Here is a 72,089-nt window from a genome sequence, read left to right as displayed (position 1 = left end):
TCCTCTTGCTAGACTGACTCCTTTATCATTATGTAATGACCTTCTTTGTATTTTATTACAGTCTGTTTTTAAGGTATATTTTTTCTACAAGCTTTCTTGCATGAAATATCTTTTTCCACTTTCATTTTCAGTTTGTGTGTGTCCTTAGATCTAAAGTAAGTCTCTTGTATGCAACATAGACATGAGTCTTGATTTTTATCCATTCAGCCACTCTTTTCTTTTTTTTTTTTAAGATTTTATTTATTTATTTGACAGAGAAAGACACAGCGAAAGAGGGAACACAAGCAGGGGGAGTAGGAGAGGGAGAAGCAGGCTTCCCACAGAGCAGGGAGCCAGATGCAGGGCTCGATCCCAGGACCCTGGGATCATGACCTGAGCCAAAGGCAGATGCTAAATGACTGAGCCACCTAGGCGCCCCTGTCTTTTGATTGACGAATTTGGCCCATTTACATTTAAAGTATAATTATTGATAGGTATGTACTTACTGTCATTTTGTTCATTCTGGCTGTTTTTGTAGCTCCTCTATCTTTTGATTGACAAATTTGGCCCATTTACATTTAAAGTATAATTATTGATAGGTATGTACTTATTGTCGTTTTGTTCATTCTGGCTGTTTTTGTAGCTCCTCTCTGTTCATTTCTTCTTCTCTTGCTCTCTTCTCTTGTGGTTTGATTCTTTTCTTTAGTGTTATGTTTAGATTCCTTTCTCTTTATCTTCTGTGTATCTACTGTAGGTTTTTGCTTTATGGTTACCATGAAGTTCATAAATAACAGCGTATACATATGACACTCTAAGTTGATAGTATCTTAAATTTTAATGCATTCTGAAAACTCTACACTTTTACTGCCCCAACCCACGTTTTGTATTTTTATGTCATATTTTACATTTTGTGTGTGTGTGTGTGTCCCTTAACTAATAATTGCTGTTTAGTTAATTTTACTACTTTTGACTTTTAACCTTCATACTAGATTTATAAGGAGTTAATCCAATAGCTTTACGATATATTCTCCTTTACCCATGGGGTTTTTACTTTCATGTATTTTCCTGTTAGTGCCTTTTCAGCTTAAAGAAATCCCTTTAAGGTGCCCGAATGGCTCAGTCAGTTAAGCAGCTGACTCTTGATTTTGGTTCAGGTCATGATCTCAGGGTCCTAGGAATCAAGCCCTGTGTTGGGCTCCATGCTCATCAGAGAGTCTGCTTGAGGATTCTCTCTCTCCCTCTTCTTCTGACCCGCCTTCCACTTGTGTGTGCTCTCTCTCTTTCTCGTTTCTCTCTCTCTAAAATAAATAAATAAATCTCTTAAAAAAGAAAGAAGTCCCTTTAACATTTCTTGTAGGGCCAGTTTAGTGGTGATGAACTCCTTTAGCTTTTGCTTGTCTGGAAAATTCTATCTCTCCTTCAATTCTGGATGATAATATTGCTAGATAGAGTATTTTTGCTTGGAAGTAATCTCCTTTCAGCACTTTTAGTATATATCATGCCACTCTCTTCTGGCCTGCAAAGCTTCTGCTAAAAAATCAGCTGATAGTCTTTTAGGGTTCCCTTGTATGTAGCAAGTTGTTTTTTTCTTGCTACTTTTTAAAAAAATGTTATTTATTTATTTGTCAGAGAGAGAGCACAAGCAGGGGGGAGTGGCAGGCAGAGGAAGAAGCAGGCTCCCCACTGAGCAAGGAGCCCAACGTGGGTCTCAATCCCAGAACCCTGGGATCACAACCTGAGCTGAAGGCAGATGCTTAACCAACTGAGCCACCCAGGTGTCCCTTCCCTTGCTGTGTTATGATTCTTTTTCTCTCTTTAACTTTTGACATTTTAATTATAATGTGCCTCTGTGTGTATCTCTTTGGGTTCATCTTATTTGGAACTGTCTTTGCTTCCCAGACCTGGATGTCTGTTTCCTTCCCTAGGTTAGGAAAAATTTCAGCCATTATTTCTTCTGATAAGTTTTCTGTTCCTTCCGCTCTTCTCCTTCTGGGACCCCTATAATGCAAACCTTATTCTGCTTGATGTTGCCTTATAGGTCCCTTAAGCTATCCTCACACTTTTATTCTTTTTTTGTGCTGTTCTCTTCGGGTGAGTATGGCTACCTTGTCTTCCAGGTCGCCGATTTGTTCTTCTGCTTCATCTGTTGTTGAACCTCTTTAGTGTATTTTTCAGTTCAGTTATTGTATTCTTCAGCTCTGTGACTACTTTCTTATATTTTCTGTTTCTTTGTGAAGTTCTCACTGTGTTCATCCTTTCTTCTCCTGAGTTCAGTGAATATATTTATGACCATTACTTTGGACTCTTTATCAGGTAAATTACTTATTTTTATTTCATTAGGGTATTCTTCTGAGGTTTTGTCTTGTTCTTTCATTTGGAACATATTTCTCTGTTTTCTAATCTTGCTTGACTCTCTGTGTTTCTTTCTGTGGATTAGGTAAAATGGCTATTTCTCCCAGTCTTGGAAAAGTGACCCTGTATATGAGATGAAACTTATCATTCAACCTTGCCCTAGCTCTTGGCTGTCTCTTGAACCTTTGTGATTGTCACAGTAGCCTGATTTACTCTTGATAGGTCCCAGTTGTTGAGGCTGTACGAAGACCTGTCAGTGTTTCCAAAAAAAGTGATCTCAGTCAGAACCTAGTTTCAGTCTGATTGAAAGCCATATCCTCAGGCAGCAAATTTTAAAGTATGCAAATAAACACAGACCTGTGGGACCGTAATAATAAACCCTGCTGATCTCCAGATCAGGAGATCTGGAGGCTCCCCTGGACAACAGTTGCAAAAATCAGCTTCAAACTAGTATATAAGTTCCTTCTGTGGGGGGGGGGGGGGGCGGTGCACAGAGAGCTGTGGTGAGACTAAGGGAGGGCTCAAGATGGTGTTTTCCTGCCTATGTTCCCTGAGAGTGCCTCTGTAGCCTCCAATGTGGGGCAGACTTGAAGGTTGTCCCTCTGAATGAAAGTCCAGGACAAGTAGATGGGCCTTTTTATTGGGCACACTGAGAGTACATCTCATCTGCCATCTGTGCAGTGCCCTGGGTGTTACTGCCTGTCTAGAACCATCTTTCTAATTGTTCTAGTCTTGTGGGACCCAGAAACAAGAGTTCCTCAGGCCACCAGGGCCAGGCAATCAAGGGGCATTCCCTATTTGGACTACACTCACACACTGGCTTTGAGAAGGCTGCATGAGAGTGCTGAGAGCCAGGCATGTCCACAGCTTTAAGGAGATGTGGGAGCACTGGGCGTGGAGTTTGTCCCATGGCTTTAGTGAGGCCGTGTCCACACATGTCTGCCTGTGCTGGCAAGGTAGAGGGAGAGTGCAAAAATGGCACCAACCAGTGCCTCCATCCCCAAAGAATGTCCCCACTCATCCCTGGCCCTCTGGCAGACCCTTTAAGGTTAGCAAATGAATGTCCTTCACATGTGATCCAGTTACCTCTCAAAATGCTATCTTTGTGCTAGTTCCTGGGATGAGTGAGTCTGCATGTGAGCCCCTCATAAGGAATATCTCAAATCTGCCCACACTCCCAGTTTCTCCAGTTGTAAGCCCCTTGATATCCAAAGTCAGATATTTTAGGGGTCTCATCTCTGGTGCAGATCCCAAGGGTTGGGGTGCTTGATATGGGGCATGAACCTCTCACTCTTCAGGAAGAGGCTCCAGACCTGTGAGATCCCTCCCTATTGTGGGTTGTTGCACAGGGGTGTGGTTTTTGGTGAGATTGTGTTTCTGCCTCTCCTACCTGTCTCAGTGTGGCCCTTTTATCCCTCGCTGTGGAGAGAGCTGTTCAGCTAGGTTTCCATTCTCTTTGAGTGGGAATTAGCCCATATGTAGCTGTAGATTTGCTGTCTGTGGAAAGAGGCGAGTTCAGAGTCTTCCTTGGCTGCCATCTTCAGGCTCCAGGTTTTCTCTCAAGGGACTGAAAGCATGGCCCTTTACTTGAAATTCATTGGAATTCAGTGAATACTTGGAATTCACTACTTGTTACCAGTTAACTCATTGGATGGTACAAATTCATTCATTGTAAGCAGTTCTCGCTCATGTGCATAGAAAATTCTGTTTTAACATATATTACATTTGGTTGAGGTTTTCTCCTTCCTTATGTAACTTTCCATTATGGTAGAGAACTGTTTTAAAGTTATTTAAGTTTTATTGATGTTGTTCAGTTCTTTGAAGCTTTATGAGAAAAACCGTATGAATATACACATGTTCATACAGACATACCTTCTTATTGCCTATAGTGCTAAAAACAAAATTCAACTGAGTAAGTTTGATGATCTAGCTGGCTTTATTCAATGCTTCATGAATCCCATTTAGCAAATAGAAAGGACCTCCAAGGAACTCTACAAAATGGAACGCTTTTATAGGCAGAAGAGGGAAAAGAGTGGATTGTTTTAGGCACACTTTCCTTTAGGAGACAAAAGGGATCCACCAGGTGGATTACCTCACTAGTGCTGATCAGGACATTCCAAACTGACTGATTAAGATTACATCCTTGGGGGGTGACACCTGGGTAGCTCAGTCAGTTAAGTGTCTGACTCTTAATTTCAGCTCAGGTCACGATCTCAGGGTTGTGGGATTGAGCCCCACGTTGGGCTCTGCACTCAGCGAGGAGTTTGCTTGAGATTCTCTCTCCCCCTCTCCCTCTGCCCCTCCTTCCACTTGAGCACTTTTGCTCTCTCTAAAATAAACAAAAAATCTAAAAAAAAAAAAAAAAAGATTACATCCTGGGAGGGGCTGAAGCTGCACTTATGTAAGGTACTAACTCTTTTTGGCTTGCTGATGTGGGCTTTAGCACAAGTGGTTCCATTTTGGAATCCTAATGTTTCTTTTTTAACATACCCAAAGTTATTGAGTCCAAGTAGTGTTTGTGATGATAGATGCTTTTCAGAGAGCCTATTACCAGTCTGTAGGATCTGGAGAAGAAACAGAACTGATGCCATCTTCTCTCCCAGAGTCAAGAACTTTGACACCCCAGGCCCTTGGGTGTGTTAGATTGCCCTGGAGCAGTTGCAAAGTTAATCCAGGTAATTCCAGTAATTAATTCTATCACATGGAAATAGAGGGATTCTGTGCACCATCATCTTGATTTTATGTTGGAAAGCCAGCGGTTTTTATTCTATATCCAGATCATTCCATCAAGAAATGGTTATTATGTATGATTATTAGCCTACTTAAAGTAGAAAAGACTTCTATATATAATAGCAAAGAAAAAAACATAAAGGGAAGACTGATAGATTTTGCTACAAAGAAGAAAACATATTTACAAGTTAAAAAAAACCATAAATAAAACTAAAAGGCAAATAAAAATAATGGAAGGTATTTACAAACTATATGACAAAGGATTAGAGCTAATGTTTTTAATATGTGGAGAGTTCTTTCCAATCTCTATAAATAAAATTAGGTTTATGTTTTTTCCTTTTTGGGGATAATCTAGAGGCATTCAAATAGTCCAGTATTTGACATACCCTGTAGGCTACCTTACAATACAGTATCCAACAAAACTAGGCTGCCCTGAGCCCCTTGCATAGAATTGTTCACCTTTATAATAAGAAGAGTGGGACAGTACAAAATTCACCTGTGGCATGAGCCCAGGTCAACTTCAAGGGGTTTGTGCCATGAGATCCAAAGTTCTTATGAGATTGTGTAAAACCAAAAAACATGTCATCCAAGCCCATGGTGCTTCCATGGTTGCAAAATGTGTCCATGACAAGATTAAGAGTGCTTTTCTTACTGAGGACCAGAAAATCATTATGAAAGTGTTGAAGGCACAAGTGCAGAATCAGAAAGTTAGATGTAAAAATGACCTTTTCTATATATATTTTTTAAAAGATTTTATTTATTTGACAGAGAGAGAGAGAGAGAGAGAGAGAATGAGAATAAGCAGGGGGAGCAGCAGAGGGAGAGGGAGAAGCAGGCTCTCTGCTGAGTAGGACCCTGAGATCATGACCTGAGCCAAAGGCAAATGCTTACTTAACCAACTGAGCCACCCCCAAATGGACCTTTTCTAAATAATAAAAAAAATCAAAAGACTCCTACAAAAATTAAGTTTCTTCCTTTACTACATCAGGGAAAATGGATAGGCATATTTTCAACAAGTTTGGTGTGATTTGGGGTGATTTGACTTAAAATATAGCTCATGTATCATGCAAGGAATCCATTTGGGGAAAAAACCAAGGGAGTTGGGCAGTTCTACTTTAGAGCACTTGAACTGGAGGTTCAAAGCAAGGCCTTGGCAGTGCCTATTGGGTCAGACGTACTAGTGAAAGTATTAATGATATAAATACTAGCTAAAACATCGAGCGTCATGAGATCTAAATGAGATAACCCACATAAAGTGCTGAACTCAATGCCTGGCACATTCACTCATTTAGTTGTTTACTCCAGAAATTTTTATTGAGTGTCTACTGTGTACCAGGCACTCTGTTAGGTGCTAGGGATACAGCAATAAACAAAACAGCAGTCTTTACCCTCTTGGGGCATGTATTTGACTGACACGTAGTGAAAAATCATACAACATAGCTAGCATTATAATATAATGCAAGACATGCAAAATTTAAAAACGAAGCTTTTTTCACCAGGTAGATAGACAAAGGTTCTTTGATAAAGGTAAAACTGGAGGTATGGCCCAAGGGTGTGGGAAAATAGGCCCTTTAATCTCTTTCTGGGGGCTCTCAGGAGAGTAGCGGACAGTATGTATCAAAAGCCTTTATTCCCTCAATTCCACTTCTCTTGATTTATTATCCTAAGGAAATATTTATGGATTATCCAATAATTTCTACATGAGGGAAGTTAAGAGGTTCAGAGCCTGAGCGGTAGCTTTACAGGCTGCCATCTGCTAGCTGGTGACCCTCAGGTTAATTAGTGACTATCCATAACTATGTCATCTTGGGCAAGTTTTTTATAGCCTCCATGCAGCATGTTCCTCATCTGTAAAATGGTGCTAATAATAAGATTTACCACACAGGGCATTGTGGGGAGTAAATGAGAAAATGCACACGAAGCACTTAGCATAGTGCCTGATACCTGGTAAGCCTTCAATATACTTAAGCAAAAGAGAGAGAGAGAGAGAGAGAGAGAGAGAGAGAGAGAGAAGTCTATGTTCAGTGCAGCATTATTTACAATGGTAAAAGGTAAAATAGAAACTACCTAAGTGAGGGACACCTGGGTGGCTCAGTCGGTTAAGTGTCTCCCTTTGGCTCAGGTCATGATCCTGGGGTCCTGGGATCGAGCCCCGCGTCGGGCTCCCTGCTCAGTGGGGAGCCTGCTTCTCCCTCTGCCTCTGTCCCTCCTCCAGCTTGTGCTCTCTCTCTCTCTGACAAATAAGTGAATAAAATCGTAAAAAAAAATTACCTAAGTGATTAAAATATAAACAGAGAAGAAATACTATACCAACATTGAAAACCAAAATTGAGAAGGAGACAAATCGTAAAAGATTCGTAATCATAGGAAACAAACTGAGGGTTGCTGGATAGAAGGGGGGTGGAGGGAATCGGGTAACTGGGTGACGGACATGAGGAGGGTATGTGTTTTAATGAGCACTGGGTCTTATATAAGATGGATGAATCACAGACCTGTAACCCTGAAACAAAGAATATATTATATGTTAATTAATTGAATTTAAATTTTAAAAATGGCAGATTAAAAAAAAGAAAATCAAAATTGAAAAGCAGATGAATAGTTTAATGACACTGGAAAATGATCACAATATGTTGGGAGAGAAAAAGTTAGTTATAAATAGTACATTCAATAATAATTTCAATTTTAGAAAAGAGGTAGAAAAACAATACTATGTATTTTCCACAATAAGCATGCATTATTTTATAATTTAAACAAGCCCTACATATTTATAGCCAACATATATAGGATTTTGGATGCCCAGCATCATCCCACTTCCTTATAATATCCCAGTTTTCTTACAGGAAACAATCTTTGTCCCTCAGTGAGGAATCCTGACAGGAGGGCAAGTTTTAACTCGCCCATCTCACACCCACCTCTCACTTACGGAAGCCAGGAGGACTTTGACCCAGGAGGCAGCGCCACAAGAATGGGAGATCTTTGGGAGGATACTCTCATTGTGGTGGTAGCACTGTGAGTGTGGAAGTGGGTGGGCTGGGACTTCTTTAAGACTTCTTTAACCCCTGCCCTTTCCCGAGCCTGGAACTCCTCCTCCTCGTGTGCTCATTAGTCTTTCAATAAATCCTTTTTTGCTTACATTAGCCAGAATATGTGTCTGTTGCTTGCAACCAAGAACTCTTACTAATAAGTTGTTTTTAATAACTGGAAAACGAATAAAGCAAGCTACACTTAAACACAACAGCAGCTACAGGGCTATTCTTTGCAAGAATAGTCTAAACACAGGTGAGTTTGATAGGGTTAGGAGGAAATGCTAAATGACCTGGCTCTGGTCACAGGATGCCAAATATCTGGTTGGAAACTGGAGAAACTAATTTAAAAATTTAGATGTTCCCAAATATCCAATTATTTGACATCATGTGACAGCTGATGATTATTATTCACTGATCTTTGTGATTTGGATTGACTTAAAATTTAGAACACTATGAATGAATGAAATGTTAAACTTCACTGAACGAAGACCTTAAGCATGATGATAATTAACCACATAGACTAATGGGAATGAAAGCCACCCTATATGTTGATTGCATTATGAAACCATAGGCCTTTAGCTAATACACTTTTAAAACCTGACCCCAGGAGAATGCTATGAATTACAGCTTTGTTTTTATACCTTAACAATAGCAAACATCTCCATATGTTCATCTACATTTAATTTTGGTAGCATGACACCATCTATTTTCAAAAGTTTTCCTTATGTCATCTGCTATTAAAATGATTACTGCCCTTGACACAAGTAAGTTTGCTAGGTATTAGTCACACATGCTCAGCCTCATCTTTACATTTCAGGAGTGTCGGCTTCTAAAATCCTTTGACTTGCCTCAATTATTTAGTCAGTTTCTCTATCTCTCATGGAGAAAATACCCTCCAACTGTGAGTCCGACCCAAGATTTGGACAACTTCTAACACCGGAGAACACAGCACATTTAACAGAGACAATTATCTAGCTTTCTGGGAACAATTACTCTAAATACAATTTTAACTCAGTATGCAGTTTTTCATAATTTGCAATCAGTGTTGTTAAAGGCAGTAGGAAAATTACATGTTACACAGTTTTACTTGAAATCAATACTTCTCACATTTTAATGTGCATATGAATTATTATTATTATTAAGATTTATTTATTTATTTAGAGAGAGAATGCATGTGTGTGCAAGTAGGGGAGGGGCAGAGGAAGAGACTCCTCAAGCAAACTTCATGCTCAGTGCAGAGCCTGATGGAGGGCTCGATCTCATGAAATCACGACCTGGGCTGAGACCAAGAGTCGGAGGCTTAGCTGACTGAACCACCCAGGCGCCTCAATATGCATTTGAATTATTGAGGGGTGTTGTTAAAATATTCAGTGGGTGTTCTGGTTATCTGTTGCACAGCAGATCATCCCAAACTTAGTGGCTTAAAACAGCCATTAAATGATTACTCATTCATTTTGCTTACAAACCTGCAATTTGGGCAGGGCCTGATAGGAATAGCTTGTCCCCATACATGCTTAGATGGGAAAGTTGGATTCTGAGGGTAACTTAACAGCTGGGGGTTGAAATCATCTGAAGGTTTACTCACAGTCTGGTGGTTGATGCTGGCTGTTAACCAAGATCCTAGATGGGGCTTTTGACCAGAAAGCTCATATGTATCCCTTCCAAGTGAATGCTTGGCTTCCTTACAGCATGGTGGCTGGGTTTCACCAAGTGTCCCAACAAAGCAAGGAGAAAGTGCATGGCTATCACTTTACTCAGCCATCAAAAAGAATGAAATCTTGCCATTTGCAACGACATGGATGGAGCTCTAATGTATTATGCTAAGCGAAATAAGTCAGTCAGAAAAGACAAATACCATATGATTTTACTCATATGTGGAATTTAAGAAACAAAACAGATGAAAATAGGGGAAGGGAAAAAAAGGAGGGACGCAAACCATAAGAGACTCTTAATGATAGAGAACAAACAGGGTTGAAGGAGGAAGGTGGGTGGGTGATGGGCTAGATGGGTGATGGGTGTTAAGGAGGGCACTTGTGATGAGCACTGAGTGTTATATGTAAGTGATGAATCACTAAATTCTACTCCTGAAGCCAATATTACACTATATGTTAACTAACTAGAATTTAAATAAAAACTTTGAAAACAAAGCTAGTTCGTTTTAAATTAATTTATATTTATGACATCAATTTTTTAAATCCTGGGAAAATAATTTAATGTAGTCTCAAGGTCATATAGAACCATGAACCACCCCCATGAAGTGATAAGATAACCTTATGGGATGCCTCTCTTACAGAATCACTGAGGTCCATTCATTGAACTAGGGATTATTGAGTACCTTCAATGAGCTAGACACTGTTCCATGTGCAAGGGATACAAGATGAACAGTGTTCCTGCTCCTATGAAGCTTACTTTGGGAGGGGAGGGTTGGGAGGAACAAACTATAAACAAGTAAATAAATAAGTCATCACTTCTCAAAGTGTGGTGCATGGACTTCTGAGAATCGCCAAGACCCTTTCAGGTGTCTGCAAGATCAATATTACACATGGGTGAAATATCCACCCGAAGTACAAGTGAAAAATGGATTTTAATATAATGGAGGACAAAGAGTTCATTGATATGGTTTCTGATTCCACAATGTAGTTAACCTTTCAGAAACTAATACTTGTCAAGTTTTGGTGTAGTATCAAAGAAGAACATCCAGTTATCTGAAAATGCTATGTCTACTTTTCCAGCTATACTCTGTATAAAGCCAGATTATCTTCCTAAATTTAAACCAAAACAACATACTGCAATAAATTGAATGCAGAAGCAGTTAGGAGAATTGAACTTTCTGTTAAACCAGGTTTTAAAAAGACCTGCAAATGTGTAAAGCAATACCACTCTTCTTGCTTAATTTTTTTGTCCAGAAAATATATTTGTTTTTATATAAAATATGCTATTTGTGTTTGCATATGAGTTTTTATTGATGTCTAAAATCAATTGACAAATACTTTAAAGTTTTCTCATTTTTAATTTCGAATATGCTAAATATGGTTAGATGTAAACCACGTCAAGAAAAGCTTTTAGAAATACTCAGTAGGAGCAAACATTTCCCAAGGGGTATTAACCTTCACACTTCCAAGTTGCCTCACCTGTCATCTTGTGTGGCCATTTAGGATGTCAGAACCCATACTCTGTCATGTGGTCTCTTCTGAGTCCAGAAATAGCAGGAGCAGGTGGAAACTCTGGGCATGTGGTTTCCCCGCTTATGTTGTGGCAGCAAGAGGTAGAGCCATGCATTGAGGTGGAACAAGATGAGGGTCTGACAGGTGGCTGGTGCCAAGGGAGCTGGGAAGGCATATATCCTTGTGTCTGATACAAGTGTTTCTTGGTCACCTTTTCATGGCAGTGCCTATAGGCCCACTCATTCTTCAAAACAGACATATGGCTTTATATTGTAAGGATGAATGATTATTTTTTTAACCCAGTTCCCATTGTTTCCAACTTTTGCTTTACAAAGGATGCTGAAATGACCAGCCGATAAAATAAACGTTGAAAAAATGAACAAGATAATTGCAGTAGTGATCAGTGCTTTGTAGACCATCACCAGAATATAAGCCTCATAGGAGTATGGATTTTTTTAAAAGATTTTATTTATTTGAGAGAGAGAGAGGGAGGGAGAGTGTGAGTGGGGGTGGGGGAGGAGCAGAGGGGAAGGGAGAGGGAGTGGGAGAGAGAATCTCAAGCAGACTCTGAGCTGACTGCGAGCCTGACACAGGGCTCGATCCCACGACCCTGAGATCCTGACCTGAGCTGAAATCAAGAGTTGGACACTTAACTGACTGAGCCACCCCAAGTGCTCCAGGAGTAAGGATTTTAATGTGTTTTGTTCACCACTATATCCCCAGCAGTTAGAATAGGGCCTGTTATAAAGCAGATACTCAAGAAGGATTTGCAAAAAGTCTGGAGCAAGATATGATAGTGGTTGGGAGCAGCACTCAGGAACACCTGCATTTAAGCTGGGAGCTGAGTGAGGGGAGAGCCAGCCTTGGGAAGGGGAAGGGTTTTCAGGGGTCTTCAGGCAGAGGCAAGAGGCTTGCAAAGGCTGAGACCTCTTGGCATGTTTGAAAAACAAAAAGGTTCATGTGCTGGAGGGTGGTGAGCGAGGGGAGAGTGTCGGACATGAGGTTGGAGAAGACGGTGGGGCCAGATCAACAGGGCCTGGTCAGCCCTCATAATAAAGAGTTTTAAGTTTACAAGGCAGCTGAAAAACACTAGTTTTACCAGGAAAATGACATGATCTGATTTACGTTTTTAAAAGCTTACTCTGGAAAAAAAAAAAAAAAAGCTTACTCTGACCACCTCATACCTACTAGGATGGCTACTGTCAAATGTTTTTATATATATTTAAGTGTTGGTGAAAATGTGGAGAAATTGACACCCTTGTGCACGGCTGGTGGCAATGTAAAGTGGTACAGACTCTATGGGACACAATATGACTGTTCCTCAAAAAAATTAAAAACAGAATTATAGGGCGCCTGGGTGGCTCAGTCGTTAAGCATCTGCCTTCGGCTCCGGTCATGATCCTGGGGTCCTGGGATCGGGTCCCACATCGGGCTCCCTGCTCCGCGGGAAGCCTGCTTCTCCCTCTCCCACTCCCCCTGCTTGTGTTCCTGCTCTCGCTATCTGTCTCTGTCAAATAAATAAATAAAATCTTTAAAAACAAAACAAAACAAAAAAAACAGAATTATAAGAGGATCCAGTGGTTCCACTCCTGGATGTATCCCCAAAAGAATTGAAAGCAGGGACTTGAACAGCTATTTGTATGCCCGTGTTCATAATAGCATCATTAACAATAGCCAAAAGGTGAAAACAACCCAAATGTCCATCATCAGGATGGATAAACTAAAAGGTGTACACATATAAATGGAATATTCTTCAGGAAATTCTGGCTCTGCTACCACAGGGATGAAGCTGAAATAAGCCAGTTATAAATGGACAAATGCTGTGTGATTCTACTTAGAGGAGGTATGTAGAGTCACCAAACTCTTAGTGACAGGAAGCAGAATGGTGGCTGCCAGGAGCCGGGTGAAATGGGGAAACGAGGGTTGTTTAATGGGGACAGAATTTCAGTTTTGCAAGATGAAGAGTTCTGTGGATGGTAACGGCTGCCCCTGACCTGTACACCTAAAAATGGTTAAAATGGGAAATTTTTATGTGAGGCCTGTTTTACCACAATTCTGGATGTGTTCTAGAGAAAAGTTTGTAGAGGGACATGGCTGGTGGTCCCGTCAGCAGCCTTCCTTCTTCCTGACCAGAATCTGTTTTCTCCTCCGTCCTTCCTGACAGAGTAGGACTTCGTTCACATTTCCACTCCCTCTCCTAACAGCTGTAAGCTCTAGGAGAGAATGAGCCACCCCCTGCTTCAGGGGTGGGCCTCCCTGCATAAGGCAGAGGTTCCTAAAATGCAGCCAGAGCCCCTGGGGTTTCTGAGACCCTTTTAGGCGTCTGTGAGTTTCTCCCTTTTCCAGCTACATATCTGAATGAGGCTGGATTTTTTAATACTTACTTCTACCAACAGATTCCAACAGATTCAATGAATGCAAAAGCATATATGAGAATCCAGCTGTCCTACACTAAGTCAAATATTAAAGTATTTACAAAAATGGAAAGCAAGGCCACTGTTCTCATTCAATGCTTTCACTATGGCTAACAACAGAACTTACATATGATCCAGCAATCCCTCTTCTGGGTATAACACTCCCCAAAAGGAAATCAGTATCTTGAAGAGATAGGTGCACTCCCATGTTCACTGCAGTATTATTCACAAGAGCCAAGTCATGGAAACAACCTAAGTTTTTGTCGACGGCTGAATTGATAAAGAAATTGTATGTACATTCGATGGACTATTCTCCAGCCTTAAAAAAGAAGGAAATCTTGCCATTTGTGACAACATGGATGAACCTGGAGGACATTATGCCAAGTGAAATCAGACACAGAAAGAAAAAAAACTGCATGATCTCACTTCTATGTTGACTCTAAAAAAAGTCAAATACGTAGAAGCAGAGAGTAGAAAGATGGTTTCCAGGGCCTAAAGTGGGCGGAAATGGGGAGATGTTGGCCAAAGAGTACAAAGTTGCAGTTATGTAGGATGAGTAAGTCTAGAGATCTAACATACAACATGACTAGAGTTAATAATACTGTATTGAATACTGGAAATTTGCTGAGAGAACAGATGTCAAGTGCTCTCTGACACACACACTTGGTAACTATGTGTGAGGACAAGTATGTTAATGAGCATGATTGTAGTAAGCACTTGTATGTATTTCAAATCATCATGTTTACATCTTAAATACATGTAACTTTTATTTTAAAAATGCTTTTGCTTTGGGACGCCTGGGTGGCTCAGATGGTTGGGCGTCTGCCTTCGGCTCGGGTTGTGATCCCGGGGTCCTGGGATCGAGTCCCACGTCGGGCTGTCTGCTGGGCGGGGAGCCTGCTTCTCCCTCTGCCTCTGCCTCTCTCTCTCTGACTCTCATGAATAAATAAATAAAACATTTTTAAAAAATGTTTAAAAATGCTTTTGCTTTGGCAAATATAGCTATTAACTTATGTTAACATTTAATGGGTTTATTGTTGTTTTTAAATTAGTAATTATTTAGAAATTTTAGTGATAGATATAAACTCGGAATCCTTAATTTTTAAGCACCTGAATTGGTCCCAAGATAAGCAATGTTTGAGAACCACTGGCCTGGAGTAATGCCATTCCCTTTGCTGGGGGTTGGTGTGGGAAGGTTCATGGACGTCAGAAATGTCCAATGAGAACAGAGAGGAAGTCTACTGGGAAGTTTCTTTCTTTCTTTTTTTTTTTTAAAGATTTATTTATTTTTATTTTGAGAGAGTGAGAATGAGAGAGAGAGTACATGAGAGGTGGGAGGGTTAGAGGGAGACGCAGGCTTCTCACTGAGCAGGGAGCCCAGTGCGGGACTCGATCCTGGGACTCCAGGATCATGACCTGAGCCGAAGGCAGTCGCTTAACCAACTGAGCCACCCAGGCGCCCTACTGGGAAGTTTCTGGGAAAAGTTTGTCTAGTCCTAGAAGTCAGCCCCAGGAAGCCATTCTCTTCTTCCCCTGGATGTAGATGTGTCTGGATGTGATGTGTGGAGCTGCCAGTTCTGCCTTCCTACCAGCTTGAGGAGAAACACACCACCAAAGATGGCAGTGATGTTCCCAACTTTCATGATTACAGTAATTCGATGAACATCTTTCTACATAATATATCTTTGAGTATTTTGGTGGAATAAATTCTTAGAATCGGAGGTGCTGGATAACATCAGAATATATACATTTAAAATTTTAATATCAACTGTTGGTAAGTTGTCTTCCCCCAAGTTTTTACCAACAAAAATGTCTACCAATATTTATTTAACAAGCACTTATGTATAGTTTACTATGTGCTAGGCAACTGTTCTAAGGTTTTTACAAATATTAACTCACTAATAGTATATGTGAATGCCTATTTCTCTATACCTTTGCTAAATTATTATTTATTCCTGCTTATCTGAGAAGCAGAAAATATCTTCCATTTCAAGTTGCATATCTTTACAACTTGCAGTTAGTATGGTTGAACATTTTAAAAATGTTATCTTTAAATGGTCTATTCATGCCCTTGGTCCAATTTCCTTCTGGGTTTCATCTTTCTTGTTCTTATTAATTTCTAAGAGCTCTGTGTATATTAGGGATAATTGCCCTTTGATATCTTATGTGTGACAGATAAAGTTGAATAATCACTTATTCACAATTCCAGCATCTAAGAAGCTCTTACGTTTCTTGTCAATTTGGTGCAAACTCATTTGATAACAAATTGTGACCTCAGCTGACATAAGACTATTTTTAGCCTTTGTATATTCCACTTAATGTGAATAGTGGAATTTTTATTCAGCAAAACTGAAGAAAAAAACTGATTATAAGGCACTGGCCTAGACCTCACTGGTGGTAGTATTTATATACTATATATTACCTTTTCTAAGTTCGGAAAAACTCAAAATCCCATGAAACCTTTGTCCCCAAGGATTTCAAGTAAGAGATTGGGGAGTTTATTTACACACATAATGTTTGAGGGTTTTCTAGTGCCTGTGAGGACTTCTACCTGATGAGGCCTGCATGCCGTTGGATATAGGAGTTAAAATTCAAGGCAGAGATTAGGGTTAGAGAAGCAGATTTTGGATTTATCAGCATATAGATGATGATTATATTAGAATCATGAGGGCACACGTCAGAAACTATGCATTGCCAGAAGAGCAATGGGAACATCGGTGTCTAAGGGATGAATGAAGAAGCGTGGAGAAGCAAGCAGGAATTGGACAGAGCAGAGGTGTGATCATTCTGGACTGTGACCAACAACAGTGGCCATGGACGACACAGTGCAGTTGCCTGGCTTCACAGTCTTAGTGGAGTTATTGTTGGATGTCAGAGTGGACGTAGCCTTTTGGAGCATGTGTGCGGGGAGTGGGGCAGAAAGGGCTCATGGTTGCCTCTGTGTCCAGGCTCAGGGATCTGGCCTCAACATTCCTAACAAACCAGTATATTTCCATCAGTCTTCTTGGGAAGGGTTATGCAGGCTTCCTCCCCCATAAGTTCTGTGAAAAGTTTTGCAGCACTTTCCCAGCCCCATCAGTTCCCTGTGGGCCCCATCCTCTAGCGAGTGGCTCAGACCTTAACATGCGTGAGCTATTGCGATAGTGGGTGTGGGCAGAAGTTGGTCCTCGACACTGATGCTGGGCCAGAGGAGACCAGAAGGAGGTTCGACTTCTTGTGTTTATTCTTTCAGATAGGCCATGTCGGCAACCTTGGCAGGAGCAGTTAGAAAATACTTGCTGGTAGACCGCCACTTTCAAAGACAGGACAGCTGGAACCTTCTAACCTGCCTGCTGCAAAACAGTCTGTAAACCAGTTACATCTGGTCTCCTGTCTCATGGAAGAAAAATCTGTTTTTCCTTTTCAGTTGAATGTTCTCAGCCTTCAAATGTGTGCCTTTTGTTCATTCTAATTCGCCTACATCTGCATAAAACAAAAGTTCATTTTCAGAGCAGTGTGGAGGGGGACTGTGCACAATTCCAGTTATTGTATAGAAAAGCTGTGTGCCTAACTTTTTATTCAGCGAGAAAATAATATATCCAAGATGTTAATGTGGGTGTTTTCTGTAGCTCATACTGGTGATGTCTTGTCTCTCAAGAAACAATGGGCATTTATTTGGAATTGCTTAGATTTAGTTACACTACTTTTTATTTCAAATGGCTCCCCAAATGGCTCTTAAGTGGGTGAAAAAAATGAGTTGATTTCTTGGATATTTTAAATAGTTCTCATAGGTTCTAATCTTACCTACAGTGGAGACATTTGAAAGTTTATGTTAACATTATTTCATCAAGCTAATATGAAATGAGGAACATTAAATATTTTCATATAGATCATGACACAAATAATTCCAATCCTGAGCTAATTTTTGCATACATTTTCTTTAAAAAGCACTTCTCTTCCAACATTACTGAATTGTACACCTAAAAATGATTCAAATGGTAAATTTTATGTGCATCTTACCACAATAAAAAAAAACTTCTAAATTTTCAAAATTTGGAACATTTACTTAATAAAGAAATACTTTCAATAAATGTTTATTTCCATTTGAGAGAACTTGTGGATTTGTTTTCATATGTAGTCAGTGATTATGAAGGCTTAATTTAAAATAAACCCTTCAGATGTGAGATATAGATATATCTATTTAATTTGTTTTTATATATATTTGAACTCAGAGAAACGTTTTACTTAAAAATATGGAATGTTCATAAATTTGCATGTCTTCTTTGCACAGGCGGTCATGTTAATCTTCTGTGTATTGTTCCAATTTTTAGTATATGTGCTGCTGAAGCAGGCACCAGATTTTTTTTTTAACTCTAGGAAAGGTTACTTGGCATCAAAGAATGATAGAGCAACAAGAGATGGAAGAGTCACCTCGAGGTTTTCAAATGACAATGCATTGTTCTACAAATGAGTAAGTTAAATTTTGTTAGGTCAAGAACCTGGGACTAGCATCCAAAGCCCTCTTCAAAGGAGAGCCACTGAAGACAGAATACCAAGCTGAGCCCTGAAAAGTCAAACATGCTTTAGAAAACTTGTTTCAAAAAGCAGTGGTTCCCCCACCTCCAAATCAAAATAAAAATAAAAAAGGGGTCCCCTGGTCCACCTTGCCTGTTTCCCACTCTCCAGAAGCAGCCACTTTCATTTTTTTTTCATCTCCAAATCCCTGCTATTTCTTGATTATTCATAGTTAAGCATTATCAGTTGTCACTATGGAAGATGAGCAATGAACCCTCTTCATCACAAACACATACACACACCCTAACCTCTCCTCCTCTCAATTAGTGAAGACTTTTTGTTTTCTGAATATTTTTTTCTTATGGTCCCTTGGTTTTTTGTTTCTTTTTTTTTTTTAATTAATTAATTGACAGAGAGGGACCAGTGAGAGAGGGAACACAAGCAGGGGGAGGGGGAGAGGGAGAAGCAGGCTTCCCGCCGAGCAGGGAGCCCGATGCGGGGCTCGATCCCGGGACCCTGGGATCATGACCTGAGCCGAAGGCAGACGCTTAACGACTGAGGCAGCCAGGCGCCCGTTTGTTTTTTAGTGGAGACAAACTTTTTTACTATTTCAAAACCTGAGAATATTAGTGGTAGCTCTTTAAAATGTTCCCTTCTCTCTTCATAGACCCACTTTCTCCCTATTATTTTTAAAATTTGTGTTTTAATCCTTTCACTTTAAAGGCTTTCCTCAAATGCCTGATGATCCTTGGTTGCCTGTACATATTTAAGATGGCAACACAAAGAAGCTGACTGGAAGCAATTGGTTCATATAAGTAGGATCCTTTGACTGACATTTCTGAAACAAAACGGCTTCCTTGAGTACCCCCAGTATCAGCTGTCAAATTTTTCACAGAAGAATCTTATCTTCTGGATGGGGAGCATAAGCCTGGCTGCCAGCATTCAGGTAGCCAAGTGAGGGGAAAAGGGCTGAAGTTTTAAATAATGATTATAAACTTTCATATTACTTTCTGTATCAGTCATGGTCCAAAGGGATTAAGTATAAATGGGTACAGACAACTTCAAAGAACACTCTAGGGCTAAGGGAGAGTACCCAAAAAAGAAACAAACCTTGAAGGGGGCCCCTCCCCCACGTCTGGGATTCAGATCTCATTGGCGAAGGTGTGATTGCAGTCCACTGGATGGTGAAGTTTGCTAGGGTTCCCAGGCAAGCAGGGAACCATGACGGACTGGGAAGGACCATATATTCCTGGGATACAAGAGGGGTGAGCCTAGCACACCCCTCCTCCAGAGGATGGGTGAGCAGGAAATGCCTCTCCGTGAGGCTGAAGGGAAGGCTCATAGGAGTCAGGCCTTTGGAAGTCCATTCACTGGCCACCAGAGAGGTGGTCACATGGCCAGGGCTGCAAGCTCACTTAAAGAGACTGTGTACCCTGGAGCTAAGGGCCACTGGATGTCTCCACCCAAAACCACAACAAACACACCACTAACAACTGGATGGTATTAACAAGAAAAAGCAAACTAAAGCATGCCAGCTAAGAAAAGAGAAAAGGAAAAACGCTTGAGAGGGTCCAGCTCAATCCTGTAGTGTAGCCAATTGTATTAGTTTGCTAGGGCTGCCATAACCAAGTACCACAGCCTGACTGACTTAAGAGAAATTTATGGTCTCACAACTGAGGAGGCTGGAAGTCCAAAATCAGGGTGTTGGCGGAGTTGATTCCTTCTGAGGGCCAAGGGAAGGATCTATGCCAGACCTCTCCTTGGGCTGTAGATGGCTGTGTTCTTCTTGTCTCCTCACACCATCTTCCCTCTGTGTCAAATTAAGTCTTTTATAAGGACCCCAGACATAGTGGATTAGAGACACTCTGGTAACCTTTTACTTGATTACCTCTGAAAAGACCCCATTATCCTAGTAAGGTCACATTCTAAGGTGCTAGGGGTTTGGACTTTTAACATAGGAATTGAAGGGAGGGCACACAATTCAACCCCTAGTAGCAACTAAGGGTGAATTTGGGGATGAGAGGCAACAAATTGATAATTGGTATGCTCCTTACTCCTCAGTAGGTCACCTTACCCTCAGCTCTTCCTGGTGTTTCCTAGTACAGAGACCCTCTGTTGTATCCCTTCTGAATAAACACACAGGCTTATGCAGGGATGTTGGAGAGGCAGTTGCCAAGTTGCGTAGTATTGAAGACCCCATCTGGGGATCAAATTGAAAGTCCTAAATACTTTCAACTAATCCTATATTCAGGCTCCTTCCGCTGGTACCTAATGTCATATTCATAACGTTTGGGAGTTCTATGGGGAGATACTGGGTTGCTTCTTGGCATTCCCCACTGTTGGCTTAGGAGTCAGGTTTCTGGGGTCTGCTAAGTTTTGCTTTCCAGCTTCCAGAATGTTATTGCTGTCATCTCCATTTCCTGTGGCTTTATAAATTATTAAATAAATCTTTTATCTCAGAATAATTTTAGATTTACAAGGTCGTAAAGGTAATAGAGGGAATTCCCTTATATCCTCTACCCAGTTTCTCCTAATGTTAACATCTTATATCACCATTGCATCAAAACTAAGAAATTATGTTCCTTATTCACCAGGTTTTCCACTGCTATCTTTTTGTTCCAGGATCCAATCTTAGGACACCACACTGCATTTAGTTGTCAAGTCTCCTTAGTCTCCTGTGATTTGTGACAATTTGTCTTTCCTTGTTTTTCATGACCATGACACTTTGGAAGAGTACTGGTTAGCATTTCGTAGAATGATCCTCTAACTGGTTTGTCTGGTGTTCTCACAATTAGACTGGGGTTAGGAGTTTTGGGGGAGAATAACAGTGGTGAAGTGCCCTCCTCACATATGAGGGGTACAAAATATCTACATGTATCATTGGCAATCACTTGGTTAAGGTAAAAAGTTCAGCAGTGGCTCTCTTCTGTAAGGTAGAACTGATGCCTGATGGTAAATGAGGCTGTTATAGAACTAGATTCACTGGTAGCAAAGGAGGGGATGAAATTCTCCCCACCCTCTCCAATATAAAGGCCAGGTGGTGGTGCCTAACTATCAGAAGACAGGTGAATACAACTATCATACTGTGCAACAGGGCTGGCCTGGCGGCCGAGGGGACTGGACTCTAAAGAGAATTATAGATATGACTAACAGAACACAGTATGTCTAGGGGCAACATATATGGGCAGTTTTTACCAGCGGGATATTGATGGAAGACGACAGGGAAGCTGAGGGTAGTTGCCCTAAGTCACAACCCCTTCCCCAGTTAGCCAAGCCAGTTTTCCAACTCAGAGCACGCAATGAAGAGGTTGAGAACCCAGAAGGAAGGACCTGGAAGCAACACAAGCATGCACAGACTCAAACAATTGCCTATCTGGCTGCAAAAGGAATTAAGGCCATTTATTCAGAGCTGTACAACGGAGAAAGGGGGACAGGGATACCCAAATATTTTGAGGGAGGGCTACTGGACACAGGTCAGGGTTGACATTGACACCCAGAAATCTGAAGCATCATCATGGAGGGAGGGGTGCACGTATAGGCACAGTAATAATTACAGAAGTGTTGGGCGGTGCCTGGGTAGCTCAGCCGGTTAAGTGTCTGCCTTTGGCTCAGGTCATGATCCCAGAGTCCTGGGATCGAGTCCCGCATCGGGCTCCCTGCTCAGTGGGGACCCTGCTTCTCCCTCTTCTGGCTCCCCCTGCTTGTGCTCTCTCCCCCCATCAAGTAAGTTAAAAAAAAAATAACAGAAGTGTTGGTCAAGTTATAAATGTATACGTAAGTGCCCATATTATAATTGCATTATGCTCATGGGTTGGAAGAATATTGTTAAAATGTCTATGCTGGGCGCCTGGGTGGCTCAGTTGGTGAGCGACTGCCTTCGGCTCAGGTCATGATCCTGGAGTCCCTGGATTGAGTCCCACATCGGGCTCCCTGCTCAGCGGGGAGTCTGCTTCTCACTCTGACCCTCTTCCCTCTCGTGCTGTCATTCTCTCTCTCTCTCAAATAAATAAAAATAAAAAAAATAATAAAATGTCTATGCTACCCAAAGCAATCTACAAATGTAATGCAATCCCTATCAAAACACCAACAGCATTTTTCAGAGCCAAAACAATCCTAAAATGTGTATGGATCCACAAAAGACCTTGAATAGCCAAAGCAATCTTGAAAAAGAAAAATGAAACTGGATACATCACAATTCCAGACTTCAAATTATATTACAAAGCAGTAGCAGCGATCAAAACAGTATGGCACTGGGACAAAAAAAGACACGCAGATCAATGGAACAGAATAGAAAACCCAGGAATAAATCCACAATTATATGGTCAATTAATCTTCAACAAAGGAGGAAAAGAATATGCAACTGGAAAAAGACAGTCTCTTTAACAAATGGTGTTGGGAAAACTGGACAGCTACATGCAAAAGAATGAAACTGGACACTGTCTTTCACCACACACAAAAATGAACTCAGAAATGGATTAAGGACCTAAATGTGAGACATGAAACCATAAAAATCCTAGAAGAGAGCACAGTAGTTTCTTTTGACATTGGCGATAACAACATCTTTCTAGTTAAGTCTCCTAAGGCAAGGGAAATAAAAGCAAAAATAAACTTTAGGCACTGCATCAAAATAAAAAGCTTCTACACAGGAAAGCAAACAGTCAACAATATACTAAATGGGAGAAGGTATTTGCAAATGACGTAAATGGTTAGCATCCAAAATACATGAAGAACTGATAACAGGGCGCCTGGGTGGCTCAATTAAGTGTCTGATTCTTGTTTTTGGCTCAGGTCATGATCTCAGGATCTTGAGATTGAGCACTGCGTTGGGCTCCGCGCTCAGTACGGAGTCAGTCTGCTTGAGATTCTGCCCCCCCCCACCTGCTTGTTCTAAAAATAAATCTTAGAAAAAAAACCTTAAAAACACTTAAAAAACAAACAATCCAATTAAAAAATGTACAGAAGACATTTCTCCAAAGACATCCAGATGGCCAACAGACACATGAAAAGATGCTCAACATCACTCATCATCAGGGAAATACAAGTCAAAACCACAATGAGTGGTTGGTTGAAACTGCTGTGCCCTCCCTTCCCACACCTACCACCTCACACCTATCAGAATGGCTAATTAAAAGACACAAGAAAACAGGTATTGGTGAGGATGTGGAGAAAAAAGAATGCTCTTGCACTGTAGGTGGGAATGCAAACAGTATGGAAGTTCCTCAAAATGTTAAAAATAGTACTATCTTCTATGATCCAGTAATTGTACTGATGGGTATTTAACCCCAAATTACAAAAACATTAATTCAAAGGATACATGCACCCCTGTTTATTGCAGCACTATTTACAATGGCCAAACTATGAAAACAGCCCGTGTCCAATGATCGATGAATGGATAAAGATACCGTGTGCGTGTGTGTATATATGTATATAATAGAATATTACCTATCCATCCATAAAAAAGAATGAAAACTGGTAAGAACAGATACTACACTTGATCTTAGCCAAAAGGCCGGGAAGTGATTAAATGTTGCCATTTGTAACATGGATGGATCTAGAGAATATAATGCTAAGTGAAGTCAGAGAAAGACAAATACAGTATGATTTCACTCATATGTGGAACTCAAGAAAACTAACGAGACAAGGAAATATGAGAGAGAGAACAAACCAAGAAACAGACTCTTAACTATAGAGAACAAACTGCTGGTTACCAGAGGGAGGTGAATGAAAGAGGTGATGGGGATTAAAGAGTACACTTATCATGAGGAGCAGAGTAATGTATAGAACAGTTAAAAAAAAAAATGCATATGCTTTGCGGACTCATCTCTTGGGTCACTTCCCTGTCTGCATGTGTAACTAGAATTGATATACTCAGTAAGTGGCAGGACTCCCCACATGCAACTTAGGCCTGCGGGATACAGACTATGCCAAAGGCAAACAGAAGCCTCTTGAAACTGCTGTGCCCTCCCTTCCCACACCTACCAGCGAAATCAGTATTTAAGGTGCTCCCTTCAGATTACAAGAGGACCAAAAGCAGTTTACATTCACATGTAGCAGACAACATACACGTACAATTTTGCTCCAGGGCCATGTTAACTCTCCTGCCCTCTAAGTTTGAAGTGATCTGGATTATCTGGTCATTCCACTAACCATCACATTGACACTGTTAAAAGCTTATTGAGCTGGATGAGACATAAGTGGTTAGCATACTGGAGGCCCTGATAAGACAGACTGCATCAGTGTCCAGTTAGGAGATAACCTTATTAAGAAGCTGTTTCCATTTAAATCTCTCCATGAAAGGGAAAAATGATGGAGGCTCATAGAGCATTCTTAAAAGATAATAACCAAATAACATAAAAACAAGGAAAAAAGGCACAACTGGTCCACTGGAAGATGATAATGAAATGATCATTTTGAAACTTTCAAGTGAAGGAAAAGAATCAATCATTTATCCTATTTTTCCTATACAAACTATACCACTGGGTAACCAAATAGATGAAAGCCAAGTTCTCAATCGCAACCAACAAGTAAAGGAATTACCAAATTAGAATATTGCCATTCTGTAACCCCTAATTGATGGATAAAGGGCCTGATCATCAGTGGCAATTTATAACCCAGTAAGACACTAGACATTATGTGCCACCTGATGGAACAGTACCACACCACCTATGAAGTAATGCTGCCCCCCTCCCAACAAACACAAAAATCTGAATCTTAAATCTCTGGATCCAGAATAAATTCACAGGAAATACAAAGGACAGAGTTAGTATCAGAGGAATGCAATCAGCAAAATTTGGGAATCTACACAACAAATAACCTGTTTTCCTCATAAACTAATTATAAGGGGAAAAAAATAAAGAGAAATGGGAGGGGATACTACTGCAATATATGGATTTTAATTGGATCTTCATATAAACATTGAAATTTTGTTTAGGAAATTATTTTTTGTGATAATGTTATTTGTGTGTTTTAAGGGGTATGTATTTTAATACATATGCTGAAATATTTATGAATAAATACATATGATATCTGGGACTGCTTCAAAATAATAAGGGGGAGGGGACACACAAGTGGGGTTATGGATGAAATAAGATTAAGATTAGCCATGAGCTTATTAATTGTTGAAACTGAGTGATAGGTACTTGGATCTTCATTATTTACTATATGCTTTTGTATGTGATTAAACATTTGGAATTTAAAAATATTACCCCTCTCCCCTACCCCCAACAAAAAGCCAAATCACCACTAGAATTCATGAATAGTCTTTTAGTTTTCTCCAGCTAGGCCTGAATGACCACTGAGGACCACTGAGTAAATACTGAAAAAACAAACACGTCTTATACAGGTTAATGAAACAATCGGGCTCAGATGAACAGAACCATGTAGGGGAGGCTACACTAAATAACATAGGTGAGACTGAGGATTCATTTCTGGCTCTTAATTTTTCAGCCTATATATTTAATACCCACTGTCCAAAGAGTATGCAATACATTAGTAAACAAAATATACACAAATGTAACAACATTTTAGTCACCATCTGCAAGACAAAAGGCCACTTAGTCATATAAAATCAACCTAATACTTCATCAAATAAGTTTTAAGAAAGTTATTACATTTCAAAAAATTTTTCCTCTTTATTTAAACATAAAACACATTTACAGCATGCAGGTTAACTTAAAAATTATATGGCGTCTTCCCAAACCAATTATCTTTGAGTGTATCTTCAAGCACTGAAAATAAACCAACATAGTCCACAGGTATACTCAGATTCTTTTCTGTCACCTTATGTCAAATTGAAAGTTGCGAACAGTAGCTTGCTTAAGTTAGGCAAATAATTTAATTGATCACCATGAATAAATATTACTCTTTTATTTCACTGAGTTTCTCTTCTGAACCATTTATCAATACCATTCAGAGGAACGTTAATATTCAGTCAAAAAAAAAAAAAAGACACCGCAAATTGAAATAAGTGTCAATGTTCTAGATGATCAGAAATTTTCATTTATAAAGAGTAAATGCTGTGGTTAATGACCTACCATAGCAAAAAGAGCAGTTCACTGAAAACTAATTTATGAAATTCTTTGTACACTTGGTGAAAGTCTGAAATTATAAATAGAAAAGAACTTCGATATTTAAAAAACCCTAACATTGTGTATTCTGAACCACGCTAGATACAATTGTTTGTTACACAGCACCAATACCCGTGATACATCTTACAAGAATGAAACTACCATAATGTTCAGATGAAAGAGAAAAAAAATTCTGCTTCATTTAAGAATACTGCCAAAGAAGCAAGCTTTCTTTTGAAAACAAAATATAAATGTCTATGTGAATGCAGCCCAATATTTCTCCATTTAGAAAACTATCACCATAAATAGGCTATAGCACTTTTTTTTAGTTAACTGTATTACTTCAATCTTGCTGCACACCAAGTTTTCATCTCAATTTCTGGAGTGCTTCTTTTGACCAATCCGAAAAGCAACACAATCACTTTAAAGGTTGCAGACTACAACAGCAAGGACTTTTGACTGTTAAAAAAATAAATAAATAAATTTATCTTTTAAATCAAAACTATTATAAAAGTGGAAATTACAATAGTTAAATAGAAAAATAAGCCAATTATGATCTGAGTCTTCTGACTATGGCTCCAAATTTAATACAAATATCTGTGTATAAAACTTTTTCAAAAAGTTAATTCTGCCAGCCAGATCCTAACACAGAATTTTCCAACTTTCTGTACTGACTGAATCACCTTAAATCTTCCTTCTCTGCAAATTTCTGCTAATATAGGTACAGTCACCCCACACACAGATGAAGCAAATATTGAAATCTCTCTCCCTATTACAGTTAGAGCTTCCGAAAGTAATCTTTTGACGTCGTTTAATCAGCTGAGGAAAAAGTGGCAAAAACGGATACACTTAGTACGAATTACAAAATTATGGGCTATAGCCAATAAAATTTCTTTGAGGATTATTAGTGACTTGCACTTTACTATTTCTAGACTAACTAAATGAGAGATAAATTATAGTATATGACTTAGTGTAGCAGGTTAAAAACACCTCAGGGATTTCAGACCAAAATCCACCTACAGATTTATAAAGCTTACCATTAAGTTCTTCCACACTTTTTCTCAATTTCCACTGGCTGTAAATTTACATCAACCAATATAGTAGTTAACAGTATAAATGCTATTTAATCCTGTAGTATCTTAATTCATTTCACTATATTAAGATGACAAATTATCTGTCCAATTCTTATATTAATTAGCAGGCTCACCAGAATGAAGCAGAGTGTTTTCATTCCATCACGCCATGTTGATTATAGAACTGGGAAGAGAAATAGAATTCCTTCTCCAAACCCTCTTTCTTAAACGGAGATTTGCTTTTGGTATTTTAAAATATTTCTATTCAAGATAATTCAGCAAAAGGCATTTCATGATGAGAATTAAGTAGCCGTGCTCAATCTCAAATGCCTCGTTTATGCTAAAGGTTTCAGTGCTCAAAGAGTAGTTTTCAGAAGCAAACTTCAGACACAATACAAATTTTAACTCTGAAATCATTTCAAGGGATTTTAAAGTACAGTACTGACCTGATATATTTTGTGGGCATGTAGTGTTTTAAGTGGTGAAATTTAAGACATTTAATCTAAATGTTCGATTTTCCCTAAAGCAAGGAAGACATTTTACTAAGAAAAGAAAAATAAGAAGCAGTAGCAGCTACGTAACTTAAACTGAGATTAAAAAATAACACAAAACACACACAAAAAACCAAGTACAAAAAGCACAATCCTACATGGTACAGTTAGCTTGGCACAATGAAGACTGAATTGAAGACACGGAAGACAACCTGTGTAATAAATAGGACCACAGTTGTAAACTGTCATTTTTTCCCCTCCTAAGACGCCAAAATTGCACTCTAGTTGTGTTGGGAAGCAGCAGAGTTTACAAGAAAAGTGGGTAGGAAATGGCTGTACAGGCCAGGTATAATTTATACATTAAAAAAATGTTATAATTCTACAATTCCCAGGGGGTAGAGGTTATAGTCACTGAATGACTCTGCTTGGTATTATGTCCTCTTCATTCTTCAATTATTTTCAACGCCTGAAAACAGAGGAGAAAATATTTTTATTTACACAAGTTTGAAATAATCATTAAAAGAATGAAACAAGTAAATACAACATACCAATATATTTTAAAACATTTTAGCCACTAGCTTAGACCACTTTCCCCCAAAGTAAAAAGACGGCATCATTAAATGATTTGATTCCTTTTCTTTTTATTTAGCTTCTAAGCAGTTTATGAACAGCACAATACTTAAAATGTCAGCCCTTTGTTTTTATTCTCCCCAAGAGAGTTATGAGTATACGTAGGAATTAAATTTTTTGAAAAAAGCAAAATATGGTCAATAAAACAGAAGTCAGTAGACAGTGTCAGTGACAGTCTTAAGCCAAAGACCATGAACTAATAAGCAGTTATATTCATGGTAGCTGTAAAAAATAAAAAGTGGGGTGGAGAGAAGGATAGGTACAAACAGATACATGCTATAGGAAAAGTAACAGTGAAATCAACAATTCCAGCTGCTGTTCTGGAGGCATCCTTGTATTAAACTACCTATTTGCCTATGTGTTTAGGAAAACTCAACTTGTCGAAAGTATTATGCAAGCCAGAAGACCAGCCATGTAAACCTGGGTTCTAAAAGAATCGGTATTAATACTTTGTCGTCTTTCCCAGAAATAAACCCAGGGTTTTGAAATGTTTTGCTTAATAATTAAAAAATTATTTAAAAATTTCTCTACATATTAATTTTTCAACAATTTATCACTTATGAGGCTGATATACTCCTCAATCATGGTTTAAGACTGACTGATCCAAGGCTTTAAAAAATAAAAGCCACTATCCTTTGGACCAGCAATGAAACAATCCTGTTACCAATTATACTCCTATAGTTTTTATTTCAAGTCTTAAAAACCTAGTCTGGCTAGGTTAGCTATCTCCCTCATGTGCTAAACTGCTGTCATTACACTGGAATCAGCATTCTACTTTCAAGCTAAAACTTAGTTATATTTAACAAAGGCCCTGGTCTATCCTCTCTGCAAATGAGATAGAGTTCAAAGTTTACACATGATTTCTAATGTGAGGACAATACCCAAAAGGAATAAACTTTTATCTGTATTTATAGTTATGCTGTGAAAATCCCTTTGCCCACCTACACTTCCAGAAAATGCAGCTTGCCTCTTACTGAACACCTGCTCCGTACTAGGTAACGACATTTTAACTTGTGTAATTCTCAAGACTGACTTTCATTTCACTAACGAAGGGGCTCAATAAGTCATTACTCCAAATGGGGAAAAACAGATGCCATCTCTAATTGGAAGGAAAACGATCTACTGTATGTCTACGGATGTGATAGAATATTAAACACATATTACTCTATTTGGTAGTCTTATCAGAAATGCTTATGCCCCATCTAATAAATGCTTTCATTACATAGGGAATAGAGGAACAAGCTATTACACATAGAAACACACACCCAGAGGAGGCATATGCTCAAGGTAACTGGCCTAGTCTCTTCAGTAGGTTAATGTCATTAAAAAGGGGAGATTTTTCTAGATTAAAAGAGACTTAGGAGGTCTAACTGAATGTAAACAGCAGTTGTGGATTATACCCTGGTTTAGATAAACCAGCTATAAAGGACTTGGGGGGAAAAACAATTAGAGAAATCTGAATATGGATTGGTATTAGATAATATTGAAAATATTTTGTTAGGTGCAATAATGTTATTGTGGTTATAGAAAAAATGTTCTGTTTTATAAGTACATTAGTTTCAGACCATAAATACATAATTTATTTTCATGCTTAAGAAATTTAAAAAGAATCAAAACAAGAAAGAAATTAAATACTAAAAAAAGTAACTTGCTGAAGGTCATAAAAGTAGAAAAGTTGGGATTCCCAAAATTAGATGGAACTCCAATGTCTATATTTACTCTATTTTAAATCCTATACTGTATGGACAAAAAATTTTATGAGACTGTTGGGAAATGTGATTCCTTCAGAATATTGCTTAATTCGCTACTCAAACTGAGAGCCAATCTTATTCAATATGTCAAAGTAAAAACAAGTCAGTTTATTTGTATCTTGCTTTCGGATTCATCAGAAACAGTTAACTATCCTAATTATTTAGTTTTAGTATCCAAAGCATGAATAGATCTGGGACTTTTTCTAAACAACAAAAATCTGAGTTTCTGCTATATGATGGAATACTAGGCAGCTTATTAGCTAATAAGTCATGTTGTACAAGAAAATGTTCAGAACAGGGATGCCTGGGTGGCTCAGTTGTTAAGCATCGCCTTCAGCTCAGGTCATGATCCCAGGGTCCTGGGATCAAGCCCTGCAGCAGGCTCCCTGCTCAGTGGGAAGCCTGCTTCTCCCTCTCCCATTCCCCCTGCTTGTGTTTCCTCTCCTGCTGTGTTTCTCTCTGTCAAACAAACAAAAATCTTTAATAAAAAAAAAAATGTTCAGAACATATTGCTAAGTTAAAAAAGCAGGCTACAAAGAAACATGTACTAGGAGTAGTATAAGAGTATTCATCAACTGTTTAAAATTAATTAATCTTTAGAAGATTTCGTTTATTTGTCAGAGAGATAGAGGACAGAGCACAAGCAAGGGAAGCAGTAGGCAGAGGGAGAGGGAGAAGCAGGCTCCTCACTGAGCAAGGAGCCCGATGAGGGGCTTGATCCCAGGACCCTGGGATCATGACCTGAGCCGAAGGCAGACGCTTAACTGACTGAGCCACTCAGGTGCCCCTTAAAATTAATTTAAAGATTATAATATGCAAAGAAAGCACCAGAAAGATACACAACACACAATATATTGGGTGGTATCTCTGGATGATATACATCTCCTACTTTGTGGTTAAGTCTTTATCCTCCTACAAGGAACAGACGTTACTCGTATGATTAGAAACAGATGACATAAATCTGTTAGGAAAATCATTTGCAACAGGTAAATGGAAAAGGACACAAAGAACTCAAAAAAAGAAAATGTAAATGAACCAATAAATATATGGAAAACAAATCCAAGTTCTTAATAAATCAACGAGATGCTTATTTTGAACTATTAAATCAGAAGCTTAAAAACTATTAATATTCAATGCTGGCAAAGATGCAACAAAATGGACAGCATCCTTGGCTAGGATGCAATTTGGCATAGTCTTTCTGGAAAGCAGTGTATTAAAATGTATCAAGAGCCTTAAAAATGTTCACATTTTCTTATAATTCGACTTCTGGGATTCTTCTGGAAATAATCTAAAAGGGGGCGCCTGGGTGGCTCAATCGTTAAGCATCTGCCTTCGGCTCAGGTCATGGTCCCAGGGTCCTGGGATCGAGTCCCACATTGGGCTCCCTGCTCCGCAGAGAGCCTGCTTCTCCCTCTCCTGCTCCCCCTGCTTGTGTTCCCTCTCTCACTGTGTATCTCTCTGTCAAATAAATAAAATCTTAAAAATAATAATAATAATAATCTAAAAGGTGAGGGGACACAAAAAGGTACTTCACACTTGAAATTTTCCATATTGAAATTTCCATATATGAAATTTGAAATGTGAAACATTTTATATTAAATATAGAAGAAAATTGTCTTAAATTAATTAAATGTCCAATAAAAGGGAATAGTTATAAACCATGGTATATCCATTAGACAGAATATAAGAGCTTTTACAAAAGCAATCCAAGATGTTAGGTTAAAAACATTAACACAAATTTGGAAATAGAGTATGATCTGAACCATGAAAAAAAGACTAGAAGAAATCATGCCAAGTTATTTTATAATCACATACATTAAAAATACTAATATGAGAATCCAAAAAAAGTAGTATTTAACAACCAATGACTAAACATTTCCATGTAGAGCTATGATTCGAAAGCCAGATAGAAACTACAAACCTGTGGGTACTGTGTAACAATTACACTTGTTTGCCGCCTCCGCCCCGAACTGCTACTGGCTGGCTGTTCTGAACAAATGCGCCTCCTCCACGAATTGCACTTGGATGAGTTGGAGAAGCTGCTGGATGTTGCCCGGGACGAATAGGTTTAGCTAATATGAAAAACAAGAACTGACTTTAGAATAAACCTTAACACATGACTGTAGTGACGGTTTAGGTCTCTTCCCTTTATTCACAACACTTCCCAAATGTGGTTTTTCTTTGCCGTCTGTTCCTCAGAAAATTCTGCTCTTTTCTTTTTGGTTACGTCCTTTTCACCAGGACCTATATAATCCCTAGCCTCTTAAAGACCTTATCCCTGTATGAATGATTATTCTAAAGCATGTAATTATTGCTGACAACTTATTTTCTTGTAAGTCTCTCTTTGCTTTAAGAATGCTCTCTATACAATGTCACCTCTTCCTGACCACTCTTGCACGCTTGTGTAGTTCTTCTTCATCTTCTTGTCCTGTGAACGTAGCTATTCCTTAATTTTCTCTTCCTTCCCAACAATGCCACTCTTTGGTAAATTAGCAATAAAGACAGACAAATACCACCATGGCAACACACAATCAATCAATCCTATTATGTTTTCAAGTAAATAAAAACAAACCGAGCAAAGTTTAAAAGGTTTTAAGGTGTTCTACTAACCAATTTGTGCAGAATGTCCTCTTCTGGCCATATTCTTTGACCTGACTGCTTCCTTTATACGATCTACTTCTTGCTGGTAGCGTTTGCGATCACGAGATGCGTTTTCTTTGGCTTCTTTCAGTGCTGACTCCAAAGCTTTCACTCTTTCAGCTGTAGCTCTAAGTCGTTTTTCCAACTTAGGAAGTTCACAGCGAAGATCTGCATTATCACGTACCAACTAAAGGTACATAAATAAGGAGTTTAGCTTTAACAAGATGATTTGAGAAAATATGAGTATTTCATAATTTCTCTTTAAAAAAAAATAAAACATTTTATATTAACGCTTTCCATTTAGCTAACTTAGGCAGCAACATGCAAAGAATACATACATCCGTATATATCATCTATATATGTACTTCTCACAAAGATATAATTTTATTCAATTTGGGGGGGCCAAGGGAAAGATTATTCTGTCTCCCCAGTAGGCAATGACAATAAGCTGTAACACAGTGTTAGGTCTCTCCGGTAAGGTACGAATCTGGTAAATACCATTTTAAGTGTTAAAATAAGTGTGGAAAGCAAAAAGGGCTAAAATTCCCTTTACTCTTGTACAAACATCACATTTATACTAACAAAGATGTACAATTTAGTATGCTAAGAAACTTTAAAAATAATTAAATCACATATCAAGCCACAAAAAAGCAAACAACAACAACAGAAAAGACCCACACAAGAAGTACTAATTTTTTAAAAAAATGAACTGCCTCATTATTTTATGTATTTCACACTCCGGGGCATTAAATGACAAAAGACAAAAAAAGATTGTATTTTAACTGCATAGTCCTATCTACTGAAGATTTAAAAATTATCATGAATAATAAATGAGAAAAACTGACAAACCTAAAATCCTAGAAAATAAATAATGCCCATTTTCACTGGCCTCTTGATAACTCCCAATTAGCTCCCCTAAAAACTGCTAGCGATTTATTTATGTAATTGCTAGATAAAATAATGGAACAGCTCAGGGTATGAAAATTCCTTAGGCCTCTGAAATAGTCAAACACCACTCCTCAATTTTTTTCTTATAATGTTGCAGCTATCATAAAATAGATTCTTTATATACCTGTTTGTGCACTTTAGTGAGTTGTTCAAGATTATTTTCAAGAAAGGAGATCTTTTGCTTTTGAGCAGCACTGCCTCCAGTGTCATCAGAATCGATCTCAGCACTCTAAGAAAAGAAGGTCAGTGAATACTATGAAAACATTAAAAGTTAAAAAAAAAAATCTAACCTTAACTACGTGAAAATTGTTATGACAATGTAAAATTACTTCACTTACAAATGTAAGTAATTAGACAAGAGTAAGCACCATTTATATAAATACCCACCTCAGTATTATCTTATTACCTTTTTAACTCTGGTGGCTAGGTCCTGAACAAAAAGCTTCCGCAGGTTGTGTAAAGTCTGAAGTTCTTTTGCCTTGAAGTAAGAACAGCAGTTTTTGGAATTTGGTCTTTAAATATTTAGTATAACCAAGGGGAAACCCATTAAACATCCCACTATCTTATTTATTTTCAAGCTTTTCTTACCACTGTCTCTTCCAAGCCCTTCAAGTCTTGTCTTGCTTGTTCTCGTCTATCTTGCATGACTCTAAACAGCAGAATATACACATATTTTCAACTCTGATTCCATGAGGTTATAGTTTTATTTTCAAATAAATACATAATCTCCTAAATTTACGGTTTGTTAGAAAAAAAAACTACTATAGCAGTGGAAGAGATAAAATGTAGCAGAATTCAAAGAATAAGGAAGGAGTGGTTCTCATATTTTAGAATATGCCACACACAACACACTACTATTTATCCAAAATAATTCTGATTAACTGGGAATTATAAATTATTGAAGACTAAAACATTTTATGTATTTTATATTAAAATTATTCTAAATAGACCTATGGTTGAGATTTGGCAGAGTTTATATAAAACCAACTCTGAAATGGTCCTGACGAATGTGACCATTCTAATAACAGCAATTCCATTTATAAATCATCTCTCATAAATTCAAGATGTGAAAAGTTATAATCATGAGTTTTCTACTTGCTAAGATTCTAGAAAACTGAGTACTGACTATACTCAGTATGTTAGGAAAAGTAAATGGTGAAAACTTCTGTTCAAAAGACAAGGCTGAAACAATAATGTTCTTTTATCCCAGATCAAATTTCACAAAAAGTCAGTTTTGGTGGCAGATCCCAAAATCTTCTCAATGACTTAATGTCATTTAAGGTCTATTTTTCTAATGAATAATGTGGTGGCAAAGAAATAGCAAGCAGGTTAATACACAGAAATCTGAACCTACCATCAGTGAAGAATACAGGATCTTGCTTTCACTTAAGTACAAGACAATATATTGCAAATTTTAAGGTATATATTAAACTAACTCAGAAGGTTTAAGAAAAATACCCTTTAGTCTACACAAACTTAAAAATGTGTCCACTGGATACAACCAAGAACAATGCCTGGAATCCTCTTATTTATTCTTTTAGATTTTATTTATTTATTTGAGAGAGACACAGTGAGATAAAAAGCACAAGCAGGGGCGCCTAGGTGGCTCAGTTGTTAAGCGTCTGCCTTCAGCTCAGGTCATGATCCCAGGGTCCTGGGATCGAGCCCCGCATCGGGCTCCCTGCTTGGTGGGAAGCCTACTTCTCCCTCTCCCACTCCCCCTGCTTGTGTTCCCTCTCTCGCTGTGTTTCTGTCAAATAAATAAATAAATAAATAAAATCTTTAATAAAAAAAAAAAAAGAAAGAGCATAAGCAGGAGGAGTGGCAGGCAGAGGGAGAAGCAGGGAGCCTGACGCAGGGCTTGATCCCAGGATCCTGGGATCATGACCTAAGATGAAAGTAGACACTTAACTGACTGAGCCACTCAGGCCCCTCTAAGTTTTTATTTTTAAACTTGAATTAAAACATTTACTCACGTAAGTTCATGTAGTTTTCTGCTCTTTTCCTGATCTGTAGCTTTCAACTTCTCATGCTCTACTCTCAGACGTTCCTGCTCTAACATCGTTTTCTGGTTTTGGCTGACAAAAGAAAAAAAACATAACACAGTATCAGTATCAAAAAAACCACAACACAATACCATTTTTTTGAATGGCACCACTGACATTTTTTCAAATTCTTAAATTCTAAAATTTCACTCTTGAAATACTCAAGACCACCTGTTATCCTGTCCCCGTAGTGGAAGAAAAGAAAGGAAGAGAACCTGGCTACTTTCAGTCATAAAATACTTTTTATATTTTGGTTTGAAACCATGAATCTCATTCTGTATTTATCATTAAGGTATTAGCATTAAGACCCCCCATATTAAAATTTGTCATCATCTTTTGTTACTCTCTTCTGGTTCTTACTCAAATCATGATTTAGTTGCAGACCTCCAATTTCTATAAATTCTGGGCTATGTATGCCTATGGTTATGGAAATAGATAAAATGTCTTCTAGAAAAACCAAGAATACAACTATTAGAATTTCTCGAATTAAAATAAAATAAAAATTAAAAAAAAAAAAACCCAACCTTCTAAACCCCACAATTTCCAAAAGTTTTTCTCTGTTAAGAAATTTTTAAAAAGGGGTGCCTGGGTGGCTCAGTTGGTTAAGCGACTGCCTTCAGCTCAGTCATGATCCTGGAGTCCCGGGATCGAGTCCCGCATTGGGCTCCCTGCTCGGCAGGGAGTCTGCTTCTCCCTCTGACCCTCCCCCCTCTCATGTGCTCTCTCTCTCAAATAAATAAATACAATCTTTAAAGAAAAATTTTTTTAAAAAAAGAAGTTAATTTTTAAAACTTATTTTTTTTTAAAGATTTTATTTATTTGAGAGAGAGAGAGGGAGAGTGAGAGAGAGAAGCATACTCCCCACTGAGCAGGGAGCCCAACATGGGGCTCAATCCCAGGGCCCTGAGATCGTGACCTGAGCCGAAGGCAGACGCTCAACCGAGCCACCCAGGTGCCCAATTTTTAAAAATTTCAGCTAGAACTTAGAAGTCACACTAGCAAGTGAAAAGATTCTTGACATTCAAGTCAAAATGATAATTTCAATGAAAAATTCAGGTTTCTTTTTTTTTTTTTTTAAAGATTTTATTTATTTATTTGACAGAGAGAGAGAGACACAGCGAGAGAGGGAACACAAGCAGGGGGAGTGGGAGAGGGAGAAGCAGGCCTCCCGCAGAGCAGGGAGCCTGATGCGGGACTTGATCCCAGGACCCTGGGATCATGACCTGAGCCGATCATGACCTGAGCCGAAGGCAGACGCTTAACGACTGAGCCACCCAGGCGCCCGAAAAATTCAGGTTTCTAAAAGGATATATTGTCCATCAGTAATCTATTATTTCCTCTTGCTAAATAGTCAATCTTCCTGAGTTAGTTTCTAATATCTCAGAGGGAAAAAAAGTATACTTACTCTTGAAGATCAGTGATGAGTTTTTCTTTTGCCTCAACTTCATCTCTCAAACTACTAATCTGTTTTTGATGTGTTTCTCTGTGGCTCTGGATCTGCTGTTCAACCGCTTGCTAAAGTTATTGGGGGAAAAGGATTTAAATCAGATTAATCATGATTAAGAATAATGGATTAAAGTCATTAGAATCCAATGTTACATCAAACTTGCCTTAACTTCATTTGCAGTCTGAACCTTATTTAAGTGCTCCTTTTCCATCTCATGTACTTTCTCTGTTTGGGTAGAGAGAGAAAACAGGAGAAGAAATAAGCCTTAAAGTTCTTCCTATAAACCAAGGAGCAAATAGGTTTTATGAGGGATCTGTTGCTTAGCAGTACTTGACTTTAAATTATCTAAATGCTACATAGTAAATCTTGCTCTCCTAGCTCAGAACATGTTTACTAATAATACTAATAATACAGTTAAATTCTTTGTGTTGATATTATTGTTTCCTTTATTTTCTTTGCCTAATCCTGGAACAGATGGGTTAGGCCATGGTAGGGACTAAGATAGCTTTCTACATCCCCTATGTTAAGATTCACTCACACACACACACACACCCCCCCTCATAACTTTGTGGGAAATTCCTAGATTGGCCACTTCCATATTCAAACACAATTTCAAAAACAGGTTTTAAAACCATTTTAAAATATATTATTTATGTTCTAAGTTATCCATATTCCTACTATTCTCTATCCGTGTGAACATAAGTTTACTACAATTATACTAAAGAAAGACTTAATATAGGTAGAACTCATAAAAAATCAAAAGCTAATACCTTGTGCTCGAAGCTGGACTAGTTCTTCACTGAGGGAATCAACAGATTCTTCTAGCTGTCTTTTCTTTTGCTCCACATTTTGAAGGTATTCAGTCAATGATTTTATTTTGGCTTCATGCTTTTGAGAAAAATAAACTGATATGAAGTGCAAAAAAATCTCATGCACACATTTTGTTCTTAAGGATAATTTGAAAGTTAGGTCTTCTCTGTATGTCTAAGCATATATTATAATGATAAAGAAATTAATTAATGAAACGGTCCCCTACATAGCTTATAACACTTGCAAACTAAGGTACTGAAGGCTGATCTATGAGATACTCTTACTAGTATCTCCATCTAACAATATTCTCTTTCCCTACTTCTACAACTCCTATCTTGGTGAATGGCCTCATCCATTCAGTTGCCAAAGCCAGCAAGCTGGTTCCACAGTTGTCTACCCTAGAATTCTTCTAGAGTTTTCAATAGCCAAATCAGTCACATCTTTCTAGTAAATTTCTATGTGTAACATACACATGTCAGTAAATATAACCCAATTAAATTCACTCATATCATACTGCAGCGAACCTAGGAAAAACTAATTGAATTAACCTTTTTACTGTTACCCAAAAAACCCCAAAGGTCGTTTTCCTTAAAATTTTTACTATCAATGAAATGTATACATGGCTATTCAAAAAATGAAGAAACTTTGCTCTGTAATACATACTTGAGAGATACGAAGCTGGCATGCTGCTAACTCCTTTTCATTTTCTTCCATTTTTTTGTTGCTCTCAGTTTGTGTGCTTTCTAACTGTTTGCAGCGTTTTACCATTGTTTTTACTTCTGACTTCATTTTGCTAATGTAGAGCCTTGCAACAGTGAACTCTTCATCTATCATGCCAGTTCCCTCAGGCTGCTGTAAAAAAAATTAAAAAATTAAAAATTAAAAACAAAAATGTCATTTGTGGTTAACCCAATTCGACTGCAAAATCTTTTAACAAAATAAGTATTACCTGATATTCATAAGAAGTATGGAGTTTTTCTTTATTAAATATTATTCTTAATAAAGGGCAAGTAAAACTTAGCTTAATTTTTGCCTTCCTTATTTTCTAAAACTTAATGTTAATACATGCTTACAAGGGAAAACAACAAATGCAACCTAAAAACAAACTGATGACATCTGCCTCTTTCAGTTTTTAGATTTCCTCTTCATTGCTAATCATATGTAAGCCCAGTTTAAAACTAAACAAATAATGATGATTAGGGGCAGAGAAAGGATGACTTTTAAGCTCGACAAAGAAGAACCGTGGTGACTATACATTCCTTAAGTTTCATTACAAAATTCCAGTACAGTATTCAGTGTCAAAATTAAGTGGAGCTTGAGAAGGAAGAAATAAGACTGTCTTTGCTTGCTGAGGATATAATTGTTTAAAAACAAAAACAAAACAAAAAGAAAAACCAACTCCTAGAACTATTAAGCCATTATAGTTAACAATGCAAAATACAAGATTAACATATGAAAGTCACATTCCTATACCAGCTATGAACAAGAGAAGGTGAAACTAAAAACACAGTGGCACAGACATAAGAATGAAAAGAAAAAAGAAATACTTAGGCATAAATGTAATACAGTAAGTATAAAATCAGTATGACAAAAGAAATCAATGAAGAACTAAATAAATGGGAGATATTCCACATTCACGGATAGAAAGACTCAGATGTCAGTTCTTCCTAGCTTGATCTATGGATTTAACATAATCTTAATCAAAATCCCTGCAAGTTTACTTTATGGTATCAACAGACTCTAAAGTTTAAATGGAAAGGCAAAAAACCTTGAAGAGCCAAACACTACTAAAGAACAACAAAGTCAGAGGACTGACTACTCAACTTCAAGACTTAATTATAAAGCTAGAGTAATCAAGATGGTATGGTACTGACAAAAGAACAGACAGTAATTGGAACAGAATAGAGCCTGGGAACAGACACACACAAATATAGTCGTTTGATCTCTGACAAAGGGGCAAAGGCAATTCAATGGACAAAGCAGTTTTTTTAATAAGCCGTAATAGAAAAACTATCCAACCACACGTAAAATAACGAAGCTTGACAGACCTTATTATATCTTGCAGAAAAAAGAAAAATTAACTCCAAGTGGATCACTGACCTAAATGTAAATATAAAACCAAAAACCTCCAAAACACAGGAGAAAATCTAGGTGACTCTGGGTTTGGAGATGAGTTTTAGACGCAATGCCAAAAATGCAATCCTGAAAAGAAAAAATTTGTAAACTGCGCTTTATTAAAATTAAAAACTTCTGCTCTGTAAAAGACACTGATAAGAGAATGAAAAGACAGCCACAGACTGGGAGGAATATTTGCAAAACACTTATCTGTAAAGAACTGCTACCTAAATCATAGAGATCTCTTTAAAACTCAAGATAAGAAAACAAACAATCCCACTGCATTGAGATAACACTATATATCTCAAACCAAAAAACTGATGACATCAAATACTTGTGAGGATGTGAAGTAACAAGAGCTGGTTGGAATACAAAATGCTGGTTGGAATACAAAATGCTATAGCCACCCTGGGGGTTTCTTACAAAGCTAACACTTAACATATGATCTAGCAATCATGCTCCTACGTATTTTTACCCAGCTGAATTCAAAAGTTATGCCCACAGGAAAATTTGCACATGAATGTTTATAGCGGCTTTATGTGCAGCTGCCAAAGACTGTAAGTAACCAAGATGGCCCTTGATAGATGAACGGATAAAGTGGTACACATACACAGTGGAATATTTGGTGATAAAAGAAATGAGCTATCAAGCCATGAAATGACTTAAATGCATGTTGCTAAGAAAATTAAGCCAGTTTGAAAAGGACAAATACTGTATGATTCCAACCATGTGGTGTTTTGGAAGCAAAACTATACAGATAGTGAAAAGATCACTGGATGTTGTTCAGGGGAGAGGGATTAATAGGGTAAAAAGCACAAGGGATTTGTAAGGGAGGTGACTGCTCTACATATATGACTATACTATAACGGTGGTTCTGTATCATGCATTTGTCAAAATCCATTAACTGTACAACACAAAGAGTGAACCATAATATAAAAAACACTAAAGTTAATAAAGCTCAAGCAGTGCTTAATGATGATGTTAAGAGAAAAATTATATACAAATGACAAAAATATTGAGAATCCATAGATTCTCTTTTAAAAGAACCTATTTGCAAGGTGAAAAAAACAGTCTAGGAGTCAAGGATCCTATAGTTTATCACTGGCTCTGTCACTAAACATAAGCCCTTTCTACTCTTCTCTTTACCACTTTTTCACTTAAATTAAGACTTAGTTGAACATAAAATGGAGACTTTTCTAAAAAGAAGCTGCAAATCTACAAGGCAAATTTTGAACACCTCTCTAGTGTTTAGTGCTATGAAGCAAATTTACTTTTCCATCCCAAAAGATTCCCATATAGCTCTATCATCTCACATGAGTTCACCCTCAACAGGATACAGAATGTTCAGATGGAACATTCTGAAGAGAGAAGAGAGTGAAGAGAGTGTATGTCACCCAGTATTTAACATTTTTCTTTTGTCTCAATGGCATGAGCCAACATTAGGAAATGTATAATTGTCTCAACACACAGCAGCTTTAAACAACAACTGACAGAAGGAATGTGTGCTCCATATTGAAAACTTTTATTTCATTTTCAAATCTTGTTAAACTGGGCTTCTTATTCTTAGTAGGCTGTCACTATAAACCCTAGTGTAAGTTTATTCTCTTTGTTACATTATTAAGCTTTAATCAAGAAGAAAAAGTCCAGACAAATACCTACTGCAACATACAAATCTTTCGTATTATGTACATGTGCTTGCAGTTAAGAGTCTTAGTTTGCTTTTTTGGTCTGTTTTAAAATTTACCAGGTCACTAATCTTTTATTCTTATCATACGCCTAGTGCTAACATAACCAATGTTAGTATCCTAAAAAAGATTAGAAGAAAAAAAGGTATAGTTGAAATAGGTACTGCAAAATTTTGATTATGAGTAACTAAAATTCACAGTATTATTCTCTCTGTTATATGTCTGAAATTTTTCATAATAAAACTTTAAAAAAATTAATTAGTAGTGTTCATCTTTTATCTTTTCAAACATTTAAAAGCAACCACAGGCCAATTCATTTAGGAGTTTACTCCCTGAGCTAATCTTCACTGTTGCCCCAGTTACATAATTTCATGTACAGTAATTTATTAATAATCTCTAAATGCAAAATCTTTACATGGTAGAGAAAAGAACCAAACATGGGATCCAAATAAATGGTACTTACTGAATGCCTTTTGAGCACCTCTTACTCTTTTCCTCTTTCCTCACCTATTTAAAATGAAGTTAATACCATCTACCACACATTGCTGTTGTGAATAAGATAATGGGTATGAAAAGAACTTTGTAAAAAGTAAGTAGTAAACAGAAGTAGTTGTCTACTGACAATTATACTTAGTATTCCATTATTATACTTACCTTTACGTCATTATTCCCTACAGCAATTCCTATTTCTGCAAGATCTTTTAGTAAAGATGCCATCATCTCAGCTGCTCGTTTTTTCTGGTGGTTGGTCATTTCCTTAAGTTTCTGAAGTTCAGCATCTATACTTGCTAAAGTTGCCTAACAGAACCCAAAACAAAAGACACAGTTAAATCTATTAAATGAAAGATTACTTCAAATATTGACAGGTATTTCACTTCAGCCAGGACTCCAGGACTCACAAAAGGATTAGTTTCTACTTTCAGTTTTCTGAACTAACTGTTCTACTGAGTTCTGGAAGAGTTCCCAGTTCAAACTTAGAAAATATTTTAGACCTAACAGACTCTGTAAAGTAGCCATATTATGCTCTATGAAGAGCAGGTAGTTTGTACCACTTCACTATTTTTTAAGATTGTATTTATTTATTTGACAGAGAGAGCAGGAGAGCACAGGCAGGGGGAGGGGGAGAAGCAGGCTCCCTGCTCGCCCAACATGGGGCTCCATCCCAGGAACCCCAGATCACAACCCTGAGCCGAAGGCAGCTGCCCAACCAACCGAGCCACCCAGATGTCCCCTCATTTCACTAATTTTTGAGACTGGGTTATGTTTTCTGCCTAGAAGTGAGAAACTTTCAAAATAATTAGGTCGAATTTTCTATCACCACAGTATGGCTTATCTTTGGAAACAGAGTCTGGGCAAAATAATGTTAGCAGAACTGAACTTTCTAGATGGTTTGTGTGTTTCCTTTATCTACTTTCTGTATACATAGTCATTGGAAAGAGTCCACCTGATAATTACTGGTACTTTGATACTATGATACAAGCAATTATCTAGGAAACAGTGATGAAGTAGCATTACTGAGTTTAATTAAGTTTAAAATAATAGCTGGTTTACCAGCAACAAAGTCACAACAATTTTGAAAAGCCCAACCCAATCTGGCCACATTAAAACTAATCATTATACCACAGGTCAGATACTGACCAAAAGTCCATAAATTGCATTAAAAATTGCAGTTGCTTTTAGTAAAGATGCCATCATTTCAGTCTGTTGTTTGTTCTGGTCATTTCCCTATGTTTCTGAGTATCAGTAGTGTCTTCACCCAGTTTAATCTGAAATACCAGGTGCTATCCTTCAAGTCTCATAAGGTATCATGCTTTAATGTCTAAATCACTACCAGGTATTTTCTCTAACAACTAAATAGCAATATTGTACACATTTATAAAAAGATGTAGAACACTATGAGGTTTCTAACTTCTATTAGCAATGTAGTGCTGACAGATTCAGTTTCATAACTGGGACACAGACACAACTGTCCTAATGACTGAAACTGGTGACTGGAGACCAACTGACAGCTATGGAGTTGTAAGAAACTCCTATTGTTCTTCCAAACAGTAATTAGGTTTGCTAATAATGCAACTCATAAGAGTTATAAAAGCACCTTGATCTCCATGCTATTAAACTGTAACTTCGGAGATTAATAGGGGAAAATGAATTTCTCATCAGGAGCATGAAACAAAAAAAAAAAAAAAAAAAGAAAGAAAGAAAAGAAAGAAACCTTTAAAAATAGTATTGACTGCTTTCCTTTAGGTAGGTGAACATGGACAGGGAAATAAGGAGTGAACACTGACCCTGAGTCCAACTCTAGATGCGGTTTCTGGACAAGAAGTTGGTATTGATAGTAATAAATCGTTAATAAGAGAGCTCATCCATGTGCGCCTGGGTGGCTCAGCCATTAAGCATCTGCCTTCAGCTCAGGTCATGATCCCAGGGTCCTGGGATCGAGCCCCACATCGGGCTCCCTGCAAGGCGGGAAGCCTGCTTCTCCCTCTCCAACTCCCCCTGCTTATGTTCCCTCTCTTGCTGTGTCTCTCTGTCAAATAATAAATAAAATCTTTAAAAAGAAAGAGAGAGAAAGCTCATCCATAATGATGCTGCAAGTATAGCAGTTGCAATCAGTTATATACTACCTTTGGCATCACTCTAGGAGGGTGGCAAATCCTGTTTATTGCAACGATAACTAATAAAGATCCTTATCTATTGCAGAATCACAAGGAAGAGCCTTCTACGTTGTGTTAGGGAGGCTCTACTCCAGGGGCTGGGAATGTAACAGTAAACAAAACCCAAGTTATATGAGGTTGTATAGCCTTCTCTTATTTTTATGTGCATTTCTTATTTACACTTTGAACAATCATCTAATAACATTCTTGAGCAACTAGAAGTTAACTTATTTTCCCTTTAACATTAGAGTATTAGGAATAGCAAAAAGTCTTCAAATGGCATTTTAATTACCTTTTAATAGACCTTCAGGAACTAAAAGAACCCTCTTCCTTCACCTGTAAGGTTTTATATACAGGACAAAGTGAAGTTGAGGCTTAGAATTACTTATGAATGGGGGCATCTGGGTAACTCAGTCGTTAAGCATCTGCCTTCAGCTCAGGTCATGATCCCAGCGTCCTGGGATCGACCCCCACATCAGGCTCCCTGCTCAGCGGGAAGCCTGCTACTTCCTCTCCCACTCCCCCTGCTTGTGTTCCTGCTCTCGCTCTGTCAAATAAATAAAATCTTTAAAAAAAAAAAAAAAGAATTCCTTATGAATGGATACTCTCAGTATTGAGCTTACCAGAAAGAAGTTACTTAATTTCAATTAAGAAAATTTGTACTAAAATATTAAGAAAACAGAATTATATCCTACCGATTTCTGATTTAGTTCATCACTAAGCAATTCATATTCCTTAGTTTTATCTTCAACTTCCTGAGACTTCTGATCATAATTGACAGCAAGTTCCTCTAAGGCTTGCAAAACTTCTTTTACTTCTTCTTTAGAGGCATCATTTTCTGCTTGCAGGCGATTCAGTTCAGCTTGCATATTATCTTGATCCCTTCTGGTAGATGCCAAAAGCTACATGAAATAAAGTATACAGGTTTTTATAAGGTATACAGGTTTAAAAAATCTATATGCTAAACTCAGAGTAAAATGTGGATGCTATTAACTGTGTGAACATTTATTCATTCAACAGATTTACTGACTACTATATGCAGGCACTGTGCTAGACACTGTGGGAGACAGCAAGAAAATTAAAAAAAAAAAAAGACTGAGGAATCTAGAAGAAGAAACAAAGGTACATAAATAGATGCAATACAAGATGGAATGTTAATTAAGAGCCATAAAGGAGGAACAGGACATGACAGAGTGCTTGGTAGTATTTAAAACAAGAGGGTATTTCTGTAAGTTATTCATGAAGAAGGTGGCTAAAATTGGCAAATTTTAGTCTTGTGCAAATTAATGTAATAGAAAGAAAAGGCATACTAGCTTCATGAATAATGAGCATAGAAAAAGAAATCAGTAGATGTTTAGAAGACATGCTTAAAGGTTTAGATTTTCTTTGGTCAAAAAGAAAAGGGGTGGCACCTGAGCTATGCCTCAGGAAAACTTAGTATCAACATATAAAATTTGAACTGTAGAGAAGCCAAGAGACTAGTCAGGAGAATACTGCAATCATTTAGGGTCAGTGGCTTCTATGTAGGGAGGGGCATCCGGAAATTTGCAGGAGTACTTCTAATGGAGCAGAATGCAAATGGCACTTAGAAGTAGGGGCCACGCATGCTAAATGTCCTATAACACACAGCACAGAATATTATAATGAAGAATTGTGTAAATGTTACTAGTGACCCTTTTGAGAAAACATGCTATAATTGAAATACAAAGATGATGTGACCAGGATTAAGGTGGTTGATGGTGGCTATCTCTTCTTTATTGAAGCTGTATAATCTTTTGCCCCCATCTCCAAAACAAACCTTAAATGAAAAACCATTTTTTAATTATCCCCCTGCTCTGCCAGATAAGGTAAACTGAGAGTCCAAACTAGGTGAAAATCTACTAGAGAAGAGAAACATGAAAGTAAAGAAGGCAAAAATGAACAGGTTCGATGAAATAGACATGGTGAGAGGAGTAAAAAATGTTTCATTCACTGACATTATCATTCCCACAGTGAGTCATACTTTAAATTATACAATTAAAGACAGATCCAAGCAATTCAGAAATCAGTTATCTTCTTTCTTAAATCATCCCTTTAAACCTGTATCTGTGTGTATAAGTGAACGAGTTGACAATAAAACATTGTGTTTTTAACATTTCTTCCTTCACTTATATGTGGAAATACTCTTCATAAAGGGAGGGACAGTCTAAAGTTATCCCAGCCCAGTGTAATGAGTCTTTCTCAAGAATTAGTAAGACATGTTTTGGGGAGAATAAGGAGATAAAACAGCACTCTACTTCAAGCAAGGAAAGTGGAAGACAGAGTTTAAAAAGTCCAGTAGAAGCATATTAAAGAATAAATACTGAGAAAAGCTTCCTCTCCCCTCCAGTTAGATATAACTCAAACTGAAAAAAGAAAGACCTTAAGAGGAAGTCCATCTTTATTTCAATCCATATGATGTATCATATCCACAGTGAAGCACAGGCATATTAAGAAAATTTGTAAAGGTACTCCAGTATATTCTGAGCTCTGTAGGTTCATCTTTTATGTTTAAATAATAGTGACAAACTATAAAGCTTTTCTGAAAGCAGCATGTAAGGTATTCAACTTACCTCTTCTTGATCCAACATTTGTGTCTTCAGTTTCTCTACCAATTGGCTCTGTTGATTAATTTCCTCATCCTAGAATTTTAAAGTAATTAGTTAACAGAGTAGCTCACAACCTGATTGTGTTTTCTAACACAAATTGTAAGATTACTATTCCCCCCGACCAAAATATTTCAAAACTGTTTCTCTAAATTCAACATAGCTTATTTCAGTTTCCTAGAAAAATGCTGAAAGAGATGGGACTTCTTTCAATTAATAATTGTAACATCACACAATTAAAAAGTCCATGTTTATAAAAACTATTAATAGTTTAAATGCAAAAAATAATGTTTAATTCTATTATTGAAAATAATAGCCATGCAGCTACTCCAAACTTGCCGTATCTGCTTAAAATACATATAAAACATCACCTAAAACCAAACCAGAGCTATTACTCCTAGTCTCTTTACTGTTCTTGTTTTCCCCTTCCTCTCTATCCGGTTCATAATTTATTTTTCACACTACTGACTGACATGATCAAAGCAGGAAAACACTATTTGCACTTTATTTTATTCCCTCTCTAATCTCCTGCATCACCTTTATTATTGAGTCCTTAGATCCCTGATTCTAAGAAATCATTTCATTAAGGCTCTCCAATGACCCAATGTCCCAATTTTCTTTCAAAAATTCTTTTAAAAAAGAAAAATAAAGAAAAATATTTATGTCTCATAGTTTCTGTACAGAAACAGAAATTGTGATTTTATATTTTTTATTAATATAGATGACCCTTGAACAATGTGAGGGTTAGGGACGCTGACCCTCCACCCCGCCAACAGAGTTAAAGATCCACATACAACTTCTGACTTCCCAAAAGCTTAACTGTTGCTAGCCTGCTGTTGAATGGAAGGCTTACCAATAAACAATTAATACATATTTTTTTGTTAATGTATTGTATATGGTATTTTTATAATACAATAAGCTAGAGGAAAAAAATGTTATTAAAATCATAAGAACAATATATTATTGTACCGTATTTATTTTAAAAATCCACATCTAAGTGGACCCATGCAGTTCAAACCAGTGTTATTTGAGAGTCAACTTTACAGTGATTTTCAAAAGGTTAACAGAAACCAAGGAAGATGTATATAGGTCCCCTGAACCTGTAACATTAAAATTAAAAATAAAAATACCTGTCATAAATTCTAAAACAAAATAGAACATGAAAAATACCTACCTTGTCATCAAGTTGTTTGTACAATTTAGCAATTTCTTCTTCACACTTTCTTCTTTCAGCATCAGTAAAGTTTCCAGTAACTCCAATCGTAGCTGCTGGTTTATCATTGGTAATAGTAATATCCTTGTCTACTGCGAAAGCTTCCAAGTTGGCTTTCTCTTTGTCAAACTGTTCATCAATAGGCACTGTCTCTCCTAAAATAAGGCAACAGCATAGTTAATAAACATCCACCTGTCTAAAATGAATTACAATTTTATTCAATTTCAGCTGTTCTCACCAATTTTCTTATCTGCTCAGCCTGAGATTTGAGAAGCTGCAATTACTTTTGACTCACCATCTTCTAAATCCAGTCACCAAATCTTGTAAATTTTATTGCTTCCACCCTACTGTAGGAACCTTGGCATCTGTGACTTTTATAGCTTCTAGATGGCCTCTGTGCCTCTATTTATTATTTCAGGTAAAACCAGAATTTAAAAGATTTTATTCATTTTTAATTGAGGATCCCTAATGCTTAAAAAGTAAAAATGGATATGGTTTGTTATTTTTATGTTCATAACAAAGTCTCAAATTTATAAAATAGTTTTACATTCATATTCAACAAACTCAAAATGACATATTCATAAAGTATTACCATTACGCCATCGGTTGAGTTCATTTTCAAGCCACTGAATGGTGTTCCGCAGGGTCTTATTTTTTTCCTTTTCTCTTTCATATTTCTTTTTCCACTGTTCTGCAGTTAATTCTACATTTACACAAACCGTGTTCTTAATTGTTTTGGCCCTAAGAGAAATAATTGCAGGAAAAAAAATGTAACTAGAATTATTTTCAATTGATATATATAGATGTTATATATATATATATAGATATGTAATTTTTGGTTAAGCAATTTGACTATTCTTGTTCAATTATCTTTATGACTAAATACAAAGAGTCATAATTACTATAGTGCTAAATAAATTCGCGTCAGTCCCCAAATTTGTGAATAGCTTAAAAAAAAAAAAATCAACAACCTGATGAGAATAAAAAACAAAGGCCCGTATTTTCTCAATTCATTTGCAAGGATAAATTAATAAAAAAAAATTATTGTTGAAGGTCAAAGATAAAATCATCACTACTGATTTTCCTAGGTTAAGCAATTCATATTTGATTATCTCATTATTTGAACCTGTCATATATGTCAACAGGCTAATATAGGATTGTATTTCTCAAGTTTTTCTTTATTATCTAATTTTAAATGCTTATTTTCTTTAATGCTGAATTGAAGCTTCTCATATAAATTTGACTGAAGTTAATATTTGACTTTGATATGTACTAAAACGTAATTCAAATTCAAGCAGCTTTAAAAATGGACCTTGCTTGTGTTCTCTCTCAATTAAAACGTTGTGTCTAGCTTATTAATGATATGTACTGATTTGAATAATATCCACCTACATTTTCCTAGACTTAATAAACAAAAGACCTGTCATTTAGGCTTTGTATTTTCTTAACAACAAACCTTTGACCAAACAGGAGTGTAGATTTTGTTTCAGATTCATTGTACGATGATGGAGAGCAGCAAATTACAATAGTGGTTCTACAGTTGCCACCTAATGAGTCTTGAAGGATTCTTGTCATTTTACTATCTCGATATGGAACATATGTCTATGAACAAAAAAAAAACAGACCAATGGGTTTCTATGGAATAAAATTTGTTATAGAAATGTTACACTTTAAGTTACAAAGGGATTTTGGTTATTCTAACTGATTAATATTAAGATGGGAATTAAAATCTACATGCTAATACTATAAGACAACTAACTGACACATACTGAGTCAAACACACCCAATCTTTCACTCAAACATCCATGCATATACATATATTGATATTTAAGTAACTCCCCGTAAGGTAACAATAGGGAAAGAGAAGACGTGTATACTTACACTTCCCTCAGCCAAAGCAGAAATGACATTGCCAAGAGCAGAAAGTGACTTGTTGATGTTCTTAGCTTCATCCAGCACAGCACCTTCAGCTCCAGTTTTACTAACCTATACGTAAGATTTCAAAAGAATGAAACAAAATCGTAAGTTTCTTTGAATTTTCTAAAAAGTTCAGAGGTCATCCATAGCCAGCAAACAAAATGAAAAGCTTCATGATTTTATTTGCCAATTATTTATTCTAAGCTATCACTATTTCTTGAGTATTAGTCTTCTGAGAACTTGGTCAAGTAACTAGGTGCATGACAAGAATGTGATTAAGGAGACACCAAATTTTATTTTTAGTTTGCACTCTTGAAAATAACAAATTTACACGTACATTTACAATTTACTATTTGCTAACCTCCTTTGCTTCATTAAAAAAGAGGAACTTTTTTAAAATTTCCTAAAGCGTAATGTTGATACTGTAATTATTACAACCTGAATTTAAATACATAAGCAAACTTCTTTTAAAAAGATGTGACATACATATATTAAAAGACAGGATAAAATAATATGTTAACAGTGTTGGCTGAAGAAACAGCCTCTCAGAATTCACAAAAATCAAAGACAGGCTTTGAAGGATGTGTTTAACACTTAAGTAAAAGGGAACAGGTATGTCATTTTAATCAGAGGAAAAATTAACAAAACAGCAAAAATGGTTACAGAGATCAATATTAAAATATCTGAACTTATTTTAATTTTCACATAAACTAGAATCAGATTAGTACACAGTATAGTCTGTAATTATTAAATAATCACCCAAAGGAAAGAAAAAGGTACAACCAAACCAGAAAAGACTAATGGATAGTTACCAGTTTTCACAGGGAGCCCACTGCCAGTATGGTAAAACAGATACCAAAAATAAGGAAAAGGATACCTAATAAAATTTATGACAATATATGCCGAACAAAATTCTCAATAAAATCATGCACCTTAAGTCAAAGGTAACACCTATTGGCTGAACTGGACTATGGCACAAATGACAGTAATTTGGAACTGGTTTTTCAGTTTAAGTAATCATAAGCATTGGCATCAATGCTTTTAACTCTCAAAAATATTACCAAATACAATTTTATAGTTTCTAACATGTTAATAATGAATAATGCCGAAGTCCAAATTTGAGCTAAAGTTTATAAAAATGCTTAAGTATCTACCAGAATATAAAGATTTTACCTTTTCACTACCAGCTAAATCAACCAGATAAAGTTTTCCACTCAGCTTTTGTTCCGTTTGCGTGTTCTCTTGTTTTACATTAATAAGAAATATACTGTGACTCCTAGAGCTATGTTCATTCATATCTGCAACGAAATTACACAAACTATAAACAAACATGGCTTTCCCTTACTAATAATTTCTAAAGCATTACTTTACATAAAAATCTAATACAATTAATCATGTTGATAAAGATATTTTAAGGCAGCTTTGTACCTTAACTAGTGTTAATAAACATCCTACTTACTTGTTACTGCTACATGTCTGTTGGACTTTCCTTCGTCAATGGTATCCATAACTTCATCTGGACTACATACAAAACGCTCTGTGCACCCCTGTAACATAATTTTTTCAAGTATGTCAACAGTCTTAAAATTTTTTATTACACTTTTCTAAAAACAAGCATTCTGTATTATTTTATAAGTACCTTTACATAGGGAACTCGATTTTTATCTTCATGAACTGAAAGATTGGTCTTTGAAACTGAAAAAGAAAAATGAATAGCACCAGCAACATTCTCAACTCTAAAACCAGTTATTAAACAGCCAATTCAATTGTTTCCTTTCCCAAGTGACCTAATAACAACAAATTTTAAAAATATGACACATCACTATTAAAGACAGACTGTAGAAACAGTACGAGATTTAAATAGAAATTAATGTAGCAATATAGAATTTTAGATCCGATGCAACCTCTACCACCCACATTTTGAAAATGACAGTAAGACAGAGTGGTTTAATAGTTTGCCCAAGGGCAATGAATCTAACTGACAGTTAACAGAAGACTAGGACTCAGGATCTCTAACTATAATCCAACTCTCTAATTACTACCTAAGAAACACAAGCACCCCTAAATATGTGCTTTAAATAAGTTACTCAATGTGTCAAAGGCATTCAACTAACTTTAAAAGAACTTTAAAATAAACCTGTTTCTTATAATTTAAGTCAATTTCATATAGGTCACTGGGAAATGGTCTCATATCTATTATTAAAAAAGGTAACACGCTATTTTAAAATGATAAAAGAGCAAGAATTTAACTTACCATCTAACAGGTCCCTTATCTTATCCAAATAAATTTCAAAATATGAAACCTGAAGGGCAAAGAAATAAAGGAAAAAAAGATCAACTAAAATTTTAAAATAATTTATTCACATTCATTAATTTGTTGGGGTCTGAGGGAGCACGATCTAGACTAGGGGGCAGACAACTCAGCCATAGCTCATGTTCTAACAAGAACACTGGAACTCTCTAAACTCATATAACAGCAATTTCCATTACGTATCTTCATCTAAAATGAACAGACTCATGAGAACAGTAAGAACCTTTGAGTTCAGGGCACCTGGGTGGCTCAGCCAGTTAAGCGTCTGCCTGATTCCAGGGTCTCAGCAGGGAGTCTGCTTCTCTCTCTGCAACCCACCCCCCCAACAGCTGTAGTGGCTTACTCTCTCTCTCAAATAAAACCTTTACCCAAAAAAAAAAAAAAAAAGTTTGAGTTCAGTAATAAAACAAACTCCTTCATTTTATAGAGAAGGGGGCTAAGACTAGAGATTTTGTGACCTTGTTTAAGGTCATCTAATGGCAGACGAAGAACCCCATTTTACTAACTCTAATCTTTCTACTGTAACTGCCCACAAAGTAACTTTTAAAAAGGGAAAAACATTTATTATTTCTTGGAATAAAATTATTCTAGGTGTAAAACAAAACACAATCTTTCCCCAAGGCTTTTACCTTAATATGAAATTCCAAATTCTCATCCATGGAGTAAATGTAATTAAAAATATCTTGCACTATTCTTGGAATAATCCCCATGCCTTCTGGATCATGAAGTTTACCCTAAACAGAAAACAAAATGAGACTTTAAGAAGTATGAATTAAAAGTTAAAACTTTCAATCTACAATTTACAGTCAGCAGAGGATAGTAATTTTAATTGTTGCCATTTTTTGGTGAAAACAGCTTTATAAATATCTAAAAAAATCCAATTCAACTATAACATATCGGTAAGTTACACATAAACACTGCATGTCAACAACAAAAGTTACCAAATGATCTTAGCCTTTTATTTAATCATTACATTTAGATTACCCATGCTTGTGCAATGAACTTATTTTTGAAAAAGGTTTGTTTCTTCCCATAAGTATTGTTCCTTCAAGTCAGATCCACACAAATGCTAGAAATGTCTTTGTTCTCTGTAACTTTATGGAATAAGTAATATGAATTACACTAAAATAAGCAGTCATTTATACAGAATGCTCAGATAAATGATAAAAGCAGATGCTTTGTAGCAGTAGCATAAGATAACAGGCTGTTTTCTAGATATAAAGTTTGGGCAGGAGCACATCTTATTAATAGCAGCACCGATAACTGTGGAGACATTAAAGAAGAACAGCAGATATTTGGAGAGAATTGCTCTGAATAGAAATGAAAACATGAAACATTCAAAATTTCAAACATCCCTTTATTATAAAGTAACAAAATTCCTGTTAATTCTAAAATGCTATTTCATGGTTATGCTGATAAAACAAAGTTAGGATATGATTTCAAGTACATAATTTCATTATTCAAACTCCAGAACTGATTAGATTCCAACAGTGACGTTACCTGTGTATCATTTGTACGAGAATGCAATAAAGAATAAAGATGTTTAAGCATGGTGAAACCATTTCACAAATAATGAATGAATGCACTGTCTATTCTGAAAACTACATGCAAGTACAGATTATGAAGAAATGTTACCTCCATTGTGTGTGTCTTCCCAGAGGATGTTTGTCCATATGCAAATATTGTCCCATTGTATCCCTCAAGTACATCTATGAGAAAATAAGAAATTTTATACCTCAGGGGATTTTTTTTTTTAAAAAAAGATTCATAAATTACTTAAGAATATCAGAAAACACTCTGAAAAAATTTACAAAGATATTAACCCTGTTCCTCATCCATGCATAATCAAATCTGCACAAAAATATCTATGGGAAGAATGGCGAGGCAGATTCAGATGTTCTTTACACAAATATGAAAGATACCATCAAAGTTGAAGTTCAGTTCATGAAAGACTGAAGAAAAATAAGAATATATTAATAGTAATTTTCTTAGTGATGATCCACCTGAGCAATTACTTTCTCTCCAGCCCAGATTACTTTGTGTGGTCAATAAAACACAAATTTTAAATTCCACTGTTTATGATCATCTCTTATGTACATGTACATCTCAAATGTCTTTACACTTGTATTCCAAAGCTTTATGTGACCTAAAAGAAAAAAATGTTCTGCAAATTTACATTCAGATACGAATTCACTTTTACAAATAGGATTACTGATTAGTGGTTAACTGGTAGTTAAAACTCACAAACCTGTACAATAGTCCTCCTTATATAAGCATAACAAGCCCACTAAATAAATTTTCTCAAAATACTTGTGAAATTAAAATAAACCTTTTCAGCCCCGTATGTACTCCAAGATCTACGTTTAACAGATATCTAAGTATCTTCCTTTACTAGGCTGAAAGGAAAAAAGAAAATGCGAGTAACAAGGTGACCTTTTGATTTTTAGTTTTCAGGGATTTGGTTTGTTCTGTTTTGTTTTTGGTGACAAAAAGGTGCCATGAAATTACATTGTATTCTAGAGGAAGCCAAAGTAAAAAGTGAAGCCTCTAAATCCTTGTTTTAAAATTGATTAATTTTTTAAAATTGATTTTTTAAAAAATTGGTTATTTAAAAAAGAAAAAGAACAATCCCAACACTGGGCACAACTAACTAGATACTAACAAATTTCCTACAGATACATTTATTAAGGAGAAAAAGAAGGTATTTACTTCCCTGGGAAAATTTTAAGAGATCTCAAATCACATCTAAAGTAGGTTAAGCATTAACCTATTAAAACTGGGGGCACCTGGGTGGCTCAATAGATTAAGCATCTGACTCTTGATTTCGGCTCAGGTCATGATCTCAGGGTTGTGAGATAGAGCCCTGCATCGGCTTAAGACTCTCTCTCTCTCTCTCTCTCTCTTTCTCTCTCTAAGCACCTGCTATGATTTACACTCTGCTCTCAGTGCAAGGGTATAAACAATGATGGATTAGGTGATTTCTAGACAGGCCACATTATCACTAAAGTAGTTTGATAAACACTTTTATCAATTAGGAAAATAATTCTTGCCTACCTTCAAATCCATCCCTGACTTTGCTTTCCTATAGTGACTTATCCCCAACAAAACTAAACATACAGATAAAGGGAATACATTTTACAGTTAGATTCCTATAACCATCACCAAGATTCTATCATTAACATTTTATAATTTTACTGTTTAATCATGTATCTATCCATCCATCTCATGTTTTAATGCATTTCAAAGTAAACTGCAGACTTCAGTACACTTTCACCTAAATACTTAACCATGCAGGTATCATTAACTAGGATTCATTTTCTAGTTTTATTCCTGAGATAAAATTTATATATAATGAAATATACCTATCTTAAGCATGGATCTTTAAAAAAAGAAAAATATTATTCATCTATTTGAAAATCCTACAGGACATACATCTGTAATCACGTAAAATTAGGCACTTTTTGACCTGGCTCTTGTTTGCCACCTCTCACCATCCTTCCTCTCGCACCGCTGTTTTGTGTTGGTCAAAATGATCAAATCTGACAATTTCACATGGTTCAACTTCAGTCACACCATAATGTATGTTGTCCCCCACATTGTGATACTCTTCTCATGTGGGTATGCCTTGGTACATGTGTCATTTCTGCCTGGAAGGCACCCCTCCTTCTCCTTCCTGCTTTGTGCATCCTTTAAGACTAGCTTGGGCTTTACTTTTTTTCGCCAACCCAACTATACAAACCACCCCCAAATAAACTTGGAGGAGTCTCATCCTATGTGTTCTTATAGCATCTACATTTTTTTTTTAAGATTTTTATTTATTTATTTGACAGAAAGAGACACTGCGAGAGAGGGAACACAAGCAGGGGGAGTGGGAGAGGGAGAAGCAGGCTTTCCACGGAGCAGGGAGCCCGATGTAGGGCTCGATCCCAGGACCTGAGCCGAGGGCAGATGCTTAACGACTGAGCCGCCCAGGTGCCCCAGCAGCTACATTTAAACATTATCCTTATCACTGTATATTGCAACTGTCAATTTACTTATCTGCCTTCTTCACCAGCTTACACTCCTTGAGGCCAGGACTGTGCTTAACTCTTAGCACAATGCCTGGCACTTAGTAGGAACTCAGATGCTTGCTGAATGATTATTACCATTACTAACACAGAGCATCTTTCTAAAGCCTCCCTCCCTCTTTAAAATATACTTCTGCTGTTCTTGTGAGAAACAGAGATGGACAACTATGGACACTTACTACTTCTCTCATACTCTGTAAAAAAGAAAAACATATTTAGTAAGCAAGACAACAGCATAACACTTATCTCTCTGACCTTCAACTTCCTCACCAGGAAAGGGGAAGGCTTAGGGGAAGGCTATGAAAATTATAAGTCTTCATGTAAAATTATTATTGCTAACATTTGAGAGCATACAATGTGACAGGCTCTAATAATTTTTCATATATTAATGTATTAAATCCTCACAAAACTCTGTGAAAGGTACTATTTTTAGTCCCACTTTACAGATAACAAAACTGAGAACAGAGAGATTAATTTGCTCTACTTCCACAGCTAGCAAGATGCAGCTGAGATGCAAACCCAGACAATCTTGGTTTTAAGGACATTCTCTTAACCACTGCACTGTATTATCAAGAAACACAGGAACTAAAATAAATATATGGCAGGCTACAACTGGAAAAATTAAAAGCAAATACTGTGGCAGACAGTTCAGGTCAGGAAGCTATGGTAGGAAATCTATGAATACGTGGTATGATGAGGAATCTATGAAGGCCTGGTATGATGGATAGCATATAGCAAGTATTAAATAAATGACAACCACTTCATACAGGGAAGTGAAAAGACATCACTCAGATTTGGAATTCACTAGAGAATAGAAATGGGTAAGCCTTGTTCAAAAAAAAGAAAATTTATTTAATGAATCTATAGAAAGGAAAAAGTAATAGCTTTGCACATAATGTTATATATATATATATATGAACTTGTACAGAAATTTATGGAAACAGTGCTTCAGCCAACTGTCAGGAGCCCAGAGGATGACCTGAAGCAACTAGCAGCTTGCTCATCAAATCTGCATCTCAGAAGAAATACCTACTCACCCATCATTTTGCTGATTGTTGCCTACCAGAAGTTTCTAACCATGGCTTTCCATCAGGTTTGCGAGTGACTGTCCCAATTCCATCCTGCCATGTATTTAATTGGTTTCCTGTCTTCAGACCTCACCTACCCCCGCCTCATCTCTTTTCCTTAAATCTATGTATTTACTGTTAACTCCTCCACATTCATAATCTTGTCCGGGACAAGCCCCATTACCTACTATATCTAGTCTCTTCCAAAGTGGTAGAGAGCATTTGGGTGAAGATAAAAGGAGCAAGTCAGGTGATACTTTTCTAATATAAATTACAAAACTAGCACAGAAGCTGGAGAGCACTTTCTATTATAATAGTTGCTTGAAATCTTATTCTGTAGAGTGTAAATACTGTAGGCTATGAATTATCCCAAGCACAATTATGGTTCATTAAATTATGAGAATAATTTCTTCTCCTAGGAGACTGGAAACAAACAGCAATTGGTATCTGCTGTGTGCTTGCTTCTTCATACCAGGCCCTGGGTGAAGGTCTTTTTCATGAATGAATCATCTTTTTAAATCTTCATGGTACCCTTATTTTGCAAAACAAGAAACAGAGACGTAGGAAGGTTAGGTAACTTGCCAAAAGTCCACACAGGTAGAGTGGCAGAGCCTAAATTTCAATCTAGGTTTGTCTGATTCCAAAGCCTGTGTTATCATCCACACAACAAATAAAGGAACCGCTATTCAGAATTCAGTTCCAAACAGTAAAGCAGGAATTTGCTGTGAAGTAAAAGGGACCAAAGAGAATAGGAGGGAAATTTCACTACATGAATGATGTCATCTAAAACTGTAAACAGTAAAGAAATAGAACAGAAAGTAATAGAAACAATAGAAACATGTACACTTCAGGACAACAGATTTCAAAGAGTTCTGAGAAAGGCAGATATGAGATTATTATTAAGAGACTATGGGGCACCTGGGTAGCTCAGTCAATTAAGCGTCCAACTTAGTTTCGGCTCAGGGTGATTTCACGGTTGTGAGATCAAGCCCTACAACAGGCTCTGCACTCAGCACAGAATCTCCTTCAGATTCTCTCTCCCTCCCGCTCATGCTCGCTCAATAAATAAAATCTTAGAACAAAAAAAAAAGACTATAACCAAGGATGTGCAAGAGATAAAAATCATTAGCATAACATGAGAAAAATAAAAGCCCAGAATTACTAAGTCTAACCAAAACAAAACAAAACAAAAACTAAGGCCCTAAAAAGAGCTTTTAAAATATTCAGAAAAAGACTAATGTCTGGGAGTAGACCTGCAATGCCCAGAGAATAAAATGTTAACAGACAATGTAAGACAGGGGTATTCCCATTTTATTACTACCTTCTACAATATTATCCTCAAAATAGAACAACAGAATAAACACTGTCAAGAGAGACTTTAAGGCCGAGGTGAATAAGACAGCGAAAGAATGGTTTTAAATGAGCTCGTTTCCAGTTATAAGAGAATCACATTCCATGGATAAAAATTTCACAGCTACCATAGCTGATTTTTAAAAGCCATGGAGAACGAAAGCAACAGAAGATGACTAACTTGTAAATGTTATACTCATTTTCAAAAAGGAAAAATGATAAATTATTTTTGGTACACAAAAATTTCACTAAAGAAAAGCTACGGTTGAACTAACCTCATTTCCTGTTGGGATAGGGTCATCCAAATGATAACTTTGGGGAAACACCAGCCTCATGTACCATGACTTCATAAAAGGATCCAAGTTTTTCATCATATTCTTGTTGATATGTTGACAAATTAAAAACTAGGTAACTGTACAAGAGAATCTGAAGTTGGCTGAATACCCAATGTGACTTAAAAATTAACTCCCCCAAACCTTACTCAGTTTTTAGAAGACTAGGCTAAGGACCATGGCCCATTAAGCATTTTATAAATGATTTAGAGTAATATTTTTTCAAACAACAATGCCTACAAATAAGGAGTTTAACAGAATTTCAAAGTCCTTGTCACCATAATAGACTTATCAAATATGCTGACAGCCAACATACATCCCTAATAAGATAACCATAAAAACAAAACTCAAAACATAATCAAGAGCTAAAATGAACAAGATGGAATCCATACTTTAAAAGCTTATAGTCAAATTAAAAAACTCCAATATTCAAGTGTAGAATGGTGTTTAATGTTGGCTACAGCAGATGTGAAAAAGACCTGTACACTTAAATTGCCCATGAGCTCATGAATCAATACCAGTATTATTATTTAAAAAACTAATAAAAATCTTAGGCTGTACTGATGAAAAAAGTATGTCAAAATCAAAGAATGTAATATAATTGTGTTCTATGACAGATCCACTTGGAAAACTATTTGATGCCTTCAAACAAAAGATGATACTGCCTATTCCTCTTTGTTGCAATCATTTATAGAATCAAGTTAATTCTCCAACACCTCCTATGAATATTTCAGCATCCAGTCCACTGTCTTTCACTAATACCATTCCTGTTGTGATTCTTGGTGGTTCCAATGTCCATGTAGTAGATGTGCTGCTACTAAAATGCCCTGGCCTTTCAGACCCTGGGCCTAGTTTTCTCCATCATCTGTCCCTCACTCCTTCAGATGCCAACTAACTTCTAGGCCTTTCCATTACTACCTACACTGCCTTCCTAATGTCAACTAAGCATCCACCTCCTATTACTCCTTCTAGTACAAACCTTGACCCCGCTAGGACTGTTGACACACTGATCTTACCACTTCTTTTCACTGTCCCTCAAACCTATTCTCCCCCGACCTGTATTCTCCTTCCCCTCATTCACCTTAGATTCCATGGTTCACTATTATCATTATTCTCTTGATTCATCCTCAATTCTCTTGCCCTTCTCTCCCTCTTTTGTAATTGCTTGGCAAAACCCCAACTAGGTAAATTCAACTCTTCTGGCAGCCAACCTCGAGTGGACCCTTGGCAATGCTGCCTGGCAATACTGCCACGTTTCCCTAATCCATTCTCTTCTACTGCCAGACAACTCCATTCCTTCTCCTAGAACCCCCTACCCCATCCTCATTCTGGGCTAACTTTGCACCCTTGATCACAGACAAAATGGAATATGAAGAGAACATCTATATTTTCTTCCATCACACCTATAAACTTAGTTCTATCCCAAAACTCTACCTTTTCTCCTCTTACTGGATCAACTGTTTGTGCTTCTACTTAACCCTAACCTGTCCACTTTTATAGTGAATCCCATCCCCTCCACCCTAGTGAATGCCACAGGACAGGTTTTTGCCTCAATCCAAACACTTTTTAACAATTAGAGCTGACAAAAAGTAGAATAAATTATATCATAAAGTAATGGCTATTTAACTGTAAGATCCTTTTGACAAAAGGGATTTCTGTAGTAACTAGAAGTCCAGATGATCATGCACACACTCTTAGCTCGAGGATTCTACAGTTTTAGAAAATATAAACTTGAAAAACCTTGGTATAAATTAATACTATTAACTGGAACGTACTCACTTTTCTCACCCTTGGTAACCTCTGTTCAATTCCTCAAGTGTTTTTCTGTTGAACACAAGAGGAGTCTTTGGGGAAGAAAGAACAATGAAGGGAAGAATGATAGACTGCTGCCATTTTCTACTACTTTTTAGAAACCTGTCTAACCATTCTGTATTCATTTTCAAGCTGCTGTTATTTCCAGAACTGCTACTGTAGAAACTCTCTTGGGAATATCTAATAGAACTGCATCTTCCAAAAACAAGTGTGTAACACTAATATTCTTGTAATACCCTTCACTAGGTACTGTAAATAAATTAGATCGTGAAATCTGAGCAATAATGTGTTTACTAATTGTATTTGATCTTTTTTTATTTAAACAGTCTTCTACAATTAACTAAAAAAGGGGGGTATTAAAATAAAAAAAACGGATAAACGGGAAAGATCACAAACAATATTTTACTTATTACTGCAACAAGAGCAGGTTAAATATATTTACCTTTAACAATCTTCTTTGCACAGTCATTATATACTTGCTCTTGAGAGGTGTTTGACTGGAACACTCGGTCAAATGCGTAAGGCTTGGACTGTAAAACAGAAACAAAGGTTTTAACTACACAAATTAAAAGTGAATGGACACTTCTCAGTTCCTTTAAAGATGTCATCATATATTTAACCTTCTAAATAGGGTACCTACTATACATTACCTCATGTCACAGAATCTTGTGGAAAGGACCTTAGGGATCACCAAGTACAACTCCACAAAACCAAAAATGTCTGTTTTAGTCTTTTATTTCCAGGGCTTACCACTACTGTAATAGGCACTCAAATGAGTGTGGAGTCGTTTTTCATTTAACAAACGTCTACTCGGGCAAGTACTGAGACTCTCTTTTTTTTTAAAGATTTTATTTATTTATTTAACTGACACACAGAGAGAGACACAGCGAGAGAGGGAACACAAACAGGAGGAGTGGGAGAGGGAGAAGCAGGGCTCCTGCCAAGCAGGGAGCCCAACGTGGGGCTTGATTCCAGGACCCAGGGATCATGACCTGAGCCAAAGGCAGTCACCTAACCAACTGAGCCACCCAGGCACCCCACTGAGACTCTATTGTCAATAATAATATCATTTTGCAGATAAGGAAACTAGAATCCTGAAAGGTACAAAAGGTGTTAATGACAAAATTTAAATTTAAATTCAAATCTCCTGCAAATTCAGAGCTCCTTCCACTACTCCCATTAGACTTTTCATTGTACTCCAATAGCTTTTCAATCATTTCATTCATTTAACAAGTATTTACGGAATGCCTGATATACTAGACATATATCTTGCTAGAATGATGACCAAGACAGACATACTCTCTGTGTTAGTGGAGGTTAAGTAATAGTGGGGCAGACATCAGACAAATAATTAAGTGACCAGAATTCTGACTCATGCAACAGAGTGCTATGAGAGCATATAAGAACCTGAATCTGGGAAAAGGCAGAAGAATGTCAGGGAACCACTCTGGAGAAGGGATGTTTAAGAACTGAAAAAAGAGTAGCACCTAGCTCACTGCTTGTCTCTTCAACACTAGTCATGGGAGGGTGAGTGCAGGAAGTAGCCTACGTATTGGACACATAAAGATCCTAAGGCAGAGATGAGCCTGCAGAAGGCAAGAAACCAGAAAGTTAAGTTCGAAGTATAAAGAGCAAAGATCCAATGCAAATGACAACACAGTGAAAAAGGCAAATAACATCTTAGTATTATTTTTAAAAGTTCTGACCTTGTGGGTCCCCTGAAAGGATCCTGGGGACTCATTTAGGGAACTGACCTGGTCTGAAGAATGAGCCAGAGGGATGGAATGAAAAAAATTATAGTGTCCATGCAAGTCAAGGAAAAATTATCAAGGAGGGAGTAACTGTGTCAAATATAATAGCTGTGAAGTCAAGGTAAAACTGAAAAATATCCAGTAACAAAGGTTAGATTGGAAAGAGATTAAATAAGAATGGGAAGTAACTAAGTAGAGCAGAAATCTGGCTGTGGGTCTAAAGACTTTTTTTTTTTTAAGGACAAGAGCTGAGCAAGTTTAAATGTTGGCAGGAACATCTAGTAATCTAAGAGAAAAACTAAGCATATACAGATGAGAGAGGAGGGCAAAGAGGTTCTAGTATTTGAAAGTATATGCTTGCTCTCTACCCTCTCTTAAAGGAAAGGAAGGAAGCTAGACCTTAAATACAAAACAATCATGACCATCCAAAAAATCCTTAACATTACAGATGACTTCCTAGGCCTTAGCTAAAAAACACCTTACTTTTTAGGAACTATACTTCACAATCTCCTTCCCCAAAGCTTGGAATAACAGTTACAATGAAAAGTACAATGAAACAGGCACTCCTAAATGGCTATCCAAAGTCATTAATAATTCTCCTTCCCCGTGCCGCTTCCCACTACATAGGCTGGGAAGCTAACCACCTGATAGCCTAGTCTCCTTGCAACTAGTGGCCACATGACCCAGTTCTGGATACTACAAAGTGATGGTCTGCTGAGGGGTCCTGGGAAAGGGCTTTGCTTTCCTGATAAAAAGGACCATCTCAGGGCACCTGGGTGGCTCAGTTGGTTAAGCGACTGCCTTAGGATCAGGTCATGATCCTGGAGTCCCAGGATCGGGAGTCCCGCATCCGGCTCCCTGCTCAGCAGGGAGTCTGCTTCTGCCTCTGACTCTCCCCCTTCTCGTGTTCTCTCTCTCTCAGATAAATAAATGAAATCTCTTAAAAAAAAAAAAAAAAGGACCATCTCAGCTGTAGCTGCCCTTTCTCCTTTCTGGAATGATGGAGTTGTAGCATCCATCTTACAAACATGAAGAAAAGTCAATAGCTTAAGGATGACAACAGATAACAGAGTCAGTAAGTAGTAGCAGTAGGGGCCTATCTCCAGACTTTTAGCATGTGAGAATAATAACCTCTTATTTATTTAAATCACTATTTGTTGTTTGTTTGCCTTCTGCAGCTGAAAGCTTTTTTTTTTTTTAATTTTATTCAGTCACTTGAGAGAGACAGAGATAGCAACAGAGAACACAAGCAGGGAGGGAGTGGGAGAAGCAGACTCCCACTCAGCAGGGAGCCCAATGTGGGGCTCGATCCCAGGACCCCAGGACCACGACCCGAGCCAAAGGCAGACATTTAACCGACTGAGCCACCCAGGTGCCCCAGCTGAAAGCATTCTTAAAGGATATATACTATGATGACTTCACTTTGGCATCAATTAAAAGTAGGCATCTCAATGTCTGATTATTCTTTGCCTATGAGACAAACATAAAAGTGTCCTTTTGCTAAGATTCTACAAAGACATTAACCTTCAATTTTACAGGTGCAACTAAATAAGAGACAATCTGTTCTTTTACTGATTATATAAGATGTTTTTGTGATAAACAATTCTGAAAACACAAGTACAATCAAAATAACAATCTCCAGCCAGAGATGAACCATGCTAATTTTTTCTATGTGAAAAGAAAATAAATTTTCCTCTTCACGTATCCAGCAAACATTTATTTATTTATTTTTAAAAGATTTTATTTATTTATTTGAGAAAGAGAGAGAGAAACAGCATGAGAGGGGAAAGGGTCAGAGGGAGAAGCAGGCTCCCGGCTCAGCCGGGAGCCTGATGTGGGACTCGATCCCAGGACTCCGGGATCATGACCTGAGCCGAAGGCAGTCGCTTAACCAAGTGAGCCACCCAGGCGCCCCCAGCAAACATTTATTTAGCACCTATAAGGTATCAGACATTGTAAACGAGTAAAAGAATTTTAGAAATGTTACTTAATTAGTACCGATTGTAGGGTTCAAAGAACAGAAAATAAGGCTGGGTAGAATCTTGAAAACAGGGCTCCTGGGTGGCTCAGTGGGTTAAGCATCTGCCTTCAGCTCAGGTCAGGATCCCAGGGTCCTAGGGTGGAGTCCCACATCCGCTCCTTGCTCAGTGGGGAGCCTGCTTCTCCCTCAGCCTGCCACTTCCCCCTGCTTGTGCACGTTCTCTCTCTGACAAATAAATAAATAAAATCTTTTAAAAAAAAATAATGGGTAATAGTAAAACCTGCCTAAAAAGTACTTTATGCAGATGTTTACTATGGCATTCCTTATGGCAAATATGCAAACTAAAAAATAACTAAGCTGGGATTAAGCGATATTTTTAGATGTTATATCATTGTTAAACCAAAAATTAACTTAAGTGCTAAGCATTAAGTTGACAAAAATCTTATTTTAATTCCAAAACTAAACTATAATTTTGTTATGTACGGTAAATGTTTTGATTAGAGATCTAGCCATGAAGTTACTAACTGATGATAGCTTCCTGGGATGAAAAACAAGACTCGTGAAACATAAAAATTACTTCTAATGGTCTACAATTAAGGGACATCTCTCTTTTTTTTAAGATTTTATTTATGTGACAGAGAAAGAGACAGTGAGAGAGGGAACGCAAGCAGGGGGAGTGGAAGAGGGAGAAGCAGGCTTCCCGCCAAGCAGGGAGCCTGATGTGGGGGCTCGATCCCAGGACCCTGGGACCATGACCTGAGCCAAAGGCAGACGCTTAATGACTGAGCCACCCAGGTGCCCCAGGACATCTCTTAACTAAAAACTTTTCAAATAAATTAAACAAAGGAAAACTCATGATCTGGATGTCCATATCTTAAAAACCTAGTTCTTGGCCTTGAAATGTACATTATGTAGTCTTATTTCTATATTTCTATGAACCTTCAAAGACACTCCAAGTCATAAAATGCATTCACATCTGATTTAGGCTTCAAGGGGACAAAACCAAATAGGAATAAGCTTATCTGAACTGCAACCATAACTTAGATTTTTTTTTCTTTTTAAGATTCTTTTTTTTAAAGAAATTTTTATTCATTTGACAGAGACAGACACAGCAAGAGAGGGAACACAAGCAGGGGGAGTGGGAGGGAGAAGCAGGCTTCCCGCTGAGCAGGGAGCCCGATGTGGGGCTCGATCCCAGGACCCTGGGACCATGACCTGAGCCAAAGGCCGACGCTTAACGACTGAGCCACTCAGGCACCCCTAAAATTTTATTTTTAAGTAGTCTACACCCAACGTAGGATTTGAACTCACAACCCTGAGGTTAAGAGTCACAGGATCCACTGACTGAGCCAGCCAGGCACCCCATACCTTAGATTTCTTAAGTGAAGTGGTTCCTGTTTGTATCTGCAGAGACCAGGCTGAACACCAAATCTGGTTATAAACGTCACCCTCCTAGCAGGAATATACCTTTCTCTGGAATTCTGAATAGTTATCCTCAGATCATAGGGGATTATATCTTATCAGACTTTGCTTAGTTTGACAATGACTGTTAGCTAACATTCCACAGTTGTACCAGTATATGATGAGGGCTTCTCTCTCTCAAGATTTATTTATTTGAGAAAGAGAGAGCACGAGTGCACCCGTGCACATGTGCAAGTGCTCATGCACCTGGGGGGGGGGGGGAGGGCGGGGGAGAGAATCTTCAAGCCATCATTCTCCTCTTTAAAACAAAACAAAACACAACAACGAAACCCACCACAGGAGCCTCTTGCACGAATCCCGTGTCAGCAGGCAGGTAAGACCTTTATCACAGATGGGCCCTGATCCTCAGGGGCTGTTCAGGAACCACTGGGCCCAGAATCTCCTGCTTCTAGGAGCGGGGGTGGGGGGGGCAGGTTCTAGGCTAGAAATAGAGAAGTGAAGTGTCCTTGGAGTGACAAGAAGTGAGTGTGGAGCCTGAGGCAGGGCTCAATCTCAGGACCCAGGAGATCATGACCTGAGCTGAAAACAAGAGTTACCTAGGCACCCCTGGCTTCTTCTAATTTTCACTTTTTTTTTTAAGTTTATTTATTTATTTGACAGAGAGAGAGAGAGAGAGAGAGAGAGAGAGAGAGAGAGAGAGAGTGTAAGAGAGGGAACACAAGCAGGGGGAGTGGGAGAGGGAGAAGCAGGCTTCTCGTGATGCAGGGCTCAATCCCAGGACCCTGGGATCATGACGTGAGCCGAAGGCAGACGCCTAACAACTGAGCCATCCAAGCGCCCCTTAATTTTCACTCTTAAGGTAATCAGGATCAAATACCATATCATCATTCATTTGAAAAGAGAAATCATGTTGAGCTATAGACAAGAACTGGACAAGATGATCTAATTAGGTTTTACTTTCCTTTAATTTCAATGAACTACAACAGCCTGTTTTTGGTTCTGACAGCCTCTACAGTATACCATATAAGGAACCATGATTAGTCAAGATACTTAATAATACATATATGCACGTTCCACTTTTACAATGCATAAAAGAATAATTTTTTCCTATTGATTTTTTTTCCTGGCATTTTCAGCAGGCTTATTTCAACTACATAAGATGTTACCCCGGACCTCCTCTTTTGTGGATAACAAGTTCTCTTATTTAAAGCAAATTCTATTTTTATCAAGTAAAGGTTTTCCTTAAATAATCCATTTACTTCATTTGTGTGGTATGTGATATTTATACCTCTTCAACAAGCACTTAATTACCCAAAAAATCTGTATAAAAGGCTGTAAAACACAGAGAATCACTATAGGATTACAAGATTTGCCTGCCACAGGATCCTATTATATTAAAATCACTGATGTAACAGGAAAAAAAGTTTGGACAAAAGTGAACTTAAAGGAAAATGAGAATCCTTAAAAATTATTTTCTACAGGAGCACAGATTATACCTATAATTCAGTAAGCTAAAATACCTATTCTTTTACATTTTGATTTAACCAGAAGATTGTGTACAAAATGTTTTAAAATCATGTTCAAAATAATTGTTTCAAATGCCGCATTGCAGCAATTCCTTCCTAAAACTGTTCATTTTGAGTCAGGATCCAGTAAATTGAACAAAACAAACCTAGAGATTTTTTAATTTAAAAATGTGACTCTCCCAGCTATCCCTTTTAAATTTTCAATAGCGTTTTAAAAAATAAATTCATTAAAAAAATTGAGACCTCAGAGTAACTAATGACTTAGTATATGCATAAGATTATTCTTGAAAATAAACATGTTACATTTCTTAAGGCTATGTTGACTCTGCTGTATTTCTGCTTAAACTTAGAAAAGACTAAAAAAATGCTTACGAGTTTACCTAAAGGCCAACTGTTTATTACTGATTCACAACTCAATCATCTATCCATTATTTCTATTATCATTTAAATTTATTTACATTGTTAAGGAAACTTAAATAAGAACTTAGAAGAACTTTACCCAAAGGAAACAACCAAGAATACAAGTGTGCTTACTGTGGTAATTGTTTTAACTCTTTCCTCATATGTCATATTTGGGCAGAAAGTTACCTTCTCAATGTATTTTGTGAATCCTAAATCCTATCAATGCAACAAATGAATCTTGGTAAAACTTAAAGATTTGTTTAAATACACAAATCTGCAAAAATAAGACATTTTTAATACAAGTCTAAAAGGAAAATTGTTTTGATGTGTCAATCACTGCTGCAGCTGAATAATCACAAAACCTCTACGAGAAACTAGTGGACAGAATGCCAACTAACCCAGACCTTGCAAGCTTCCTCTGATTCCATGTCAGAGATATCCTAAAGGAAAAGGATGACTACTTCTGTGCTTAACTCTTAGTGTTACCATGATGTCATTTTATAGTTTTCTCATGAACTCGTTAACAAAAAACCAGCCAGTCTTCACACAGTAGTAGCTGGCAGTTGTTTGTAAGCTAAATAACTTGTTTGCCACAAGCCTACAGAGCAACAAAGAGCTATTACATTCACTTTCTAAAGCTGAACTTTGCAAACTTTCACATAAAAACTCTTAAAGAACTTCAGTCCTGTCTTATATGTCAATGCTCTTAATCATCAATGTCCCATCTCCTGTGACCCCCTTTGTCCTTTTTCCAAACTAAACTGTGCAAACAATATGGTATATGGAATGCCATTAGAGAAAAAATTAACATTTATATTTTGTACCATGATAGCAACGTAGAAAAAAATTCTGCCACAATGGCGTAACCAAGAAAAGATAAATTTAATTTTTTTTAGTCACAATTCACTGTTCTGTAGGCAAGTGTCCTACCACCCATTTTAATCTTCCTGAACTGGGAATGCAAAATATTTTCAGAGACCTTTCAATACCAGAGATCAGACCTCAAAAAAAAAAAAAAAAAAAGTAAAAAATAAAAAAATCAACCTTTCATTCTGGTTTCCCTGACAATGATCAACCACCTCTGGTTATGTTTTATAACACTAAGGACACTATTTCTCCATCCTTGAGATTATCAAAATCAACTTTTCTCCAAGGTAGAAGTAGGGATCTAATACTAACAAGAAATCCAGTTTACTGATCAAATTTTCTTTTTTTTAGAGCTTGCGTTTATAATACCTTGATACACAAAAAGTTAACACTCTTTGCTATACGGTTACCCCATAAAACCCAGTAAGAGATAATAGGTCTTTCTGGGCACCTACTTGACCCAATCTGAGCTGGCTAGATCTGCTAGAAAGCTGAAGAAAATTGATCACTCCGATTTCAAAAGAAAACTCAAGTCTCTTTACAGTCCTCGATTCGCCATTTGTAATAGTTCACATGAACGTTCATTCATCACTCAAAGGACGGGTGGGTGAACATATGAGATACAGGTAAATTTGTAGTTGTTCGATCATTTTTCCTCCTCCCGAGAGAGGAATATGGTTCAACACGTAGCTGTATCTTCTGCTTCTATACAACTAGGTATGTTTATTACTTAAGGTACAGTAGGGCTGGTCTTAAACCTCAACATTCCTAGCTGAACTTTAATCTTGCACGTGTTAAAATGGTAAACTTGGGGGTAGTCCAAAACACCAACAGCAACTGCACACACACACACATACACACACACAGAAACAGAAGCAAATATGCACTAAACTCACCCCGGACAGTTCCTCCAGCGCCCCAGGTGGGGGAGTGTCCCAGACAGAGACCAGGCGCCTCCCTTCTCTGGGCACTTAAGACCGGGGTGGGGGCGATCCAGGAACACCCGTGGAGCTGCGCAGTCTCCCTCCCCAGGGTTATTTGAACCGGCAAACCCTACCGGGGCGCGGGGTTGGGGACACCACTGCTCGTTCCCAATTCTGCACCCCGCCACTTCCCTGAACTCCGGGCCCAGCCAGACCCAAAGGAGCGGGATGGAGGGTGGGGGCGGGGGTCACTCACCGCAATCATGACCGTGTCTTCTCCCTGAAACTTGGCGACGTACTTATCGCCGCGGTTCACCTCAGACTCGTTGAGAGGTCTGAAGCGACACATCACTTTGATGTTGCACTCGGCCGGGTCCGCCATCTTCCTCGCTGCCGGGGCCGGAGGCCGGGAGCCACTCCCCGCCGCTCAGTCTGGAAGGAAGCGGGCCCGAGCTAAGAGAACGGGTCGCGAAGGCCGAAAGATTCAGCAGTCTGCCGCGTCGCGCTTCCCGCGGCGGCAGTGGCCGGGGAACCCGGACTCGAAGCGCCGGCGCCGGCAGCCGTGGCCCTGAGGCTCACTTCCGATCCATCATGGCAGCCATGGCGGCGGCGGCACGGGTGGAGAGTCCGCGGCTCCTCAGCTTCTCTCTCCTCGGCCCGGGCAAACTACAGGGGCTCGAGGGGATTCTAGGCCCCGGAAAAATCGCCCCCTCTTTCCTCGGAGACAGCAGGCCGGGCACGCCGTTTGCCCGCCCCGCTGTCCGCTCGCCGGCTCGCCGGCAGCCTCCCGATAGCTCCTGAGGCCGCAGACCGGCGACTGGGCGGCGGGATGGGCGGTGCGCGCGGAGCAAGGCGCACGCGCGGCGGGTCCGGGCGCCGTGACGACCAATCCGCGTCCGAGCCCGGCCGCGCCGCCGCCCTGCCGCCCCTCTTCGCCCGGGGGTCGCCGATTCAAGTTTTACCGGACGCTCGCTTACGGAGGTACTTTCGGTTACCCCGCCGCCTGACTCGGCAGCAGGATTTCCCAGGGCGAAGGCAGACGCGCTTAACTTTCTTTTCTGCAGGGGTCAAGGGATTTGTTAAAACTACCTTATGTTGTAGTTTATTTGAATACAGTACTATATTCCTAATAAGGAAGTGTTGGCTTTCTATTTAGTCTGGCGATAAAATTGGTTCCTAGTTCTCCTTATTAGAGCGCTTTGCCGAGAAAGGAAGATTTGAATGAAGGGTGAGGCACGGCTTTCTAGTTTAAGCGGTTACACTTTCCTGAGAGAGTGGGTTGGGGAGTCAAGAAAGAAAAAGGAAATTTCTCCTAAGGAATGAAGATTACTGAACAAATGTGGAAAGTATAGGGTGAGCGGGGAGAAGGCCCCCAGTCAGTCGGAGGTCCCACTTCTCTGGTAATAAATATATGGAACTCAGCCCCGGAGGAATGACTGACCTGAGTCATGCCTGGATAAAAGGCCTGGATAAATTTGTGGATTACACGTCTAAGGAAGACCACTCCACAGTTGAAGTGTTTTTTTTTTTAGAAAGGTGGATACCATAATGGCTCTCAACTGGAAGTCGCTCTGAGGTGCTGGGAAAGAACCGCAAAGACAATCAGGAACCCTCCCTCTGGTTTTCAGTTTTCGTTTGTAAAATGAGTGATTGCATTATAAAAACCTCCAGTGCTCTCTGCGCCCAAGACACGTACCTCCAGAAATTAACCCATAGTTCAACAAATACAGGTTTGTTGATCCACTGCAATAAAGAGCTTACAACTGAGGAACTATGCGGCATCTCACCAAACAAAGGAAAAGATGGAGTTACACAGCTCTGGGGGAAGTGTGGCATTTGGGTAAAATTTTAGTAAAGTTGTGTTTCAGTAGGCTCCAAATAAAGCAGAGCGTTGACATCAGGTCTCGACTACAAGTGGACCCAAGGTCCTGTTTCCTTGGGAACTACAAAATTAAGGTAGATGTGGAATGTTGTCTTCGGAAACCCCTGTCCCAAAGCTCTGCACCTGGC

The 72,089-nt window shown here is 37.8% G+C and overlaps 1 protein-coding gene, 1 non-coding gene and 1 pseudogene across 3 annotated transcripts; all 3 read right to left on the bottom strand.

Annotated features, from left to right (window-relative positions):
- Positions 1-17,891: 17,891 nt before the first annotated feature.
- LOC113923241 lies at positions 17,892-17,999 on the bottom strand. Its single transcript, XR_003520243.1, has one exon. It is a non-coding gene; the product is annotated as a U6 spliceosomal RNA (small nuclear RNA).
- A 5,553-nt stretch (positions 18,000-23,552) lies between these two features.
- LOC113923302 lies at positions 23,553-23,680 on the bottom strand (annotated as a pseudogene).
- A 1,727-nt stretch (positions 23,681-25,407) lies between these two features.
- Positions 25,408-70,917, bottom strand: KIF5B (kinesin family member 5B). Of its 2 annotated transcripts, none has more exons than XM_027592258.2 (26): positions 70,336-70,917; positions 61,650-61,737; positions 54,215-54,288; positions 53,209-53,313; positions 52,523-52,571; positions 51,908-51,963; positions 51,728-51,815; positions 51,442-51,566; positions 50,233-50,337; positions 49,808-49,953; positions 48,944-49,092; positions 48,313-48,506; positions 47,106-47,174; positions 45,210-45,416; positions 42,515-42,658; positions 38,724-38,912; positions 38,021-38,138; positions 37,414-37,475; positions 37,209-37,318; positions 35,735-35,836; positions 34,347-34,407; positions 34,165-34,236; positions 33,883-33,987; positions 32,781-32,997; positions 32,092-32,242; positions 25,408-28,255 (listed from the first exon to the last, which is right to left on the bottom strand). In XM_027592258.2, the coding sequence occupies exons 1-25, from the start codon at positions 70,459-70,461 to the stop codon at positions 32,112-32,114; spliced, it is 2,892 nt and encodes a 963-aa protein (XP_027448059.2). In that variant the 5' UTR covers positions 70,462-70,917; the 3' UTR covers positions 25,408-28,255; positions 32,092-32,111. The 2 variants fall into 2 exon arrangements, with proteins under 2 accessions (XP_027448059.2, XP_027448060.2); XM_027592259.2 differs by lacking the exon at positions 70,336-70,917 and adding an exon at positions 61,175-61,239 and having other exon boundaries at positions 61,650-61,704.
- Between the last annotated feature and the right edge of the window lie 1,172 nt (positions 70,918-72,089).

This window comes from Zalophus californianus, chromosome 9 (assembly GCF_009762305.2).
Source record: "Zalophus californianus isolate mZalCal1 chromosome 9, mZalCal1.pri.v2, whole genome shotgun sequence".
NCBI classification, from domain to species: Eukaryota; Metazoa; Chordata; class Mammalia; order Carnivora; family Otariidae; genus Zalophus; species Zalophus californianus.
The sequence above is the reverse complement of the archived record's forward strand: the minus strand, read 5'-3'. Positions and strand labels throughout refer to the sequence as shown.

Coding starts and splice junctions, on each gene's coding strand:
- KIF5B (XM_027592258.2), bottom strand. CDS start 70,461: ATGGCGGACCCGGCCGAGTGCAACATCAAAGTGATGTGTCGCTTCAGA. Junction 38,913..42,514: donor TAGGGAATAATGACGTAAAG/GTAAGTATAATA, acceptor TTTTTTTTACAG/CAGCCTGAGGGAACTGGCAT. Junction 32,243..32,780: donor AGGACATTCTGCACAAATTG/GTTAGTAGAACA, acceptor TTTTCATATTAG/CTAAACCTATTCGTCCCGGG.